The 72,089-nt window shown below is 38.3% G+C and overlaps 1 protein-coding gene across 1 annotated transcript; it reads left to right on the top strand.

Annotated features, from left to right (window-relative positions):
• The first annotated feature begins 10,123 nt into the window (after nt 1-10,123).
• On the top strand, nt 10,124-47,269 carry LOC148689536 (uncharacterized). Its single transcript, XM_088688855.1, has 3 exons — nt 10,124-10,697; nt 15,602-18,832; nt 47,165-47,269. Exons 1-2 carry the CDS (start codon nt 10,124-10,126, stop codon nt 17,812-17,814), a joined length of 2,787 nt encoding a protein of 928 aa, XP_088544981.1. The 3' UTR covers nt 17,815-18,832; nt 47,165-47,269.
• The last annotated feature ends 24,820 nt before the right edge of the window (nt 47,270-72,089 follow it).

Below are 72,089 nucleotides of genomic sequence, written 5' to 3' on the forward strand. Positions count from 1 at the left end.
TCCCATTTCCAGATTTCCCCTTTGCATTTCCCCTTCATAAATCAGCCACATACACTTTAATCATTCAATCACACCAACACACATTCAATCTCCAACCTTTCACATGCATTCCATCTTTTAATTTAATCACATGCACATTCACCTTGCCTTTGCAGAAAATCCACTTCATAACACATGCATCTTGGCAGATTTCACATGCACTCATGCACATTCACCTTAATCATTCACATAGCTTTAATCCACATGCATTTCCACCTAGATTTCCACCTCACAACCACCAGAAATCAACCAAAACCGTGCATTCCCTTTCATTTCTGTCAAAGCACATGCATTTCCACCCTTTAATCACATGCACAAACAGCCACATGCATCTCCCATCACCATTTCAGCTTTCCACCTAATTCCTAGTCATCATGTTCCCCCCATTTCACCTATAAATAAGCATGCATTGCAGCCACAAACAACACACTCTTCCATTTCAGAAAACCATCTCTCATACACATTCATTCACGCCAGAAATTTCTCCCCTCTCTCTAGCACTACCATACTTCACCATTCTTCATATTTTCTGCCCAAAAACACTCCTTACCTTCCCCTACATCCATCCCTACCCTAAACACATCCTTCTACATCATCCATAACCCCCAAAACTCACCAAAACCCCTTGTGCCGCAGCAACTAGAGGAGAAGAGGCCTAAACGTTCATACAATTCAAGATTGAGTTGTTGGAATTTTTAGGTGTACTTCGATTCTTGTTTTCAATGTTTACTTTGTTATTACTCTCTAAGTTTGTTGTAATCATGAGTGGCTAAACCCCTAATTAGTTAGGGGAAAGTTTGAAGCCATGAACATGTTTGAAATATGAATTGATTTCTTCCAATTGTGATTTGTTAATTTGTGATTGCAATTCAATTATCATGTTTATTAAAGACTTGTTTTTGTATGTTGATTAGGGATGCATACTTAGTCTTCATGCATAAACTCGATGCTAGTTTATAAACGAGTTTCACCTAATCGTCACAAGTTTATAAACATGAGTAGTGAAGGTTGCTAGTCACAACCGCGTTAATTGAATTCTTGGCAAAAGTATCATGCATTCATAGTTACAATTGCCTCGTCAACACTTATAATTTTCATAGAGCATAATGATCTCTCATTGTATCTCTTCTATGCATTCATGTTGAGAACCATTGGAGAATGATTTGAATTGTCGCATGCATCATCCAATTCAATAACTTAAGGAAAATTTGAGAGTTAATTAGTGCATCACGGTTAACTTGGGGTGTTGAGCATCATAGTTAATGAAAAACAATTGGAGAATCGATTCATATATATAAATGTGTCATGTGTGGAGAATGGACCTCTAACTAATCCATCCATCATCTTGTTTCTCAAATCCGTTTATACAATCTGCCTAGTTTATTAACTTGTTTTATTTAATTTAATTTCGTCAAAACCTTAATCCCCCTTTACTTTAGTGTCCAACTTAGTTAGAAAGTGTCTTAGTTTGTGTTTTTAAGTGTTTTGATTCAATTTGTTACACAAATTCGTCCAAATTCACCAAAGTGCTCAAAACTGCCCAGAAAGTGTTTTTAAGGCAGTTTTGAGTGTTTTGGGTGATGTTTGAGTCTTTTGGTTTGTTTTAGTGTTTTAAAGTTTAGTTTTGCATTCTTTGAGTCTAGTAAGTGTTTTATATTGTGTTCTTACGTTTTTGAGTCAATTTCACATTGATTAGCATCCCTAGTTAATCCCCGGTCTAGAACGATCCCTATTTGCTCATTTACTACAATTGTCATCCATAGGGTTTAATTTGTGTGTTTAACTATTTTCGCATCACAACCTTCACTACTTGTGAATATAAGTGTGTGACAATTATGTGAAACAAACTTATATTCTAGCATCATATTCATGCAAGCCAATTAAGTGTCGACCCCTAATTAACAAACACAAATACGTTATTACTCGCACAGTTAAGCCAATTGCATTCACGATTCAAGAACTCAAAACTGGAATTTATCAAATCAACTTGCACACATAGTTATGGCTTCGAAATCACCCCTAACCAATAGGGGTTTAGCCACTCATGTTCATAGCAAAATGAAAGGAAAATAAATTAAACATTGAAATCATAAAACGAATTACACCTAGAATGCACCAACGACGAAGCTTGAGCATACAAGAGTCTTTCCTTCTTTCTCCTTGCTACGGCACAAAGGTGGATGGGATGGTTGGGATGTATTTTAGGATTAGGGATTATGGAATTGGATGGAGGATAGGCACGGCAAGGTGTAGTGTTCGGCTGGAATTGTGTTTTTAGGATTTTAGGATGTGTAGAGTGGTGTGGCTAGATGAATGGACGAAAATTGGGTGAATGAGTGATCCCCCAAGTGCCTTGCTGCAAAGCCTTATTTATAGGGCTAGGAAAGGTTTTGAACTTAGTTGAAACCAAAAGGTTTTTTGTACCAGAAATTCTATACATGAAACACTTAAAGGATATATGTGTGTAGCTTGGACAAGGTAGGAGACAAGATAGGACGGCTAGCGACGGCTAGGAGACAAGGTAGGACGGCTAGGAGACAAGCTAGGACGGCTAGTGACAAGCTAGGACGGCTAGTGACAAGCTAGGTGATAGGAGCATATTCATGCGACTTAAATGGCTTGTTGATGTGATATATAATAGCACACAAATTAAACCCTCTTTTTGACAATTGTAGTATAGATATAAGTAGGGATCGTTCTAGGCCGGGGATTAGGAGGGATTGCTAATCTACTCTAAACTGACTCAAAAACATAAAACTAAACTTAAAAACACTTAAATAAACTCAAAAGACTCTTAACTAAACTTATATGACTCAAAACAAACTTAAAAGACTCAAAACAACACAAAACAATCAAAAAGACTCAAACTAGACTCTAGGACTCAATTTGGACGAAAATAGAATTGGTTTTGACTCAAAATACTCAAAAACACACAATAGCTCAGATTCTAACCTAATTGACACTTAAAACAAAGGGGGGTTTTGGTTTTGACGAATTTGAATTAAAACAAAATAGAAACTAAAGTAGACAAAGTTTTGAACGAATTTGGGGAATATGGATGGGTGATTAGCTAGCTAGAGGGTCCTTCTCCACACATGACACACTTGCATACAAATTGATTTCCAGTTGCTTTTCGATAAACCATGAACCTCAACACCCCAAATTAACCGTGACATCACTAATTAACCCTCAGATTTTCCTTAAGTTATTGGATTGGATGACATCATACGACAACCCAAAGCATTCTTCAAAAGTCCCCTACATGACATCATAATAGAGATACAATCAAAGATCATTACGTTCTATGAAAATCATAAGTATTGACAAAGCACTTGTAACTATGACATCATGATACTCATGCTAGGAATTTACTTAACATGATTGTGAAAACAACCTTAACTACTTGTGAATATAAGTTTGTAACAATTATGTGAAACTCCATTATATTCTAGCCCCAAATTCATGCATGCAAACTAAGTGTGCACCCTTAATCAACAAACAAGAATAAGTTATCCATCAAACGGTTAAGTAAATTGCATTCACAATTTATGAAATAACAACTGGAATTAATCAATTCATATTGCAAATATAATCATGGTTTCAAAGTCTCCCCTAGCTAAAACAAGTTTAGCTCCTCATGTTTACAAAACAAGGATAATTAATCTTAAACATTAAAAACAAAGATAGAATACACCTAGAAACACTCCAGGTGGCTCCTCCTTCCTTCCTTGCTACCAACAATGGGATTTGTGTGAATTTAGGCTCTTGAGGTGTGGTGGATGGTGTGGTGTGAATTTGTGGTAGAGGGTGGTGGTTTTTGAGTGTTGTGGCATCAAGTATTTATAGGGTGAAGGGGAGGCACGAATTTGGGCTGAAAAGGAGAGGAATTAGGACTTCAAATCACCAAAGAACAAGGATACTTTCAATTAGATTCCAAGGAGGACAAGGAATGGTCCTTGTGGCAGATTCTAGAACTTCTAGAAGGGTTACATGTGGCATAAACTTAATGCACGAAAATAGGGCTTCTAGAACTTGAAATAGGTGTTTAAATGTGTAACTAATCCCCTCTAATTAGCTAGATTTAAGTCCTAACCTGATTTGGATAGGGTAAGATAGGATAATGTTAGAGTTAGGAAAGGATAAGGTTGGTTAGGATAGGATAAGATAAGGTTGGATAAGGTTCCTTATTTCTTGCTATTTCCTTATCTTCTTTGCATTTGGACTTCTTTCTCCAGATTTGTAGCCTTTCCTAGCCCTTCTTGACTTCAATTTCGTCCATCCTCTTTGCTTCATGGTTAAGCTATCCAATCCATGCCCAAAACTGCTCCTTTTAGCTTCAAAATGCCCTTTCTTGCTCCTTTTGCCATTAGGACCTAAAAACATACGAAAATAGCTTAAAAGACTAAAATAGATAGTAATTAAGTAACTAAATGCAAGGAAACAACATAACTAGGTAGCATAAATATGCTCCTATCACTTGTTCTCGTGCATTTACGTTATGTTTCTTTAGTTATTTTAGTACTTTAAGCTATTTTCGTGTGTTTGTAGGTTCTAAGGGCAAGGTATGCAAAAGGATGCCTTTTGGTGCCTTTTGGAGCAAATTAGAGATTGGAATGGATATCATATGCTTGGAGCCAAGAGGATGGACGAAATTGAAGACTTGAAGTAGGAAAGTTAAATCCTAAAAGACCTCATGTTTGAGCATCATTGAAGACTGATAGGAGCATATTCATGCGACTTAAATGGCTTGTTCTCGTGCATTTACGTTATGTTTCTTTAGTTATTTTAGTCCTTTATGCTTCTTTTGTGTGTTTTCAGGTTCTAAGGCCAAAGTATGCAAAAGGATGCATTTTGGAGCCTTTTGGAGCAAATTAGAGATTGGAATGGATATCATATGCTTGGAGCCAAGAGGATGGACGAAATTGAAGGATTCCTCCTCCATTGCAGCCACATGCACATTCAATCATTCACACCAAAACCTTGCACATGCTTTCCCATTTCATTATTCATTCACCTTGCAGCCACTCCACATGCATTTCTAGCTTTTCCTTTGCATTCCCCCTTTAATCAACACATGCATCCACTCACCAAGAAATCATTCATTCCACATGCACCCAAAACACCACCAGAAATCATCATTGCCGTGGGTACCTATCCCATTTCAGATTGTCATTCCACTTCATTGCACATGCATCTTCATAATTCAACACATGCATTCATTATTTATTTACTTTGCATCCTTTAATTTAATCACATGCACATTCAAACAAACACAATCATTCCAGCCATACCTTGCATTTTCAGATTGTTCCTCCATCATTGCACCACAATGCAGCCACATGCACTTGTTCCTCTAACATTTCAGCCACTTGCACTCCCATTCTCTCCCAAAACCGTGCACATGCCTTCTCCTTGCATTTCCAGCCATTCCACATGCTATTTCAGCCACATGCACTCATAATCATTCAACCAACATGTGCACATGCAACCTAGCTGTCATGTTCCCCCCATTTCACCTATAAATACTCATTCATTCACACTCATTCATACACAATTCATTTCACAACAGAAATTGGTCCCTTGGGGCCGTGCCCTTCACAAAGTCCATCCATTCCATTCATACACTTCATCCATTGCAGAAATGTAGACCATAAACCCCCCTTTGTGCCGTGACTCTCCCCTACAAATCCAAACACCATCCTTCCATTCCTCCACCACTACCCAAACCATTCACACCACCAAACTATCCTTAGACCTTGTGCTACAACGAAGAGGAAGATAAGAGTGCCTAAACGTTCATACAATTCAAGTTTGAGTTGTTGGAATGTTTAGGTGTTTCTTTGATTTCAATGTTTAATTTCAATGCTCTTTGTTTTGTACGAATGAGGAATGGAAGATAAGAGGGCCTAAACGTTCATACAATTCAAGTTTGAGTTGTTGGAATGTTTAGGTGTTTCTTTGATTCTCTTTGTTTTGTACCATGAGGAACTAAACCCCCCTTGGTTAGGGGGTGATTCGAATATATGTTTATGCTTGCATTTTGATTTGAATACTTCTAATTGCGTTTCATAAGTTGTGGATTCAATTCGTTTAACTGTTTGATTGATAACTTATTTATGTATGTTCATTGAGAGTGCACACTTAATTTTCATGCATGAATATGACGCTAGAATATAAGTGAGTTTCACCTAATCGTTATGAACTTATATTCACAAGTAGTGGAGGTTGCTTATAAACAATCGCGTTAAATGAATTCTTGGCATAAGTTTCATGCAATCCATAGTAACGAATGCCTCGTCAACACTTATAATTTTCATAGAGCGTAATGATTCTTGCTTGTATCTCTTCTATGCATTCATGTTGAGGACTTGTGGGGAATGTTTTGAATTGTTGTATGCGCTAACCCATCCAATTCAATAACGTTAGGAAGATTTGAAGGTTAATTAGTGCATCACGGTTAACCCGGGGTGTTGAGTTTCATGGTTTATTGAAATGCAATTGGAAATCATTTTATTATGCAAGTATAACATGTATGGAGATGAACCCCTTAGCCATTCTATCATCCATTCATTCCATTCCATCAAATTCGTTTTACAATCTGTTTCGTTTATTAACTTGTTTTGTTATTTCAATTTTCGTATAAATCTAAATCCCCCTTTACTTTAATGTCCAATTTAGTTAGAAATCAATTTAGTTTGTGCTTTTAAGTGTTTTGATTCATTTTATTTCCCAATTTCGTCCAAATTCACCAAAGTGCTCAAAACTGCCCAGAAAGTGATTTTAAGGCAGTTTTGAGTGTTTTGGGTGATGTTTGAGTCTTTTGGTTTGTTTTAATGTTCTAAGTGTTTAGTTTTACATTCTTTGAGTTAGTTTAGTGTTTTATATTGTGTTTTTACGTTCTTGAGTCAAGTTATTACTTAATTTCGTCCAAATTTGTGTTTGTGCTCAAATCTGCCCAGAAAGTGGTTTTTAGGCAGATTTGAGTGTGTTTGTGTTGTTTTGAGTCTTTTGGTTTGTCTTAGTGTTTTAAAGTTTAGTTTTGCATTCTTTGAGTCTAGTATAGTGTTTCATATTGTTATTTTACGTTTTTGAGTCAAATCCAAGTGGTTAACAATCCCTCCTAATCCCCGGTCCAGAACGATCCCTACTTATACATATACTACAATTTGACGAAAAGAGGGTAAAATTTGTGTGCGTATAAATCTCGCATCAAAGACTCCTACGCATTTTAGAACACAAAAACAACATTCCTTGCAACCTTAGGACATTATCGTATTTTTCCTTGTGTCTCCCTTCCTTGCCATGCAAGGAAGGGCTTTGTTCCCTATTTTAAACACTTAAACCATTCACTTAACATATCATTCACCACATATCATACACTTATCATATCATTCACTTATCATATCATACACTTATCATCACCACTTATCACTTATAATAACCACATATCATATCACTTATAACCATACACTTATCACTTATCATACCCATAATCATTCACACCTTGCAGCCACATTCATCACCAAAGAAACCATCATTTCAGCACATTCCCTTGCATTCCAACCAAAACCATGCACATGCTATCACCATGCATTCACATGCACTTGTTCCTCCATCATTCCATCATTTAAAACATTGCACATGCACTTTAATCATTCAATTCAGCCATTCCACATGCCATTGTCATTCCACTTTAGCTTTAATTCACATGCACATTCATTCATCCAGAAAATACATCCTTTGCCATGCACATGCACTTCCCACTCTTTAATTCATTTCAGCCACATGCATTCCCCCTTTAAGCCACATGCACTCCCATCCATTCCACATGCTATTGCAGTGATAGGAGCATATTTATGCGCCTTAGTTAGCTAGTTCTTATGCATTTATGTTGTGTTTTCTTACTTAATTTAGTGTTTAAAGTCATTTTCGTGTGTTTATAGGTTCATATGGCTAAGGATGCAAAAGGATGCCTTTCGGAGCCTTTTGGAGCAAATTAGAGATTGGAATGGATTGCATATGCTTAAAGCCAAGTAGATGGACGAAATTGAAGACCAAAGGAATGAAAATGAAGAACAAAGAGTTCACATTCATCACCAACACAACCATGCATCCACACATTCTTTCCCCATCATTGCCGTGCAAAACACCATCATTGCACCACAATCCCCTTTTGCCGTGCATTACTCCATCAATTACAGTCACATTCCACATGCAACCTAGCTGTCAAAGCACATGCACTCCCATCCTTTACCATTGCAGCCACATGCACATTCCACTTCATCATTTCAGATTTCCACCATCAACAAAGAACCATTCATTAATCATTTACACTTTAAATAATCAACCCACATGCACCAATCAAACATAAACCCATTCACCACCAGAAAACAACCATGCCGTGGGTTCCCATTCCAGATTTCCAGCATTCCCTTTTATTTTCTGTCAAAACACATGCATTCCCACCCTTTAATCACATGCATTTCAGCCACATGCATCTCCCATCACCATTTCAGCTTTCCACCTAATTCCTAGTCATCATGTTCCCCCCATTTCACCTATAAATAAGCATGCATTGCAGCCACAAAACACACACTCTTCCATTTCAGAAAACCATCTCTCATACACATTCATTCACGCCAGAAATTCCTCCTCTCTCTCTAGCACTACCATACTTCACCATTCTTCATATTTTCTGCCCAAAAACACTCCTTGCCTTCCCCTACATCCATCCCTACCCTAAACACATCATTCTACATCATCCATAACCCCCAAAACTCACCAAAACCCCTTGTGCCGCAGCAACTAGAGGAGAAGAAGCCTAAACGTTCATACAATTCAAGATTGAGTTGTTGGAATTTTTAGGTGTACTTCAATTCTTGTTTTCAATGTTTACTTTGTTATTACTCTCTAAGTTTGTTGTAATCATGAGTGGCTAAACCCCTAATTAGTTAGGGGAAAGTTTGAAGCCATGAACATGTTTGAAATATGAATTGATTTCTTCCAATTGTGATTTGTTAAGTTGTGATTGTAATTCAATTATCATGTTTATTAAAAACTTGTTTTTGTATGTTGATTAGGGATGCATACTTAGTCTTCATGCATAAACTCGATGCTAGTTTATAAACGAGTTTCACCTAATCGTCACAAGTTTATAAACATGAGTAGTGAAGGTTGCTAGTCACAACCGCGTTAATTGAATTCTTGGCAAAAGTATCATGCATTCATAGTTACAATTGCCTCGTCAACACTTATAATTCTCATAGAGCATAATGATCTCTCATTGTATCTCTTCTATGCATTCATGTTGAGAACCATTGGAGAATGATTTGAATTGTCGCATGCATCATCCAATTCAATAACATAAGGAAAATTTGAGAGTTAATTAGTGCATCACGGTTAACTTGGGGTGTTGAGCATCATAGATAATGAAAAGCAATTGGAGAATCGATTCATATATAAATGTGTCATGTGTGGAGAATGGACCTCTAACTAATCCATCCATCATCTTGTTTCTCAAATCCGTTTATACAATCTGCCTAGTTTATTAACTTGTTTTATTTAATTTAATTTCGTCAAAACCTTAATCCCCCTTTACTTTAGTGTCCAACTTAGTTAGAAAGTGTCTTAGTTTGTGTTTTTAAGTGTTTTGATTCAATTTGTTACACAAATTCGTCCAAATTCACCAAAGTGTCCAAAACTGCCCAGAAAGTGTTTTTAAGGCAGTTTTGAGTGTTTTGGGTGATGTTTGAGTCTTTTGGTTTGTTTTAGTGTTTTAAAGTTTAGTTTTGCATTCTTTGAGTCTAGTAAGTGTTTTATATTGTGTTCTTACGTTTTTGAGTCAATTTCACATTGATTAGCATCCCTAGTTAATCCCCGGTCTAGAACGATCCCTATTTGCTCATTTACTACAATTGTCATCCATAGGGTTAATTTGTGTGTTTAACTATTTTCGCATCAAATTTTGGCGCCGTTGCCGGGGATTAGCAAAATTGCTAATCCCTTGTGTTTTTGCCGTATGTTTTTAGTGTAATTTACCTAGTTTTCTCATTTTGTTTTGTTTTCTTGGTTTAGGTACTAGTGCATGACGCGGAGTTCTCAAACTGTGCATGCACATATCTTGGACTTTAACGACGATTTTGAACGTGATTTGAGAAGAAAGAGGAGGCATCCCGAACCTAGTGAACCTAGTTCAAGTTCAGAGGCCGAATCTGAGTTTGAAAGTGTGGAAGAAGAAGTTATGGCAGCAGACAATCGGACCATTAAAGAGCTTTCGGCCTCGGGGTTGGCCAATGCCGCACCATTATGCATTCAATACCCCGCGGCTGCCCAAGGCAAGACCGATGAATTCGAGTTGAAGTCAAGCTTGTTGCACCACATTCCGAAATACCATGGGCTTTCCATGGAAGATCCCAACAAGCATCTCAAGGAGTTCGAGGTTGTTTGTTCGAGCATGACACCCATAAATGTCGATGGGAACATTCTAATGATGAAAGCTTTTCCATTCTCTCTTGTGGAAAAGGCTAAGGATTGGCTTTATGAATTGGCACCCGGGACCGTTACTTCTTGGGAGAGCATGAAGAGAGCGTTCTTGGAGAAGTTCTTCCCTACTTCAAGAGTCATTCTCTTGAGGAAGAAAATTAGCGGAATCCAACAAAGTCAAGGAGAATCTTTTCCGGCATACTACGAGCGTTTTAAAGCCCTTGTTGCATCATGTCCTCAACATCAAATGAAGGAGGAGCTTCTCCTTCAATATTTCTATGAGGGCCTTCTTCCCATTGAAAGGCAAATGCTCGATGCTTCGGCGGGAGGTGCATTGGTGGACAAAACTCCTATGTCGGCCAAGACCCTAATTGCAAACCGTGCTCTAAATGCACAACAATATGAAGGACTTGGGCAAAGGGACCCCCCACGGCAACACTTGAATGAGGTAAGTTCTCAATCCGATATTCAATCTCAGATAGCTAATCTTACTTCTATTATGTCTCAGATGGCCGAAGGAATGAAGATACAAGGACCGATTGTATGTGGTGTATGTTCTATCCAAGGACACCCTTCGGAAAAATGCCCTCAATTGATTGAAAATGGGGGATGGGAGAGTGCAAATGCCATTGGATTTCCAAGCCACAATCAACCAAGGAATGATCCATATTCCAACACATACAATCCGGGTTGGAGAGACCATCCAAACTTCAAGTGGAGGGAACCCCAACAACCTCAACAACAAGGAGGCTTTAGACAACAACCCCCGGGGTTCTACACCAAGCCATTCGGCCCCAATCCAAACCAAGCACAACCTGCCCAAAACAATCAAGGTACGTCGTTGGGAAATGAAACACTTCTTAAATTACTTACCAATTTGTCTCAGGGGCAAGAGGATCAAACCAAAGCCATGCAAAACCAAGACAAAAGGGTGGATCACTTGGAGAAACAAATTGGGCAGATTGCGGAATTTGTAGGACAATTCCGAGACAAAGGCAAGCTCCCTAGCTCAACCATTGTCAATCCAAGGGGAGGATTCGAATCTGCCAAGGCAATCATGTTGAGAAGTGGTAAGGAGGTCGAAACCACCCCAAGCACGTCCAAAACAAGTCAAGAAGAGGACGTGTTGCTGCAAGAAGAGGAGGAACAAGGAATAAAGGCCACGGCAAGGGTGAAAGAATCTTTGCCGCAGCCCCCTATTGTGCCAAAACCGTCCAACATGCCTAAGGTAAGTCCAAATTCGACTTTGTCAAGTTCTATTCCACTAAACGTGCCCTTTCCTAGCAGGTTTAGGCAATCAAAGAAGGAGGAGAGTGAAAATGACATTTTGGAAACCTTTAGGAAAGTTCAAGTCAACATTCCGCTCCTTGATGCAATCAAGCAAGTCCCTAAGTATGCCAAGTTCTTAAAAGAGCTTTGCATCACTAGGAAGAGGATTTCGACCAAGGAAGTGGTGAAGGTAGGTGAGAATGTGTCCGCCATCTTGCAACGCAAACTACCTCCCAAATGCAAAGATCCGGGTAGTTTTACCATTCCTTGTGTCATTGGTAACACTAGATTTGAATCTGCCATGCTTGATTTAGGTGCTTCTATAAATGTTATGCCATATTCCATTTATGCATCTATGAACCTAGGAGTGTTGAAAAATGATGGTGTTATCATACAATTGGCCGATAGATCTAATGCTTATCCAAAAGGAGTTTTGGAAGATGTTTTAGTGCAGGTTAATCATTTGATCTTTCCGGCGGATTTCTATGTTCTTGAGATGGATGAATCGGATCATGCACCCTCGTTGCCCATTCTACTTGGAAGGCCATTCATGAAGACGGCCCGGACTAAGATTGACGTGTTTAATGGAACTTTGTCCATGGAATTTGATGGGGAAGTGGTTAATTTCAATCTTTCTGATTCCATTAAGTATCCTAGTGAAGATCATTCATGTTTCTCTATTGATATTGTTGACTCTTTGGCGCAGGGATATCTTGAAGATTTGAATGACGATGCACTTGAAAAGGTCATTACAAGAGGTGTAGAAGTCAAAACCAAGGAGGCAAGCTATATGCAAACCCACGGCACACTTGAACTACCCTATGCCGTGCCTCCTAGTGAGGAATTCCTTGAAGTAGTTGCTGCCCTTGAGTCATTACCTAAACATGAGGGAAAGTTTCCTAACCGTGAGTCCATTCCCATTTCGACTAACAAATTGCTTCCATCCATAATTCAGGGACCTATTCTTGAACTCAAACCTTTACCAAGTGATAGGAGCATATTTAGGCGACATACTTAGCTTGTTTTCATGCATTTATGTTATTAATTCATAGTTGTTTTAGTCTTTTAAAGTATTTTCGTGTGTTTTTAGGTTCTAATGGCAAAGGGAGCAATAAAGTGCATTTTGAGGCTATTTGGAGCATTTTTGGGCATGGATTGGATAGCTTAATCATGGAGCAAAGAGGATGGACGAAATTGAAGACTAGAAGAGCTAGGAAAGGCTACAAATCTGGTGGAAGAAGTTCTATTCCAATGAAGATAAGGAAGAAGCAAGAAACAAGGAACCTTATCCAAACCTTATCTTATCCTATCCTAGAAACCTTATCCTATCCTATCTCTAACATTATCCTTTTCTCTCCTATCCAAATCAGATTGGGACCTAAACCTAGCTACTTAGGGAGAATCAATTACACATTTAAGCACATAATTCAGTTTCTAGAAGCCTTATCCACTAAATTGCCGCAAGAACTCCATTCCTTGTAGGTTTAGGAATTACAATCCTTTTCCTACACAAATATCATGTATCCTTGGCCCTTTAGGTTTAGGAATCTGCCCTAAACCTTCCCTTCTAGAAACCTTATCTCAGCCCTATACATGTGCCGCACCAAAAACCTTCTAGAATCCCTAAATCCTAGCCGAATTCCCTATTTCCAATCCCCTTTGGTTTCTGCCTTAAGATACCCCTTTTTCAATAGGATTAGGCAATCCTTTTCCTACACTAAGTGTGCCAAACTATAGCCTATATAAACAGCCTTGCCGTGCCATTTAATGACCACCATCCCTTCACACAACATTCATACATCCCTTCAGAAATCAACCCTTGCCGTGACCTTGCAACCACCCATCCATCATTCCCCTACTTCCATACATCCATCCCAACCTCCATACACCACCATAACCCCTTGCCGCACCACCATATATACCTAAAACCATCCAAAATCCAGAAAATCGTCCACAAACTCACCATAGACCTTTGTGCCGTGACCTAGCAAGGAGGAGGAGAAGGAAGACCAAGCCTTGGGCGTTTGTACATTCAAGTTGGAGTGTTGGACGTTTCTAGGTGTAATCTATCCTTTATTGTTAATGTTTAAATCTATATTGCTTTGTTTTGTCATGAACATGAGAGGATAAACTCGTTTTAGCCTAGGGATGCTTTGAAACCATGATTACATTTATAATATGAGTTGATTAATTCCATTTGTGATTTCATAAATTGTGAATGCAATTTACTTAACCGTTTGATGGATAACTTATTCTTGTATGTTTATTAGGGAGGCCTACTTAATTTGCATGCTTGAATTTGGGGCTAGAATATAAGGGTGTTTCACATAATCGTCACAAACTTATATTCATAAGTAGTTAAGGTTGTTTTCACAATCATGTTAAGTAAATTCCTAGCATGCGTATCATGATGTCATAGTTACAAGTGCTTTGTCAATACTTATGGTTTCCATTGAACGTAATGATCTTTAACCGTATCTCTATTATGATGTCATGTAGGGGACTTTTTGAAGAATGCTTTGGGTTGTCGTATGATGTCATCCAATCCACTAACTTAAGGGAAATCTGAGGGTTAATTAGTGATGTCACGGTTAATCTGGGGTGTTGAGGTTCATGGTTTATTGGAAAAGCAACTGGAAATCAATTTATGTTAGAAAGTATCATGTGTGGAGAAGTATCCCTTGGCTATCCCATCATCCATTAGTTTTTCTTATTTTCGTCCAAAATCTGTTTTCAAGTTTTAAGTCACTTGTTTTCTTTTAAATTCGTCCAAAATCAAAACCCCCTTTCTTATTTGTTCCAAATCTGTCCAAAAGAGTCTTTTTGAGTCTTTAGAGTCAAAACCAAGGTATTTTCGTCCAAATTAAGTCATAGAGTCTAAATTGAGTCTTTTTGGTTGTTTTTGGTTGTTTTGAGTCTTTAAAGTTTGTTTTGAGTCATATAAGTTAGTAAGAGTCTTGTGAGTCTATTTAAAGTGTTTTAAAACATATTTTCACATCTTTGAGTCAATTTTCATTAGATTAGCAATCCCTCCTAATCCCCGGCCTAGAACGATCCCTACTTATATCTATACTACAATTGTCGAAAAGAGGGTTTAATTTGTGTGCTTATATATTTCGCATCAAATTTTTGGCGCCGTTGCCGGGGATTAGCAACTTTGCTAATCCCCTGGATTGTTATTTTCGTTTTTCTTAATAGATCAGATTCTTATGTTATTTTGTTTCTTGTTTTAGGTACTTGTTTATGACTCGGAGTTCTAATCCGGTTCACGAACATATTTTAGACTTTGACGACGATTTTGAGCGTGAGTTGAGACGTAAGAGGAAGAACTCGGAACCTAGTGAATCAAGTGCAAGTTCTGAGTCCGTTTCTGAATTTGAAGAAGTGGAAGACATGGCAGCGGACAACCGAACAATCAAGGAACTTTCCGCTTCGGGATTGGCCAATGCCGCACCCTTGTGCATCCAATACCCAAGGGCGGCTCAAGACAAGACTGCCGAGTTCGAATTGAAGTCAAGCCTGTTACATCACATTCCGAAGTACCATGGGCTATCCATGGAAGATCCGAACAAGCATTTGAAGGAGTTTGAAGTCGTTTGCTCAAGCATGACTCCGGTGAACGTAGATGAGAGCATCTTGAAGATGAAGGCCTTTCCCTTTTCTCTCCAAGAGAAAGCGAAAGATTGGTTGTACAAGTTGGCTCCCGGAACTGTCACATCATGGGAGAGCATGAAACGAGCTTACTTGGAGAAGTTTTTCCCAACTTCTCGAGTCATCCTCCTACGGAAAAGGATAAGTGGAATTCAACAAGATGAAGGTGAATCATTTCCTACTTATTATGAACGTTTTAAATCTCTTGTTGCTTCATGTCCACAGCATCAAATGAAGGAGGAACTACTTCTACAATACTTTTACGAGGGATTTCTACCTATTGAACGTCAAATGCTAGATGCCTCAGCAGGAGGAGCATTGGTGGACAAGACCCCTACGGCTGCAAAGATGTTGATTGCTAATCGAGCATTGAACGCTCAGCAATACGAAGGCGTTGGACAAAGGAGTACCCCACGGCAACACCAAGTCAATGAGGTAAGTACCATAACCGAACTTCAAAATCAAATGGCTAACCTCACTACTTTGCTTTCTCAGGTGATGGACGGTCCAAAAGTCCAAACCGTAGCTTCTTGTGGTGTGTGCTCCATGCAAGGACATCCCACGGATAAGTGCCCACAATTGATCGAGAATGGAGGGTGGGAGACACTCAATGCCGTGGGATATGGGAATCAATACCAAAATCGTGGTGACCCCTTCTCCACTACCTACAATCCCGGTTGGCGTGATCATCCAAATTTCAAATGGCGGGAGCCTCAACAACCTTACCAACAAGGAGGCTTTAGGCAGCAACCCCCGGGATTTTACACGAAAACCCAAGGCCAAGAAGCATCACAATCCCAATCTGCCCAAAACCATCAAGGTATGTCTTTGGACAATGATACAATTCTTAAGTTACTTACCAATTTGTCTCAGGGGCTAGAGAATCAAAACAAAGCATTGCAAAACCAAGACAAAAGGGTGGACCACTTAGAGAAACAAATAGGGCAGATTGCGGAGTTTGTGGGACAATTCCGAGAGCAAGGTAGGTTGCCAAGTTCAACCGTGGTCAATCCGAAAGGTGGATTCGAATCTGCCAAAGCAATCACTTTGAGGAGTGGAAAAGAAGTTGGCACCACATCCACACCACCCAAAACAAGTCCTAATGAAGACGAGACGTTGCAACATGAAGAGGAGGCTGCAAGCAAGCCCACGGCAAGGACACAATCCCCTTTGCCGCAAGCACCTAGAAACACTACTTCATCCAATGCATCCCAAACCACCAAGGTGAGTCCAAATTCGAATTTGTCTAGTTCTATTCCACTAAATGTGCCCTTTCCTAGCAGGTTTATGCAATCTAAGACAGAGGAGGATGAAAAAGACATCCTAGAGACGTTTAGGAAGGTGCATGTCAATATCCCGCTCCTTGATGCAATAAAGCAAATTCCAAAGTACGCTAAGTTTTTGAGGAAGATTTGTACAACAAGGAAACGGATTCGGGAGAAGGAGGTGGTACATGTAAGTGAGAATGTCTCTGCAATGTTACAAAGAAAGCTGCCACCTAAATGCAAAGATCCAGGTAGTTTCACTATCCCTTGTGTAATTGGTAATACAAGGTTCGAACATGCTATGCTAGATTTAGGTGCATCAATTAATGTCATGCCATACTCTGTTTATGCATCTATGAATCTAGGAGAGCTTAAAAATGATGGTGTTATTATTCAATTAGCCGATCGATCTAATGCATACCCGAGAGGAGTTTTGGAAGATGTTTTGGTGCAGGTAGACCACTTGATTTTTCCTGCAGATTTCTATGTGCTTGACATGGAGGATTCAACCCACTCTCCACCATCGCCACTCTTACTTGGACGACCTTTCATGAAAACAGCCCACACCAAGATTGACGTGGCCAGGGGAGCCTTAACTATGGAGTTTGGCGGTGATACGATTAACTTTAAAGTTTCTGAATCCATTGAGAATACAAATGATGTTCGTTCTTGTTTTGCCATTGGTACAACTAAAAATATAGGGCAGGAATGTTCAACACCAATCAAGAAGGATGCGTCTAGAACCACCATCGAGGGAGGAATTGGAGGGAAGCATAAGAAGCACGCAATTGCCCTACAAACACCCAATCTGGCCGTACCTAAGGATACAATTGGCAAGATGGTGGCCACCCTAGGGGCATTGCCACAACATCCTAGTAAGTCTCCAATCCCAATTCCAATTCCCATTTCAACTAATCGGTTGTTACCTTCTTTGGTGCAGGTTCCAAATCGATTTCAAGGTGGTGGGAGCATTTACATGGATTTCCGGAACCAAAATACCACCATTAGGGAGGATCACTATCCCCTCCCATTCATAGAGCCATATTACGAAAGTGTTGAAGGGCAAGTTGTGGAGGACATTCCACTCCATGCCGTGGGCTCCAAGTGAGGATAAGAAGAACGTTCGTCCGGCTGCACGACGTTAAAGCAAGCGCTTCTTGGGAGGCAACCCATGCATTCAACGAGAGAGGATGTGGGCAATTCACCAATTCAAGCTACAAAATCAGATTTGCGTTCCTCAATCTCTATCTCTTTATTATTTTTATTTTGTCATGTTAGTTCGTTTATATTGTTTGTTTGGATGTGAGTCTTTGTGTGAAACATTGAGGACAATGTTTGATTTAAGTGTGGGGGGGTAAACAAAGTGTTTTTCATGCAAATTCGTGGGATTTTATCACCCATCATTTCTAAAGATGTTTCACACTGTTTTTAAGTGTTTTTAGAGTGTTTTGAAGTGTTTTTATGTCTTTTGGTCAGAAAATCCGAAAATTTACAAAAAAAATTACAAAATAGTTTTGAAAAACCCAAAAAGAGTTGTTTTTAAGTTGTTTTTGTGTGTTTGTTTGTGTCTTAGGTCACCTTCCAACACAATGATGAGGATTTGGTTTTTAATTGCATGACTATTAAAGAATGTTGTAAACATGGCTGGAAGTTGATTTATGCTTTGGTTTATGCTTGGTTATGGTTATAATTTATGAATTCACATGTAATTACAAAGATAAAATCAGTTTTTGTAACATGCTTGAAGGAAGAAACTCAAACTAACGCTACATCCTTGAGAGACTTGAGCCTATAACGTTCTTTGGAGAGTATAATCTATGATTTCTTGTTTTCTAAAGTCGTTGCATGATCTCATCATTCTTTGCTTGGTTGCTATTTAGAATGCATTTCATTATAGTTCCAAATACTAGAACTCATGCCCATTTCATTCCAAGCATGGTATTGATTGCATAACATACAATAAGATGAAGTTGTTAGTCAAGCCAGAGCCAAAAAGCCTATCCCTTTTCATATGTATTGTAGGATTAACCCTCTTGAGCCTTTTTAAAAGCCTATTTTCGTTGTTAGCCACATTATCCTCACCTAGCCTAGATTAGGACTTTCCATACCTTTGTTCTTAAAGGATAGTGATAGGAGCATATTTATGCTACTTAGTTGTGTTGTTTCCTTACACTTAGTGAGTTAATTACTATGTATTTCAGTCTTTTAAAGTATTTTCGTGTGTTTTTAGGTCATAATGGCAAAAGGAGCAAGAAAGTGCATTTTGAGGCTATTTGGAGCATTTTTGGGCATGGATTGGATAGCTTAACAATGGAGCAAAGAGGATGGACGAAATTGAAGACTAGAAGAGCTAGGAAAGGCTACAAATCTGGTGGAAGAAGTTCTACTCCAATGAAGATAAGGAAGAAGCAAGAAACAAGGAACCTTATCCAACCTTATCCCACCTTATCCAAACCTTATCTTATCCTATCCTAGAAACCTTATCCTATCCTATCTCTAACATTATCCTTTTCTCTCCTATCCAAATCAGATTGGGACCTAAACCTAGCTACTTAGGGAGAATCAATTACACATTTAAGCACATAATTCAGTTTCTAGAAGCCTTATCCACTAAATTGCCGCAAGAACTCCATTCCTTGTAGGTTTAGGAATTACAATCCTTTTCCTACACAAATATCATGTATCCTTGGCCCTTTAGGTTTAGGAATCTGCCCTAAACCTTCCCTTCTAGAAGCCTTATCTCAGCCCTATACATGTGCCGCACCAAAAACCTTCTAGAATCCCTAAATCCTAGCCGAATTCCCTATTTCCAATCCCCTTTGGTTTCTGCCTTAAGATACCCCTTTTTCAATAGGATTAGGCAATCCTTTTCCTACACTAAGTGTGCCAAACTATAGCCTATATAAACAGCCTTGCCGTGCCATTTAATGATGACCACCCCTTCACACAACATTCATACATTCATTCAGAAATCCACCCTTTGCCGTGACCTTACAACCACTTTACACCATTCCCCTACTTCCACACCTCCATCCCAACATCCACACACCACCATCAACCCTTGCCGCACCACCCCACCTACCTAAAACCATCCAAAATCCATAAAATCGTCCACAAACTCACCATAGACCCTTGTGCCGTGACCTAGCAAGGAGGAGGAGAAGGAAGACCAAGCCTTGGGCGTTTGTACATTCAAGTTGGAGTGTTGGACGTGTCTAGGTGTAATCTATCTTTTATTTTCAATGTTTAAATCTATATTGCTTTGTTTTGTCATGAACATGAGAGGCTAAACTCGTTTTGGCCTAGGGATGCTTTGAAACCATGATTACAATTATAATATGATTTGATTAATTCCAGTTGTGATTTCATAAATTGTGAATGCAATTTACTTAACCGTTTGATGGATAACTTATTCTTGTATGTTTATTAGGGAGGCCTACTTAATTTGCATGCTTGAATTTGGGGCTAGAATATAAGGGTGTTTCACATAATCGTCACAAACTTATATTCACAAGTAGTTAAGGTTGTTTTCACAATCATGTTAAGTAAATTCCTAGCATGCGTATCATGATGTCATAGTTACAAGTGCTTTGTCAATACTTATGGTTTCCATTGAACGTAATGATCTTTAACCGTATCTCTATTATGATGTCATGTAGGGGACTTTTTGAAGAATGCTTTGGGTTGTCGTATGATGTCATCCAATCCACTAACTTAAGGGAAATCTGAGGGTTAATTAGTGATGTCACGGTTAATCTGGGGTGTTGAGGTTCATGGTTTATTGGAAAAGCAACTGGAAATCAATTTATGTTAGAAAGTATCATGTGTGGAGAAGTATCCCTTGGCTATCCCATCATCCATTAGTTTTTCTTATTTTCGTCCAAAATCTGTTTTAAAGTTTTAAGTCACTTGTTTTCTTTTAAATTCGTCCAAAATCAAAACCCCCTTTCTTATTTGTTCCAAATCTGTCCAAAAGAGTCTTTTTGAGTCTTTAGAGTCAAAACCAAGTGTATTTTCGTCCAAATTAAGTCATAGAGTCTAAATTGAGTCTTTTTGGTTGTTTTTGGTTGTTTTGAGTCTTTAAAGTTTGTTTTGAGTCATATAAGTTAGTAAGAGTCTTGTGAGTCTATTTAAAGTGTTTTAAAACATATTTTCACATCTTTGAGTCAATTTTCATTAGATTAGCAATCCCTCCTAATCCCCGGCCTAGAACGATCCCTACTTATATCTATACTACAATTGTCGAAAAGAGGGTTTAATTTGTGTGCTTATATATTTCGCATCAAATTTTTGGCGCCGTTGCCGGGGATTAGCAATTTTGCTAATCCCCCGTTGTTTCTTTTTGTTTCTTTGTATTTTCTTTTTGTTTTAGCTACTGACCTAATTTCTTTTCTTGTTTATAGGTACTAGTTTATGACTCGTAGTTCTCAACCCGTTAGTGCAAACATCTTGGATTTCGACGACGATTTTGAGCGCACTTTGAGGAAGAAGAAGAAGAACGCAGAATCTAGTACGGCTCCCAACCTTGAGGAGGAGGAAGAGCCAACGCCAAGGGAGGAAGAAGAACCCACGGCACAAGAGGAAGAAACCATGGCAGTGGACAACCGTACAATCAAGGAGCTTTCGGCTTCGGGAATGGCCAATGCCGCACCCTTGTGCATCCAATACCCAAGGGCGGCTCAAGACAAGACCGACGAGTTTGAATTGAAGTCAAGCTTGTTGCACCACATTCCAAAATTCCATGGGTTATCCATGGAAGATCCCAACAAGCATTTGAAGGAGTTCGAGGTAGTGTGTTCAAGCATGACTCCAGTTAACGTTGATGGTAGCATTTTGAAGATGAAGGCTTTCCCGTTCTCACTTTTGGAGAAGGCCAAAGATTGGTTATACGAGCTAGCACCCGGAACGGTCACCTCTTGGGAGAGCATGAAGAGGGCGTTTCTTGAAAAGTTCTTTCCTACTTCAAGAGTCATTCTCTTGAGAAAGAAGATTAGTGGAATTCAACAAAGTCAAGGGGAGTCTTTTCCAACATACTATGAGCGTTTTAAAACCCTTGTTGCATCATGTCCTCAACATCAAATGAAAGAGGAGCTTCTACTTCAATACTTCTATGAAGGTCTTCTTCCCATTGAAAGACAAATGCTTGATGCTTCGGCGGGAGGAGCGTTGGTGGATAAAACCCCTATGGCAGCCAAGAACCTTATTGCAAACCGGGCTCTCAATGCACAACAATACGAAGGAATTGGGCAAAGAGACCCCCCACGGCAACAAGTGAATGAGGTAAGTTCTCAATCCGACATTCAAACTCAATTAGCTAATCTTACTTCTCTTGTGTCTCAGATGGCCGAAGGAATGAAGATCCAAAGTCCAATTGTATGTGGCGTATGTTCTATTCAAGGTCATCCTTCGGAAAAGTGCCCTCAATTGATTGAGAATGGGGGATGGGAGAGTGCAAACGCCATTGGATTTCCAAGCCAAAATCAGCCAAGGAATGATCCATATTCCAATACATACAATCCGGGTTGGAGAGACCATCCAAATTTCAAGTGGAGGGAGCCTCAACAACCTTACCAACAAGGAGGCTTTAGGCAGCAACCCCCGGGGTTTTACACCAAACCCCACGGCCAAGACCAAAACCAACCCCAATCCGCCCAAAACCATCAAGGTACGTCTTTAGATAATGCTACAATTCTTAAGTTACTTACTAGTTTGTCTCAGGGGCAAGAAAATCAAAACAAGGCAATGCAAAACCAAGACAAAAGGGTGGACCACTTAGAAAAACAAATAGGGCAGATTGCGGAGTTTGTGGGACAATTCCGAGACCAAGGCAAGCTTCCAAGTTCAACCATTGTCAATCCAAAGGGAGGGTTCGAATCTGCCAAAGCAATTACTTTGAGGAGTGGAAAAGAAGTTGGCACTACATCCACACCACCCAAAACAAGTCCTAATGAAGATGAGACGTTGCAACATGAAGAGAAGGCTCCAAACATGCCCACGGCAAGGACACAACATCTATTGCCGCAAGCATCTAAGGACACTACTTCATCCAATACATCCCATTCGGCCACCAAAGGTAAGTTAAGTTCAAATTTGATTGATTCTAACCCCGTTCCACCCAATGTTCCTTTTCCTCACAGATATTTGCAAACAAAGAAGGAGGAGCATGAGAAGGACATTCTTGAGACATTTAGGAAAGTTCAAGTCAATATCCCGCTCCTAGATGCCATAAAGCAAGTGCCCAAATACGCTAAGTTCTTGAAAGAATTGTGCACTACAAGGAAGAGGCCATCACATAAAGAGGTAGTAAGGGTAAGTGAGAATGTTTCCGCTGTTTTACAAAGAAAATTACCACCAAAGTGCAAAGATCCAGGTAGCTTTACAATCCCTTGTATTATTGGTCAAACTAAGTTCGAACATGCTATGTTAGACTTAGGAGCTTCAATTAACGTCATGCCATACTCTATTTATGCTTCAATGAACCTTGGTGAATTGAAAAATGATGGTGTGATTATTCAATTAGCCGATAGATCTAATGTCTATCCAAAGGGAGTATTGGAAGATGTTTTAGTGCAGGTGAATAATTTGATCTTCCCGGCGGATTTCTATGTCCTTGAAATGGAGGAAACTACCCATGCTCCATCCTTGCCGATTCTTCTTGGGAGGCCATTCATGAAGACAGCACGAACTAAGATAGACGTGTTTAAAGGCACTTTAACAATGGAATTCGATGGGGAAGTGATTGATTTTAATATTTCTGAAACTATGAGATTTCCTAATGATGATCACTCATGTTTCTCTATTGATATTCTTGATTCTTTGGCGCAGGCACACCTTGATCAATTACATGGCGATGCACTTGAAACGGTCATTACAAATGGCATAGAATTGAAGGATCACATGGCTGCCACCATAGCAACCCACGGCACACAATTGAACACCCATGCCGTGGCCTTTGATGAAGATGTAATTGAGACCGTGGCAGCCCTAGAGTCATTGCCACGGCTCCAAGGTAAGCACCCTAGTCCAATTTCAATTCCAATTACGACTAATAAGTTGCTTCCTTCTATAGAACAACCACCTACACTTGAGCTCAAACCGTTGCCAAATCACTTGAAGTATGTGTTTTTGGGCGAGCAAGACACATTGCCCGTCATTATAGCTTCATCACTCACGGCACAAGAGGAGGAGAAATTGGTGAGGGTTCTCAAAGAGCACAAGACGGCCATTGGGTGGACTTTGGCCGATATCAAGGGTATAAGTCCTACCACATGCATGCATCGAATTCTCATGGAAGAAGGCGCCAAACCATCAAGGGAAGCCCAACGTCGACTCAACCCACCAATGATGGAAGTAGTGAAAAAGGAAATCATCAAATTGCTTGATTGTGGCGTCATCTATCCCATCTCGGATAGTTGTTGGGTTTCACCGGTCCAAGTGGTTCCCAAGAAGTCCGGAGTCACGGTGGTGAAGAATGAAGAAGATGAACTTGTGCCTACACGTATTCAAACCGGTTGGAGGGTGTGCATTGACTATAGGAAGCTAAATGCCGCAACAAGGAAAGATCACTTCCCTTTACCATTCATTGATCAAATGCTTGAAAGGTTAGCGGGTCATTCTTTTTATTGCTTTCTTGATGGTTACTCGGGATATAATCAAATTGTCATAGCACCGGATGATCAAGAAAAGACCACCTTTACTTGTCCATTTGGTACTTTTGCATATCGTCGTATGCCATTTGGTTTATGCAATGCACCCGCCACTTTCCAACGATGCATGGTAAGTATCTTCTCCGATTATGTTGAAAAGATAATTGAAGTATTTATGGACGATTTTAGTGTCTTTGGGGACTCATTTGATGATTGCTTGCATAATCTTACTTTAATCTTGCAAAGATGTATGGAAACTAACCTTGTTTTGAATTGGGAAAAATGTCATTTTATGGTTAAACAAGGCATAGTTTTGGGCCATATCATCTCTGAAAAAGGAATTGAAGTTGATAAGTCTAAAATAGATCTTGTACGCTACTTACCCTCTCCTACTACGGTTAGAGAGGTTCGTTCTTTTCTTGGCCATGCAGGATTCTATAGGCGATTTATCAAGGATTTCTCCAAGATTGCACAACCCCTATGCCGTCTCCTACAAAAAGAAGTGGCGTTCGAGTTCAACGAGGAGTGTGAGAAGGCATTCAAGCTTCTCAAGGACAAGCTTACCACGGCACCTATCATCCTTCCACCTGATTGGACGTTGCCTTTTGAGCTCATGTGTGATGCATCCGATTATGCAATAGGGGCTGTTTTGGGTCAAAGGAAAAACAAGCATTCCCACGCCATCTACTATGCTTCGAGGACCTTGAACGATGCTCAATTAAACTATTCTACCACTGAAAAAGAACTTCTTGCCGTTGTATTTGCTTTAGATAAGTTTCGTTCATATTTACTTGGCACTAAAGTGATTGTATTTTCTGACCATGCAGCTCTTAGGTACTTATTCACTAAAAAGGAGGCTAAACCACGGCTCATTAGATGGATGCTTCTTCTCCAAGAGTTTGATATTGAAATTCGAGACAAGAAAGGGAGTGAGAACGTAGTTGCTGACCATTTAAGTCGTTTGGTGTGCAATGAGGACTCCTTACCCATCCAAGAGACTTTCCCCGATGAACAATTGCTGTCCATTAAGGTATGTGAACCTTGGTATACCGATTTGGTCAATTTTTTGGTGTCAAAACGTGTTCCAAGTACCCTAGCAAGGCACCAACGTGATAAGTTAAAGAAAGATGCACGGTTTTATGTATGGGATGACCCATATTTGTGGAAGTTTTGTGCAGATCAGATTGTGCGTCGTTGTGTGCATGATTGTGAGTTTAATTCGATTCTAACATTTTGTCATACTTATGCTTGTGGTGGACACTTTGGCACACAACGCACTGCCCTTAAAGTATTAGAATGTGGTTTTTATTGGCCAACAATCTTTAAAGATGCTAGAACATTTTGTTTAACTTGTGATCGTTGCCAACGAATGGGAAATATTGGTGCAAGGGACCAAATGCCGCAAACACCTATCTTTAACGTTGAAATTTTTGATGTTTGGGGCATTGATTTCATGGGTCCTTTCCCATCTTCGTTTGGCTTTACTTATATTTTGCTTGCGGTGGATTATGTCTCAAAATGGGTGGAAGCCAAAGCCACCCGTACTAATGATTCTAGAGTTGTTGCAGATTTTATAAAGACTAACATTTTTGCTAGATTTGGGATGCCCAACAAGAAAAGATTGGAGTGTGCGTTTGGAGGATGCATTATGGGCCTATAGGACGGCATACAAGACACCAATAGGCATGTCCCCTTTTCGGCTAGTGTATGGCAAGCCATGTCATCTCCCCGTGGAATTAGAGCACAAGGCTCATTGGGCGATCAAGACATTCAATATGGACATAGATGCGGCTGGAATGCATAGGAAGTTGCTGATGCGAGATTTACTTGACACTCAAATTAAACCCTCGTTTGACAATTGTAGTAGAATGGATAAGTGAGGGATCGTTCTAGACCGGGGATTAGGAGGGCTTGCAAATCTCTTGGAAACTGACTCAAAAACGTAAAATAAAGTTTAAAACACTAAACTAGACTCAAAGAATGCAAAATTAAAGTTTAAAACATTAAGACAAACCAAAAACTCAAAATGCTTTAAAAACACAAACTAAATTGAATTCTAACTAAAATGAACATTAAAGCAAAAGGGGGATTGAGGTTTTTACGAAAATTGAAATAACGAAACAAGTTAATAAACTAGACAGAATGTAAATATGAAATTTATGGATGAATGCTAGCTAAGGGGTTCATCTCCATACATGTTACACTTGCATACAAGATTGATTCTCAGTTGGTCTTTCGATAAATTATGAAACTCAACGCCCCGGGTTAATTAGGTCCGCTTAAATTAACCGTCAAGTTCTCCTTAAGTTAATGAATTGGATGGGTTAGCGCAACGCAATTCACCACATTCTCCAAAAGTCCTTTACGTGAAAAGCACAATAAAGATACAATCAAAGATCATTAAGCATTATGAAAACTATAAGTGTTGACGAGGCATTCGTTACTATGGAATACGCATGAAACTTATGCCAAGAATTCGTTTAACGCGATTGTTTAAAAGCAACCTCCACTACTTGTGAATATAAGTTCATAACGATTAGGTGAAATTCACTTATATTCTAGCGTCATATTTATGCATGAAAATTAAGCGCGCATTCTTAATAAACATTCATAAATAAGTTATCAATCAAACGGTTAAACAAATTGAATTCAAAACTTATGAAATTCCAACGAAAGGTAATCAAATCAAAATGCAAGTATAAACATTTATTTCGAATCACCCCCTAGCTAAAGGGGGGGTTTATTTCCTCATAACTTTGAAATTAAAGAAACACCTAAACATTCCAACAACTCAAACTTGAATTGTATGAACGTTTAGGCACTCTTCTCTTCCATTCCTCATACGTACAAAACAAAGAGAATTGAATTTAAACTTTGAAATCAAAGAAACACCTAAACATTCCAACAACTCAAACTTGAATTGTATGAACGTTTAGGCCCTCTTATCTTCCTCGTTGTTGTAGCACAAGGTCTAAGGTGAGGTTTGGGGGATTATGGAAATGGTAGAGGAGTGGTTTGGAGGGTTGGGAAGTGGTGGAAATGGAAAGATGGTTTTGGATTCTAAGGGGACTCACGGCAAAGAGAAGGAATGGAAGTGTTTGTGGTGTGTTGTGTTGTGAATGAGATGATCTTGAATGAATGAATGCAAGGGTATTTATAGGAGTAGTGGAGGGAACATATGGTTGTTTGTTTAAGATGCAAGTGGCTAATTAATGATGGAAAAGTATGTGATTGAATTAAAGGATGCAAAGTGAATGAATCATGAATCATTGTGGATGAAAGGTGGAAGTGCATGTGTTGATGACTAGGTTAGTGGGTGGAAATCTGAAAATGGCATATAGGAATGGGAGCTCACGGTTTGAATGTGTAAAGTGTGTGTGAATGCATGTGAAGATGCAATAAATAATGCATGTAGGGTTAGGAAATAATGAAGAAATGCATGTGAGATGTTTGGAAAGGAAATGGGAACCCACGGCAATGAAGTTGTTTTGTGTTGTGAATTATGATGAATGCATGTGAGTTAAAGAGGGAGAATGTGGTGAAATGATGAAGTAGGAAGGTGGAAATGCATGTGAGATGTTTGGAAAGGAATAAAGAATGAATGGTGGAAATGTGAGTGAATGATGTGCATGTGTGAGAATGCATGTGGAATTAAGAGGAGTATGGAAGTGAAATAAATGAATGATATGTTAAGTGATAAGTGAATGATATGTGGTGAGTGATAAGTGAATGGTTTGATAAGTGATAAATGAATTAGTTTAAAGGGCTAGGGTTTAAGTACATAGAATGGGCCTAAAATAGGTTGGTTTGTATGGCATAATGTGTTTGATTGGGCTAGAGCCATTGTTTTGTGTCTTCAAGTGCATACAAGGCCTTCAAATTCGTCCATCCTCTTGGCTCCATGGATAAGCTATCCAATCCATGCCCAAAAATGCTCCAAATGGCCTCAAAATGCACTTTCTTGCTCCCTAAGCCCTTAGAACCTGAAAACACACAAAAGAAGCATAAAGAACTAAAATAACTAAAGAAACATAACGTAAATGTACGAGAACAAGCCATTTAAGTCGCATGAATATGCTCCTATCAAATACCCCCACACTTAGCTTTTGCTAGTCCTCGAGCAAAACAGAATAAAAACAAATAAACAAAACGACACTAAACACGTAAAACACAACCTAAACCTTCCAACAACCGTCTTAGGGATTTCCAATGCACATGACACGTTAAAAATCATCATTCCCACAGATTTTAGTCATCTTCACACTTAAGTACATTCTTAATCATAGTCACCATATACTAGTTCACAATTAAGCATTTAAAACCATGTTTTGAATGTAGTAACATGCCTTAGAGAATTTGCTCAATTCCTTACAAGATATGCACTCGATTTTCACTCAGATTTTCTAACTACACACCCTAATCTAGTCATATGTGAGAAGATTGATGTAAACATGAAAACGAACACTCACATATATGTATCATAAAGAGAGCAATTTCTGGAGTTAATAAGCATGTTTAGGTATGATCTCATGAATGGAATGCTACTACTTAGAAGCGAGAACCAGTGACACCATAAGCTTATACCAAGTTCAAACTCCACAAATTGAAACACATAACAATCAAGATAGAAGTCAAAGGGTTGTAACGGGGCTAGGGTATTGGCTAACAATGAAAGGTGAAGGATAAACAAACATTCTTAAAGCAATAGTGAGCAAAGTATTGAATTAGGTACTTAGAATTCCCTTTAGAACGCAGAAGTCAACTTTGAACACCCAAGGGGAAGTCACAAAACTTAGGGCCATATTCAACTTTTTTGGGCCCTTTCTTCAACAATCACACTTGTGAGTCCATTCTCACTTATTTTCACTCTTTTTCTTTCTTTTCTTCTTCTTTTTCTCACATTTTTTTTTTCTTTTTCCCGTGCCTCCTTTAAGACTTAGGCACATACATACACACAAAAAAAAAAATCCCTTCCCCCACACTTATTTCCTGCAACATATTAATCAAAAGGAATTCATTATCCGTCATGCTTACTATGCTTCAAGAACAAGGGTACGGATGGTCCTAATCTAGGCTAGGTGAGGATGATATGGGTTACCAAAGAACATGGGCTAAACAAGGCTCAACGGGGTTAAAACTTACAACATATACGAAATATGGGAAGTAAGGCTATTTGGCTATGGTGGCAACTACACAACTTCATCTTGATATATGTTATGCAATTCAATGTCATGCTTTGAATGAAACGGATATAAGTTCTAGCATTTAGTTCTATCATGATACAATTGCATTCTAAGTAGCAACCAAGCAAGGAATAATGAGATCATGCAACAACTTTAGAAAACAAAGAATCACAGAATATAACTCTCCAAAGAAGGTAATGGCTCGAGTCTCACAGGGATGTAGCGTTATTATGAGTTCCTTCCTTCAAGCATGTTACAAAAACGAATTTTTCTTTTATGATTGCATGTGAAGTCATACATTATAACCATAACTAAACATATACCAAGAGTAAATCAAACTTTTCTCTATGCTTATAACTCTTTTTAACAGTCATGCAATTACAAACCAAATCCTTATCATTGTGTTGGAAGGTACCCTAAGACACAAACTCACAAAAACGACTCAAAACACTCTTTTTAGGCTTTTCAAAACAATTTTTCAAATTTTTATGTGCTTTTCGGAGTTATAAAAACAAAACATACTAAAACACTCTAAAACAACTTAAAAACACCTTAAAACAGCAAGGAACAACATTTGAAGTTATGGGTGATAAAATCCCACGAATTTGCATTAACAACATTAGTTACCCCCCCACACTTAAATCAAACATTGTCCTCAATGTTTTAAGCATAGATTCACACAAAGCATAAGTAAATACACAAAAAACACTTAAACATACTAAACATGGCAGAATATAATTAACAAAGAGAAGAGTTTAGAGACGCAAATCTGGTTATAGAGTGTAAATTCCATCTTCTCCTTGGTAATTGCATTGAGGCTTGATCTTGATGATTCCACAGGCTTACTCTCGAACTGGTTTCTGCCCATCGTTGATTTTCCTTTGTGCTACTTCTTGAACTGGGCAGCAGGAATCTTTTGATCTCCTCCACTTGTTGATTTTCCTTTGTGCTACTGGGCTGGAGGATTCTTTTGGTCTTCCCCGAAGGTCTGAGCTTACCCCTTTGGTCTGTTTCTTTGTTCAATCTTTCCAATTCGTATTGAAAAGGGTTAGAGGATAACTCAGCCTATGTTTGTCTCCACATGCTTCAATGTATCATTTTCACTTGCCTTACTCGCTCCCCTTTGCAGAAGTGGTCCCTTCTCCGGAAGTGTATCAACCGTTGAAGATGACTACTCGAGAGCAACGCTAGGTAAGCAATCAGGAATAGATTCCAGGCAGTTGGCTCCAGATCGGAAGATTGACTCCAAGTGCCGGCTGATTGCTTCTTTTACTTTGCCATGCGAGTAAGAACAAGGACAAAGAAAAAGACAGGGAAAGAGCATGATATGAGATACTTTTGCTTTTGACCTTGATGATATGAGATACCTTTGCTTTGAAGAAGCGGTGGATGAATCAGCACATGCTTCAATCCGCCGTTTCCTCCTGGGTCATATGTACTCCAGGCATCTGGTATCATCTTTGGGGAAGAAGAAAGAATTGAGTATTTTGAAAGGCCTTGCTGGGAGTGCGCCCTCAGAGGTGAGGGAGAGTTGGGCATTTTCTTCAGGTTTGCCCTGCCATAAAAGACGAAGGTCGACATATATAGAGATAATATCAAGTGGTGGTACTTTTTACCCTTGTCGACAAACGTTTTGATCCCGGAATTCCGGCTTTTTGAAATAGTGGCGCCTCTTCGATCTTTGAATACGCCTCTTCGATTTCTGAGCAGGCGCCCCTTCGATTTCTGAACGACGCCCCTTCGCTTTCTGAACGGCACGTGGTAGTGCAGATGCGGCTCCTTTTGACAAAGCTGCACGCGTTTTCTGAAAAGCAGAGAAAGCGTCGCCGAACTTTGCGCTTGTCGGCTAAAGATATGTAGTTGCGGTGATGGCCTCCACGTGTTGTCTGAAAAGAAGAAATCTTTTGACAAAGTTGAACGCGTCTTCTGAAAAGCAGAGAAAGCGTCGCCAAAATTACGCCGGAAATTCCGGCTTTTTGAATCGGTGGACGCGTCGCCTTGGCTTTTTTATTGAGCTATCGATCACCACAACAAACACACTCTGAAGATTTCCCATTCCTGAAACTCGACTCCGGCCCTTTGTGAAATTTTTAACTCCATCCACCCCTTCTCTTTGAACACTTTTGAAAAAAATGGCAAACTCATCGAACCTTAGCTTAGATTTGAGTCTCAGCAGCGATCCGGTTGCGCCCCGTCAAGGTAATGTATGGCGCCCTTCTTTTTTATCTTCTAACGGTCCTCTTTCAGGTGAAGACTCTGTGATGCAGGACGCCACAACAGCTACAATAGTAGCTAAAAACCTCCTCACTCCAAAAGATAGTAGGCTGCTGTCAGGACGGTCCGATGAGTTGGCCGTTCAAGAGTCCCTCGCACTTAGTGTTCAGTGTGCGAGCTCTGTGTCCAACATGGGCCTACGCCTGCTTGCCCGCTCCCGTCAGGTGGAATCGTTGATGGCAGAGGTGGAAAGACTTAAGCAAGAGATCCAGCAGCTTAAGTACGAGAATAGAAGTTTGCATGTGCTTGCAAATAACTATTCGTCGGGGATGAAGAGGAAGCTTGATGAGCTGCAAGAATCTGAGGGTCGAATTCACAGTGACCGTCAAAGGCTTGCGTCTTATCTCCAGAGGCACCTTTTTCCTGGGTCATCCAGCGCTTGGCCAAGTATTGAGGCCTGGAATGCTCTAGCTCCGATGCCTCCCGCTCCGATGACTTCCGCTCCGATGCCTCCCGCTTCTATGCCTCCCGCTTCTGCGCCTTCCGCTTCTGCACCTCGTAGTGGGGCTTCACGCAAACAACCTTTGTGAAGCTCCACCTTTCTCCATGTTTAGTATCTTTCTTCTTTTTTTTTATTTTTTTTTATTTTTTTTTTTATTTTTTTATTTTTTTTTATTTTTATTAACATAAATAAAATCAAACGGCATAGAATTGGTCCTTGAATGGAAGGTGATACTTGAAGTGAACCGGCATTGGTTTGAATTCTAGTGTAGGTGCCTGATTCATAAAAAACAGCAAGTTAGTATAAAATCTAATGGAATTTGGAAAAAAATACTTACTTGTTTTGTCCGACAAGAACTCAATGACAAACACCACTCCTTTGAAAGTTTCAGGGATATTGGACTTGGCCAGATTGCAAGTGATGGTTATGACTTGTCCAATGTCATCAAATTTAACTTCTTTGGATTTTGTGGTTTCAAGAACGTCCTCTATGATGAATTCATGACATTCCCTACTTGTCACCTTTGGAAGGGCTTCCAAGATGTCTTTTTCACCTTCTTCTTCCTTGGAAGTCATGAATCTGCAAGGAATAGGGATACTTGTTGGAACGGGGTTAAAAATAATGAAATTTGGAACAACCATACCTGTATTAGATGGCAAAGGAGCAATAGGTGCCTCCGGTAAAGGTGTTTCCACCCTTTCCGTGGGTTGGGTGTATTCCTCTTCCTTGTGATTTGATTTTGATGGTTGAGGGTTCGTTCCAACCTCCTTGTCACTTCTCAACATGAAAGCATTGGTGGTTTCAAATTCTCCCTTCTGATTTGCAATGGTTGAACTAGGGACTTCGCCTTGGTCGCAAAATTGTCCTTCGAACTCCGCTGTCTGCCCAAATTGCTTTTCCAGAGTAGTAAGTAATTGAAAAATCGTATCATTATCATTTGAATTACCTACATTACTTTGGGCAGGTTGTGGTGGCTGCATAGGCGTTGAATAGAACTCCTCATACGGCTGCCAATATCCTTCTTGTTGAGCCTCATTGTCTTGATTTTGTAAGCCCTGCACCAAACAAATTAATTCATCAAGCTTTTGGTTATAATTTATTGACGAACATAAATTTGGTTGGGCATATTGAATATGAGGTTGTGGTGGCTGCCAATATCCTCCTTGTTGAGCATTTTGAGGTTCCCACCACATAGAGTTTGAATGATCACTCCAATCCGAATTGTAAGTATTGGAAAACACGTTATTCCTTGATTGAAGATTAAATATATCAACTCTTTGCATTTGGGACCTTTCCATGAGTTGTGACAAAAGAGAAGCATTATCAAGTGCCATCTTGTTCTTAACAAACAAAACACAAATAAAAAAAAAAACTAAATCTAAAAGACAATACAGAAACAAACAATCCAAGGGATTAGCAAATTTTCTAATCCCCGGCAACGGCGCCAAAATTTGATGCGAGATTTACTTGACACTCAAATTAAACCCTCGTTTGACAATTGTAGTAGAATGGATAAGTGAGGGATCGTTCTAGACCGGGGATTAGGAGGGCTTGCAAATCTCTTGGAAACTGACTCAAAAACGTAAAATAAAGTTTAAAACACTAAACTAGACTCAAAGAATGCAAAATTAAAGTTTAAAACATTAAGACAAACCAAAAACTCAAAATGCTTTAAAAACACAAACTAAATTGAATTCTAACTAAAATGAACATTAAAGCAAAAGGGGGATTGAGGTTTTTACGAAAATTGAAATAACGAAACAAGTTAATAAACTAGACAGAATGTAAATATGAAATTTATGGATGAATGCTAGCTAAGGGGTTCATCTCCATACATGTTACACTTGCATACAAGATTGATTCTCAGTTGGTCTTTCGATAAATTATGAAACTCAACGCCCCGGGTTAATTAGGTCCGCTTAAATTAACCGTCAAGTTCTCCTTAAGTTAATGAATTGGATGGGTTAGCGCAACGCAATTCACCACATTCTCCAAAAGTCCTTTACGTGAAAAGCACAATAAAGATACAATCAAAGATCATTAAGCATTATGAAAACTATAAGTGTTGACGAGGCATTCGTTACTATGGAATACGCATGAAACTTATGCCAAGAATTCGTTTAACGCGATTGTTTAAAAGCAACCTCCACTACTTGTGAATATAAGTTCATAACGATTAGGTGAAATTCACTTATATTCTAGCGTCATATTTATGCATGAAAATTAAGCGCGCATTCTTAATAAACATTCATAAATAAGTTATCAATCAAACGGTTAAACAAATTGAATTCAAAACTTATGAAATTCCAACGAAAGGTAATCAAATCAAAATGCAAGTATAAACATTTATTTCGAATCACCCCCTAGCTAAAGGGGGGGTTTATTTCCTCATAACTTTGAAATTAAAGAAACACCTAAACATTCCAACAACTCAAACTTGAATTGTATGAACGTTTAGGCACTCTTCTCTTCCATTCCTCATACGTACAAAACAAAGAGAATTGAATTTAAACTTTGAAATCAAAGAAACACCTAAACATTCCAACAACTCAAACTTGAATTGTATGAACGTTTAGGCCCTCTTATCTTCCTCGTTGTTGTAGCACAAGGTCTAAGGTGAGGTTTGATAGGAGCATATTCATGCGACTTAAATGGCTTGTTCTCGTGCATTTACGTTATGTTTCTCTCGTTATTTTAGTCCTTTATGCTTCTTTTGTGTGTTTTCAGGTTCTAAGGGCCTAGGGAGCAAGAAAGTGCATTTTGAGGCCATTTGGAGCATTTTTGGGCATGGATTGGATAGCTTATCCATGGAGCCAAGAGGATGGACGAATTTGAAGGCCTTGTATGCACTTGAAGACACAAAACAATGGCTCTAGCCCAATCAAACACATTATGCCATACAAACCAACCTATTTTAGGCCCATTCTATGTACTTAAACCCTAGCCCTTTAAACTAATTCATTTATCACTTATCAAATCATTCACTTATCACTCACCACATATCATTCACTTATCACTTAACATATCATTCATTTATTTCACTTCCATACTCCTCTTAATTCCACATGCATTCTCACACATGCACATCATTCACTCACATTTCCACCATTCATTCTTTATTCCTTTCCAAACATCTCACATGCATTTCCACCTTCCTACTTCATCATTTCACCACATTCTCCCTCTTTAACTCACATGCATTCATCATAATTCACAACACAAAACAACTTCATTGTTGTGGGTTCCCATTTCCTTTCCAAACATCTCACATGCATTTCTTCATTATTTCCTAACCCTACATGCATTATTTATTGCATCTTCACATGCATTCACACACACTTTACATGCATTATTTATTGCATCTTCATTATTTCCTATATGCCATTTTCAGATTTCCACCCACTAACCTAGTCATCAACACATGCACTTCCACCTTTCATCCACAATGATTCATGATTCATTCACTTTGCATCCTTTAAATCACATACTTTTCCATCATTAATTAGCCACTTGCATCTTAAACAAACAACCATATGTTCCCTCCACTACTCCTATAAATACCCTTGCATTCATTCATTCAAGAACATCTCATTCACAACACAACACCCCTCAAACACTTCCATTCTTTCCTTAGCCGTGAGTCCCCCCTCCCTACTAATCCAAACACCAACCATCTTTCCATTTCCATCACTCCTCACTCCATTCCACACTTCCATTCCCCCAAACCAACTATCCTTAGACCTTATGCTACAACAACGAGGAAGAGAAGAGGACCTAAACGTTCATACAATTCAAGTTTGAGTTGTTGGAATGTTTAGGTGATTCTTTGATTTCAATGTTTCATTTTAATTCTCTTTGTTTTGTACGTATAAGGAATGGAAGAGAAGAGTGCCTAAACGTTCATACAATTCAAGTTTGAGTTGTTGGAATGTTTAGGTGTTTCTTTGATTTCAATGTTATGAAGAACTAATCCCCCTTTAGCTAGGGGGTAATTCGAAATAAATGTTTATGCTTGCATTTTGATTTGATTACTTCTAATTGCGTTTCATAAGTTGTGAATTCAATTTGTTTAACTATTTGATTGATAACCTATTTATGTATGTTTATTGAGAGTGCACGCTTAATTTTCATTCATGAATATGACGCTAGAATATAAGTGAGTTTCACCTAATCGTTATGAACTTATATTCACAAGTAGTGGAGGTTGCTTATAAACAATCGCGTTAAACGAATTCTTGGCATAAGTTTCATGCGTATTCCATAGTAACGAATGCCTCGTCAACACTTATAGTTTTCAAAGAACTTAATGATTCTTGCTTGTATCTCTATTATGCAATTCATGTAGGGAACTTGTGGGGAATGCTTTGGGTTGTCGTATGCAATCATCCAATTCATTAACTTAAGGAAAACTTGACGGTTAATTTAAGCGGACCTAATTAACCCGGGGTGATGAGTTTCATAATTTATTGAAATGCAATTGGAAATCTTTTTATTATGCAAGTGTAACATGTGTGGAGAAGAACCCCTTAGCTAGCCATACCATCCATTCATTTCCGTCAATTTCATATTTACAATTTGTTTTCTTTACAATCTATCCATTTTAGTTTAAATTCGTCCAAAATCAATCCCCCCATATTTCGTTTAAGTCTTAGTCTTAATCTTTCTTATTTTTAGTTTTGAATTCTTCGAGTTTAGTATAGCATTTTAGTTTGTGTTTTTAAAAGCATTTTGAGTCTTTTGATTTGTTTTAGTGTTTTAAAGTTTAGTTTTACATTCTTTGAGTCTAGTTTAGTGTTTTATATTATGTTTTTACGTTTTTAAGTCAAATCCAAGTGATTAACAATCCCTCCTAATCCCCGGTCCAGAACGATCCCTACTTATACTTATACTACAATTGTCAAAAAGAGGGTTTAATTTGTGTGCGTATAAATCTCGCATCAAATTTTGGCGCCGTTGCCGGGGATTAGAAAATTTGCTAATCCCTTGGATTGTTTGTTTCTGTATTGTCTTTTAGATTTAGTTTTTTTTTTATTTGTGTTTTGTTTGTTAAGAACAAGATGGCACTTGATAATGCTTCTCTTTTGTCACAACTCATGGAAAGGTCCCAAATGCAAAGAGTTGATATATTTAATCTTCAATCAAGGAATAACGTGTTTTCCAATACTTACAATTCGGATTGGAGTGATCATTCAAACTCTATGTGGTGGGAACCTCAAAATGCTCAACAAGGAGGATATTGGCAGCCACCACAACCTCATATTCAATATGCCCAACCAAATTTAAGTTCGTCAATAAATTATAACCAAAAGCTTGATGAATTAATTTGTTTGGTGCAGGGCTTACAAAATCAAGACAATGAGGCTCAACAAGAAGGATATTGGCAGCCGTATGAGGAGTTCTATTCAACGCCTATGCAGCCACCACAACCTGCCCAAAGGAATGTAGGTAATTCAAATGATAATGATACGATTTTTCAATTACTTACTACTCTGGAAAAGCAAATTGGGCAGATAGCGGAGTTCGAAGGACAATTTTGCGACCAAGGCGAACTCCCTAGTTCAACCATTGCAAATCAGAAGGGAGAATTTGAAACTGCCAAGGAAATCATGTTGAGAAGTGACAAGGAGGTTGGAACGGACCCTCAACCATCAAAATCAAATCACAAGGAAGAGGAATACACCCAACCCACGGAAAGGGTGGAAACACCTTTACCGGAGGCTCCTATGCCATCTAATACAGGTATGGTTGTTCCAAATTTCATTATTTTTAACCCTATTCCTTGCAGATTCATGACTTCCAAGGAAGAAGAAGGTGAAAAAGACATCTTGGAAGCCCTTCCAAAGGTGACAAGTAGGGAATGTCATGAATCCATCAAAGAGGACGTTCTTGAAACCACAAAATCCAAAGAAGTTAAATTTGATGACATTGGACAAGTAATAACCATCACTTGCAATCTGGCCAAGTCCAATATCCCTGAAACTTTCAAAGGAGTGGTATTTGTCATTGAGTTCTTGTCGGACAAAACAAGTAAGTATTTTTTTCCAAATTCCATTAGATTTTATACTAACTTGCTATTTTTTTTGAATCAGGCACCTACACTAGAATTCAAACCAATGCCGGTTCACTTCAATTATCACCTTCCATTCAAGGACCAATTCTATGCCGTTTGATTTTATTTATGTTAATAAAAAAAAAATAAAAATAAAAAAAAAAGAAAAGAAAAAAAGAAAGATACTAAACATGGAGAAAGGTGGAGCTTCACAAAGGTTGTTTGCGTGAAGTCCCACTACGAGGCGCAAAAGCGGAAGGCGCAGAAGCGGGAGGCATAGAAGCGGGAGGCATCGAAGCGGAAGGCATCGGAGCGGGAGGCATCGGAGCTAGAGCATTCCAAGCCTCAATACTTGGCCAAGCGCTGGATGACCCAGGAAAAAGGTGCCTCTGGAGATAAGACGCAAGCCTTTGACGGTCACTGTGAATTCGACCCTCAGATTCTTGCAGCTCATCAAGCTTCCTCTTCATCCCCGACGAATAGTTATTTGCAAGCACATGCAAACTTCTATTCTCGTACTTAAGCTGCTGGATCTCTTGCTTAAGTCTTTCGACCTCTGCCATCAACGATTCCACCTGACGGGAGCGGGCAAGCAGGCGTAGGCCCATGTTGGACACAGAGCTCGCACACTGAACACTAAGTGCGAGAGACTCTTGAACGGCCAACTCATCGGACCGTCCTGACAGCAGCCTACTATCTTTTGGAGTGATGAGGTTTTTAGCTACTATTGTAGCTGTTGTGGCGTCCTGCATCACAGAGTCTTCACCTGAAAGAGGACCGTTAGAAGATAAAAAAGAAGGGCGCCATACATTACCTTGACGGGGCGCAACCGGATCGCTGCTAAGACTCAAATCTAAGCTAAGGTTTGATGAGTTTGCCATTTTTTTCAAAAGTGTTCAAAGAGAAGGGGTGGATGGAGTTAAAAATTTCACAAAGGGCCGGAGTCGAGTTTCAGGAATGGGAAATCTTCAGAGTGTGTATGTTGGCGGTGATCGATAGCTCTATAAAATGCCAAGGCGACGCGTCCACTGATTCAAAGAACCGGATTTTCTGGCGTAAGTTAGGCGACGCTCCCTCGGCTTTTCAGAAAACGCGTTCAACTTTGTCAAAAGATTTCTGACAAAGCTGAAAACACGTGGAGGCCATCATCGCAACTACACGTCTTTAGCCGACAAGCGCAAAGTTCGGCGACGCTTTCTCTGCTTTTCAGAAAACGCGTGCAGCTTTGTCAAAAGGAGCCGCATCTGCACTACCACGTGTCGTTCAGAAAGCGAAGGGGCGTCGTTCAGAAATCGAAGGGGCGCCTGCTCAGAAATCGAAGAGCCGAATTCAAAGATCGAAGAGGCACCACTATTTCAAAAAGCCGGAGTTGCGGGATCAAAACGTTTGTCGACAAGGGTAAAAAGTACCACCACTTGATATTATCTCTATATATGTCGACCTTCGTCTCTTATGGCAAGGCAGACTTGAAGAAAATGCCCACCAACTCTCCCTCACCTCTGAGGGCGCACTCCCAGCAAAGCCTTTTGAAATACTCAAAATTTTCTTCTTCCCCAAAGATGATACCAGATACCTGGAGTACAGATGACCCAGGAGGAAGCAGCACAACAAATACATGTGCTGATTCATTCACCGCTTCTTCAAAAGCAAAGGTATCTCATATCATCAAGGTCAAAAGCAAAAGTATCTCATATCATGCTCTTTCCCTGTCTTTTTCTTTGTCCTTGTTCTTACTCGCATGGCAAAGTAAAAGAAGCAATCAGCCGGCACTTGGAGTCAATCTTCCGATCTGGAGCCAACTGCCTGGGATCTATTCCTGATTGCTTACCTAGCGTTGCTCTCGAGTAGTCATCTTCAACGGTTGATACACTTCCGGAGAAGGGACCACTTCTGCAAAGGGGAGCGAGTAAGGCAAGTGAAAATGATACATTGAAGCATGTGGAGACAAACATAGGCTGAGTTTTCCTCCAACCCTTTTCAATACGAATTGGAAAGATTGAACAAAGAAACAGACCAAAGGGGTAAGCTCAGACCTTCGGGGAAGACCAAAAGAACCATCATGCTGCCCAGTTCAAGAAGTAGCACAAAGGAAAATCAACGATGGGCAGAAACCAGTTCAAGAGTAAGCCTGTGGAATCACAAAGATCAAAAGCCTCAATGCAATTACCAAGGAGAAGATGGAATTTACACTCTATAACCAGATTTGCGTCCCTAAACTCTTCTCTTTGTTAATTACATTCTGCCATGTTTAGTATGTTTAGTTGTTGTTTGTGTGTTTACTTATGTTTTGTGTGAATCTATGCTTAAAACATTGAGGACAATGTTTGATTTAAGTGTGGGGGGGTAACTAATGTTGTTAATGCAAATTCGTGGGATTTTATCACCCATAACATCAAATGTTGTTCCTTGCTGTTTTAAGGTGTTTTTAAGTTGTTTTAGAGTGTTTTAGTATGTTTTGTTTTTATAACTCCGAAAAGCACATAAAAATTTGAAAAATTATTTTGAAAAGCCTAAAAAGAGTGTTTTGAGTCGTTTTTGTGAGTTTGTGTCTTAGGGTACCTTCCAACACAATGATAAGGATTTGGTTTGTAATTGCATGACTGTTAAAAAGAGTTATAAACATAGAGAAAAGTTTGATTTACTCTTGGTTTATGCTTAGTTATGATTATAATGTATGACTTCACATGCAATCATAAAAGAAAAATTCGTTTTTGTAACATGCTTGAAGGAAGGAACTCAAACAAACGCTACAACCCTGTGAGACTCGAGCCATTACCTTCTTTGGAGAGTTATTTTCTGTGATTCTTTGTTTTCTAAAAGTTGTTGCATGATCTCATTATTCCTTGCTTGGCTGCTACTTAGAATGCAATTGTATCATGATAGAACTAAATGCTAGAACTTATATCCGTTTCATTCAAAGCATGACATTGAATTGCATAACATATATCAAGATGAAGTTGTGTAGTTGTCACCATAGCCAAATAGCCTTACTTCCCATATTTCGTATATGTTGTAAGTTTTACCCCCGTTGAGCCTTGTTTAGCCTTTATTCTTTGTTTACCCACATTATCCTCACCTAGCCTAGTGTAGGACAGTCCACACCCTTGTTCTTAATTGATAGTGAGCATGACTAAAATGAATTCCTTTTGAGTACATTATGCAAGAAAATGAGTGTGGGGGAGTAAAAGTTTGTTCTTACGTTTATATGTATGTTTTGAGATAAAAAAGAAAAAAAAAAAAAAAAAATAAAAAAAAAAGAAAAAGAAAAAAAAAAAAAAAAAAAGGGAGTGAAAATAAGTAAGAATGAACTCACGAGCGTTGATGGTTGAAGAAAGGGTCCAAAAAAGTTGAATATGGCCCTAAGTTTTGTGTGACTTTCCCTTGGGTGTTCAAAGTTGACTTCTGCGTTCTTAAGGGAATTCTAAGTGCCTAAATCAATACTTTGCTCACTATTGCTTTAAGAATGTTTGTTTATCCTTCACCTTTCATTGTTAGCCAACACCTTTAGCCCCGTTACACCCCTTTGACTTCTATCTTGATCGTTATGTGTTCAATAATGTGGAGTTTGAAATTGATATGAGCTTATGGAATCACTGGTTCTCATTCTAAGTAGTAGCATTCCATTCATGAGATCATATTCATGTCATTATCGTAAATCCAGAAAATGCTTTCCTTGTTATAACATATGTGAGTGTTCGTCTACATGTTTACATCAATCTTCTCACATATAACTAGTGTAGGGTGTGTAGTCAGAAAATCTGTGTGAAAAACGAGTGCATATCTTGTAAGGATTTGAGCAATTTCTCTAAGGCATGTTACTGCATTCGAAATGTGTTTTAAATGTTTAATTGTGAACTAGTATATGGTGACTATGATTAAGAATGTACTTAAGTGTGAAGATGACTAAAATCTGTGAGAATGATGATTTTTAACTTGTCATGTGCATTGGAAATCCCTAAGACGGTTGTTGGAAGGTTTAGGTTGTGTTTTACGTGTTTAGTGTCGTTTTGTTTATTTGTTTTTATTCTGTTTTGCTCGAGGACTAGCAAAAGCTAAGTGTGGGGGTATTTGATAGGAGCATATTCATGCGACTTAAATGGCTTGTTCTCGTGCATTTACGTTATGTTTCTCTCGTTATTTTAGTCCTTTATGCTTCTTTTGTGTGTTTTCAGGTTCTAAGGGCCTAGGGAGCAAGAAAGTGCATTTTGAGGCCATTTGGAGCATTTTTGGGCATGGATTGGATAGCTTATCCATGGAGCCAAGAGGATGGACGAATTTGAAGGCCTTGTATGCACTTGAAGACACAAAACAATGGCTCTAGCCCAATCAAACACATTATGCCATACAAACCAACCTATTTTAGGCCCATTCTATGTACTTAAACCCTAGCCCTTTAAACTAATTCATTTATCACTTATCAAACCATTCACTTATCACTCACCACATATCATTCACTTATCACTTAACATATCATTCATTTATTTCACTTCCATACTCCTCTTAATTCCACATGCATTCTCACACATGCACATCATTCACTCACATTTCCACCATTCATTCTTTATTCCTTTCCAAACATCTCACATGCATTTCCACCTTCCTACTTCATCATTTCACCACATTCTCCCTCTTTAACTCACATGCATTCATCATAATTCACAACACAAAACAACTTCATTGTTGTGGGTTCCCATTTCCTTTCCAAACATCTCACATGCATTTCTTCATTATTTCCTAACCCTACATGCATTATTTATTGCATCTTCACATGCATTCACACACACTTTACATGCATTATTTATTGCATCTTCATTATTTCCTATATGCCATTTTCAGATTTCCACCCACTAACCTAGTCATCAACACATGCACTTCCACCTTTCATCCACAATGATTCATGATTCATTCACTTTGCATCCTTTAAATCACATACTTTTCCATCATTAATTAGCCACTTGCATCTTAAACAAACAACCATATGTTCCCTCCACTACTCCTATAAATACCCTTGCATTCATTCATTCAAGAACATCTCATTCACAACACAACACCCCTCAAACACTTCCATTCTTTCCTTAGCCGTGAGTCCCCCCTCCCTACTAATCCAAACACCAACCATCTTTCCATTTCCATCACTCCTCACTCCATTCCACACTTCCATTCCCCCAAACCAACTATCCTTAGACCTTATGCTACAACAACGAGGAAGAGAAGAGGACCTAAACGTTCATACAATTCAAGTTTGAGTTGTTGGAATGTTTAGGTGATTCTTTGATTTCAATGTTTCATTTTAATTCTCTTTGTTTTGTACGTATAAGGAATGGAAGAGAAGAGTGCCTAAACGTTCATACAATTCAAGTTTGAGTTGTTGGAATGTTTAGGTGTTTCTTTGATTTCAATGTTATGAAGAACTAATCCCCCTTTAGCTAGGGGGTAATTCGAAATAAATGTTTATGCTTGCATTTTGATTTGATTACTTCTAATTGCGTTTCATAAGTTGTGAATTCAATTTGTTTAACTATTTGATTGATAACCTATTTATGTATGTTTATTGAGAGTGCACGCTTAATTTTCATTCATGAATATGACGCTAGAATATAAGTGAGTTTCACCTAATCGTTATGAACTTATATTCACAAGTAGTGGAGGTTGCTTATAAACAATCGCGTTAAACGAATTCTTGGCATAAGTTTCATGCGTATTCCATAGTAACGAATGCCTCGTCAACACTTATAGTTTTCAAAGAACTTAATGATTCTTGCTTGTATCTCTATTATGCAATTCATGTAGGGAACTTGTGGGGAATGCTTTGGGTTGTCGTATGCAATCATCCAATTCATTAACTTAAGGAAAACTTGACGGTTAATTTAAGCGGACCTAATTAACCCGGGGTGATGAGTTTCATAATTTATTGAAATGCAATTGGAAATCTTTTTATTATGCAAGTGTAACATGTGTGGAGAAGAACCCCTTAGCTAGCCATACCATCCATTCATTTCCGTCAATTTCATATTTACAATTTGTTTTCTTTAGAATCTATCCATTTTAGTTTAAATTCGTCCAAAATCAATCCCCCCATATTTCGTTTAAGTCTTAGTCTTAATCTTTCTTATTTTTAGTTTTGAATTCTTCGAGTTTAGTATAGCATTTTAGTTTGTGTTTTTAAAAGCATTTTGAGTCTTTTGATTTGTTTTAGTGTTTTAAAGTTTAGTTTTACATTCTTTGAGTCTAGTTTAGTGTTTTATATTATGTTTTTACGTTTTTAAGTCAAATCCAAGTGATTAACAATCCCTCCTAATCCCCGGTCCAGAACGATCCCTACTTATACTTATACTACAATTGTCAAAAAGAGGGTTTAATTTGTGTGCGTATAAATCTCGCATCAAGGTTTGGGGGATTATGGAAATGGTAGAGGAGTGGTTTGGAGGGTTGGGAAGTGGTGGAAATGGAAAGATGGTTTTGGATTCTAAGGGGACTCACGGCAAAGAGAAGGAATGGAAGTGTTTGTGGTGTGTTGTGTTGTGAATGAGATGATCTTGAATGAATGAATGCAAGGGTATTTATAGGAGTAGTGGAGGGAACATATGGTTGTTTGTTTAAGATGCAAGTGGCTAATTAATGATGGAAAAGTATGTGATTGAATTAAAGGATGCAAAGTGAATGAATCATGAATCATTGTGGATGAAAGGTGGAAGTGCATGTGTTGATGACTAGGTTAGTGGGTGGAAATCTGAAAATGGCATATAGGAATGGGAGCTCACGGTTTGAATGTGTAAAGTGTGTGTGAATGCATGTGAAGATGCAATAAATAATGCATGTAGGGTTAGGAAATAATGAAGAAATGCATGTGAGATGTTTGGAAAGGAAATGGGAACCCACGGCAATGAAGTTGTTTTGTGTTGTGAATTATGATGAATGCATGTGAGTTAAAGAGGGAGAATGTGGTGAAATGATGAAGTAGGAAGGTGGAAATGCATGTGAGATGTTTGGAAAGGAATAAAGAATGAATGGTGGAAATGTGAGTGAATGATGTGCATGTGTGAGAATGCATGTGGAATTAAGAGGAGTATGGAAGTGAAATAAATGAATGATATGTTAAGTGATAAGTGAATGATATGTGGTGAGTGATAAGTGAATGGTTTGATAAGTGATAAATGAATTAGTTTAAAGGGCTAGGGTTTAAGTACATAGAATGGGCCTAAAATAGGTTGGTTTGTATGGCATAATGTGTTTGATTGGGCTAGAGCCATTGTTTTGTGTCTTCAAGTGCATACAAGGCCTTCAAATTCGTCCATCCTCTTGGCTCCATGGATAAGCTATCCAATCCATGCCCAAAAATGCTCCAAATGGCCTCAAAATGCACTTTCTTGCTCCCTAAGCCCTTAGAACCTGAAAACACACAAAAGAAGCATAAAGAACTAAAATAACTAAAGAAACATAACGTAAATGTACGAGAACAAGCCATTTAAGTCGCATGAATATGCTCCTATCAGTTGCAATTGAATGAACTTGAGGAACTTAGGCGTGAAGCATATGAGAATGCGTGCATTTACAAGGAAAAGACCAAAGCTTTTCATGACAAGATGATCCGAAGCAAAACATTCTCCATAGGGCAAAAAGTTTTACTTTTTAATTCCCGCCTTCGTTTATTCCCTGGTAAGTTACGTTCTAAATGGATTGGACCTTTTGTTGTTACTAATGTTTTTTCACATGGCGCAGTTCAAATCCAAAGCTTGAGGAATGGCCAAGAATTCAAGGTGAACGGGCATCGTTTGAAGCCCTATTATGCAAATGTTGAAGGGCAAGTTGTGGAGGATATCCCACTCCATGCCGTGGGCTCCAAATGAGGATAAGAAGACGGTTCGTCCGGCTGCACGACGTTAAAGCAAGCGCTTCTTGGGAGGCAACCCATGCATTCAACGAGAGAGGATGTGGGCAATTCACCAATTCAAGCTACAAAATCAGATTTGCGTTCCTCAATCTCTATCTCTTTATTATTTTTATTTTGTCATGTTAGTTCGTTTATATTGTTTGTTTGGATGTGAGTCTTTGTGTGAAACATTGAGGACAATGTTTGATTTAAGTGTGGGGGGGTAAACAAAGTGTTTTTCATGCAAATTCGTGGGATTTTATCACCCATCATTTCTAAAGTTGTTTCACACTGTTTTTAAGTGTTTTTAGAGTGTTTTGAAGTGTTTTTATGTCTTTTGGTCAGAAAATCCGAAAATTTACAAAAAAATTACAAAATAGTTTTGAAAAACCCAAAAAGAGTTGTTTTTAAGTTGTTTTTGTGTGTTTGTTTGTGTCTTAGGTCACCTTCCAACACAATGATGAGGATTTGGTTTTTAATTGCATGACTATTAAAGAATGTTGTAAACATGGCTGGAAGATGATTTATGCTTTGGTTTATGCTTGGTTATGGTTATAATTTATGAATTCACATGTAATTACAAAGATAAAATCAGTTTTTGTAACATGCTTGAAGGAAGAAACTCAAACTAACGCTACATCCTTGAGAGACTTGAGCCTATAACGTTCTTTGGAGAGTATAATCTATGATTTCTTGTTTTCTAAAGTCGTTGCATGATCTCATCATTCTTTGCTTGGTTGCTATTTAGAATGCATTTCATTATAGTTCCAAATACTAGAACTCATGCCCATTTCATTCAAAGCATGATAATGATTGCATAACATACAATAAGATGAAGTTGTTAGTCAAGCCAGAGCCAAAAAGCCTATCCCTTTTCATATGTATTGTAGGATTAACCCTCTTGAGCCTTTTCAAAACCTATTTTCGTTGTTAGCCACATTATCCTCACCTAGCCTAGAATAGGACTTTCCATACCTTGGTTTTTAAAGGATAGTGAAGCACGACTTAGAGTGAACTCCTTTAGTCAATTCATGGCAGAAAACAAGTGTGGGGGAAGATGATAGGGCACGGAAAAAAAAAAAGAAAAAAAAAAAAGAAAAAAAGAGAAGGAAAGAAGAGAAATTCGTAGAAAAATCAAAAGAAAATAGAAAAGTGTTCAAAAGAAAGAAAAGGAGTTGAAAAATAAGTGAGAATGAACTCACAAGTGTTGGTTGTTGAAGGAAGGGTCCAAAAGAGTGAATTTGACCCTAAATGTTGCATGAATCTTCCCTTGTGTTTAAAAGTTAGTTTTTTTGCCATTAGAAGTGAGTTTAAGTGTCAATTTCATTACTTTGCTTACTATTGCTTTAAGAACGTTTGTTTATCCTTACCTTTCTTTGTTAGCCAATACCTTAGCCTCGTTACAACCCTCAACTTCTATCTTGATGTTATGTGTTCAATATGTGGAGTTTGAATTTGGTATGAGCATATGGAATCACTGGTTCTCGTTCTAAGTAGTAGCATTCCATTCATGAGATCATATTCATGTCATTGTCGTAAATCCAGAAAATGCTTTCTTTGATATAACATATGTGAGTATTAGTCTTCATATTTACATCAATCTTCTCACATATAACTAGTGTAGGGTGTGAAGTTAGAAAATCTGTGTGAAAATAGAGTGCATTCTAGTGAGGAATTGAGGGAATTCTCTAAGGCATGTTACTACATTCGAAACATTGTTTTAATTGATTATATGTGAACTAATAGGTAGTAACTATGATTAAGTGTTTGTTGAAGTATAAAGAAAGCTAAAAACCGTGGGGATGATGTTCTCTAATGTGTCATGTTCGTTGGGAATCCCTGAGATACATGTTGGAAGGTTTAGAATGTGTTTTGTTTTGTTTTTGATTTATTTCGTTTTGCTTGAGGACTAGCAAAAGCTAAGTGTGGGGGAATTTGATAGGAGCATATTTATGCTACTTAGTTGTGTTGTTTCCTTACACTTAGTGAGTTAATTACTATGTATTTCAGTCTTTTAAAGTATTTTCGTGTGTTTTTAGGTCATAATGGCAAAAGGAGCAAGAAAGTGCATTTTGAGGCTATTTGGAGCATTTTTGGGCATGGATTGGATAGCTTAACAATGGAGCAAAGAGGATGGACGAAATTGAAGACTAGAAGAGCTAGGAAAGGCTACAAATCTGGTGGAAGAAGTTCTACTCCAATGAAGATAAGGAAGAAGCAAGAAACAAGGAACCTTATCCAACCTTATCCCACCTTATCCAAACCTTATCTTATCCTATCCTAGAAACCTTATCCTATCCTATCTCTAACATTATCCTTTTCTCTCCTATCCAAATCAGATTGGGACCTAAACCTAGCTACTTAGGGAGAATCAATTACACATTTAAGCACATAATTCAGTTTCTAGAAGCCTTATCCACTAAATTGCCGCAAGAACTCCATTCCTTGTAGGTTTAGGAATTACAATCCTTTTCCTACACAAATATCATGTATCCTTGGCCCTTTAGGTTTAGGAATCTGCCCTAAACCTTCCCTTCTAGAAGCCTTATCTCAGCCCTATACATGTGCCGCACCAAAAACCTTCTAGAATCCCTAAATCCTAGCCGAATTCCCTATTTCCAATCCCCTTTGGTTTCTGCCTTAAGATACCCCTTTTTCAATAGGATTAGGCAATCCTTTTCCTACACTAAGTGTGCCAAACTATAGCCTATATAAACAGCCTTGCCGTGCCATTTAATGATGACCACCCCTTCACACAACATTCATACATTCATTCAGAAATCCACCCTTTGCCGTGACCTTACAACCACTTTACACCATTCCCCTACTTCCACACCTCCATCCCAACATCCACACACCACCATCAACCCTTGCCGCACCACCCCACCTACCTAAAACCATCCAAAATCCATAAAATCGTCCACAAACTCACCATAGACCCTTGTGCCGTGACCTAGCAAGGAGGAGGAGAAGGAAGACCAAGCCTTGGGCGTTTGTACATTCAAGTTGGAGTGTTGGACGTGTCTAGGTGTAATCTATCTTTTATTTTCAATGTTTAAATCTATATTGCTTTGTTTTGTCATGAACATGAGAGGCTAAACTCGTTTTGGCCTAGGGATGCTTTGAAACCATGATTAGAATTATAATATGATTTGATTAATTCCAGTTGTGATTTCATAAATTGTGAATGCAATTTACTTAACCGTTTGATGGATAACTTATTCTTGTATGTTTATTAGGGAGGCCTACTTAATTTGCATGCTTGAATTTGGGGCTAGAATATAAGGGTGTTTCACATAATCGTCACAAACTTATATTCACAAGTAGTTAAGGTTGTTTTCACAATCATGTTAAGTAAATTCCTAGCATGCGTATCATGATGTCATAGTTACAAGTGCTTTGTCAATACTTATGGTTTCCATTGAACGTAATGATCTTTAACCGTATCTCTATTATGATGTCATGTAGGGGACTTTTTGAAGAATGCTTTGGGTTGTCGTATGATGTCATCCAATCCACTAACTTAAGGGAAATCTGAGGGTTAATTAGTGATGTCACGGTTAATCTGGGGTGTTGAGGTTCATGGTTTATTGGAAAAGCAACTGGAAATCAATTTATGTTAGAAAGTATCATGTGTGGAGAAGTATCCCTTGGCTATCCCATCATCCATTAGTTTTTCTTATTTTCGTCCAAAATCTGTTTTAAAGTTTTAAGTCACTTGTTTTCTTTTAAATTCGTCCAAAATCAAAACCCCCTTTCTTATTTGTTCCAAATCTGTCCAAAAGAGTCTTTTTGAGTCTTTAGAGTCAAAACCAAGTGTATTTTCGTCCAAATTAAGTCATAGAGTCTAAATTGAGTCTTTTTGGTTGTTTTTGGTTGTTTTGAGTCTTTAAAGTTTGTTTTGAGTCATATAAGTTAGTAAGAGTCTTGTGAGTCTATTTAAAGTGTTTTAAAACATATTTTCACATCTTTGAGTCAATTTTCATTAGATTAGCAATCCCTCCTAATCCCCGGCCTAGAACGATCCCTACTTATATCTATACTACAATTGTCGAAAAGAGGGTTTAATTTGTGTGCTTATATATTTCGCATCAGATAGTAAAGCACGACTTAGAGTGAACTCCTTTAGTCAATTCATGGCAGAAAACAAGTGTGGGGGAAGATGAGCACGAAAAAGAAAAAAGAAAAAAAAAAAAAAAAAAAAAAAGAGAAAAAGAGAAGGAAAGAAGAGAAATTCGTAGAAAAATCAAAAGAAAATAGAAAAGTGTTCAAAAGAAAGAAAAGGAGTTGAAAAATAAGTGAGAATGAACTCACAAGTGTTGGTTGTTGAAGGAAGGGTCCAAAAAAGTGAATTTGACCCTAAATGTTGCATGAATCTTCCCTTGTGTTTAAAAGTTAGTTTTTTGCCATTAGAAGTGAGTTTAAGTGTCAATTTCATTACTTTGCTTACTATTGCTTTAAAAACGTTTGTTTATCCTTACCTTTCTTTGTTAGCCAATACCTTAGCCTCGTTACAACCCTCAACTTCTATCTTGATGTTATGTGTTCAATATGTGGAGTTTGAATTTGGTATGAGCATATGGAATCACTGGTTCTCGTTCTAAGTAGTAGCATTCCATTCATGAGATCATATTCATGTCATTGTCATAAATCTAGAAAATGCTTTCTTTGATATAACATATGTGAGTGTTAGTCTTCATATTTACATCAATCTTCTCACATATAACTAGTGTAGGGTGTGAAGTTAGAAAATCTGTGTGAAAACAGAGTGCATTCTAGTGAGGAATTGAGGGAATTCTCTAAGGCATGTTACTACATTCAAAACATTGTTTTAATTCATTATATGTGCACTAGTAAGTAGTAACTATGATTAAGTGTTGGTTGAAGTATAAAGAAAGCTAAAAACCGTGGGAATGATGTTCTCTAATGTGTCATGTTCGTTGGAAATCCCTGAGGTACATGTTGGAAGGCTTAGATTGTGTTTAGTTTGTTTTATTTATTTCGTTTTGCTCGAGGACTAGCAAAAGCTAAGTGTGGGGGAATTTGATAGGAGCATATTTAGGCGACATACTTAGCTTGTTTTCATGCATTTATGTTATTAATTCATAGTTGTTTTAGTCTTTTAAAGTATTTTCGTGTGTTTTTAGGTTCTAATGGCAAAGGGAGCAATAAAGTGCATTTTGAGGCTATTTGGAGCATTTTTGGGCATGGATTGGATAGCTTAATCATGGAGCAAAGAGGATGGACGAAATTGAAGACTAGAAGAGCTAGGAAAGGCTACAAATCTGGTGGAAGAAGTTCTATTCCAATGAAGATAAGGAAGAAGCAAGAAACAAGGAACCTTATCCAAACCTTATCTTATCCTATCCTAGAAACCTTATCCTATCCTATCTCTAACATTATCCTTTTCTCTCCTATCCAAATCAGATTGGGACCTAAACCTAGCTACTTAGGGAGAATCAATTACACATTTAAGCACATAATTCAGTTTCTAGAAGCCTTATCCACTAAATTGCCGCAAGAACTCCATTCCTTGTAGGTTTAGGAATTACAATCCTTTTCCTACACAAATATCATGTATCCTTGGCCCTTTAGGTTTAGGAATCTGCCCTAAACCTTCCCTTCTAGAAACCTTATCTCAGCCCTATACATGTGCCGCACCAAAAACCTTCTAGAATCCCTAAATCCTAGCCGAATTCCCTATTTCCAATCCCCTTTGGTTTCTGCCTTAAGATACCCCTTTTTCAATAGGATTAGGCAATCCTTTTCCTACACTAAGTGTGCCAAACTATAGCCTATATAAACAGCCTTGCCGTGCCATTTAATGACCACCATCCCTTCACACAACATTCATACATCCCTTCAGAAATCAACCCTTGCCGTGACCTTGCAACCACCCATCCATGATTCCCCTACTTCCATACATCCATCCCAACCTCCATACACCACCATAACCCCTTGCCGCACCACCATATATACCTAAAACCATCCAAAATCCAGAAAATCGTCCACAAACTCACCATAGACCTTTGTGCCGTGACCTAGCAAGGAGGAGGAGAAGGAAGACCAAGCCTTGGGCGTTTGTACATTCAAGTTGGAGTGTTGGACGTTTCTAGGTGTAATCTATCCTTTATTGTTAATGTTTAAATCTATATTGCTTTGTTTTGTCATGAACATGAGAGGATAAACTCGTTTTAGCCTAGGGATGCTTTGAAACCATGATTACATTTATAATATGAGTTGATTAATTCCATTTGTGATTTCATAAATTGTGAATGCAATTTACTTAACCGTTTGATGGATAACTTATTCTTGTATGTTTATTAGGGAGGCCTACTTAATTTGCATGCTTGAATTTGGGGCTAGAATATAAGGGTGTTTCACATAATCGTCACAAACTTATATTCATAAGTAGTTAAGGTTGTTTTCACAATCATGTTAAGTAAATTCCTAGCATGCGTATCATGATGTCATAGTTACAAGTGCTTTGTCAATACTTATGGTTTCCATTGAACGTAATGATCTTTAACCGTATCTCTATTATGATGTCATGTAGGGGACTTTTTGAAGAATGCTTTGGGTTGTCGTATGATGTCATCCAATCCACTAACTTAAGGGAAATCTGAGGGTTAATTAGTGATGTCACGGTTAATCTGGGGTGTTGAGGTTCATGGTTTATTGGAAAAGCAACTGGAAATCAATTTATGTTAGAAAGTATCATGTGTGGAGAAGTATCCCTTGGCTATCCCATCATCCATTAGTTTTTCTTATTTTCGTCCAAAATCTGTTTTCAAGTTTTAAGTCACTTGTTTTCTTTTAAATTCGTCCAAAATCAAAACCCCCTTTCTTATTTGTTCCAAATCTGTCCAAAAGAGTCTTTTTGAGTCTTTAGAGTCAAAACCAAGGTATTTTCGTCCAAATTAAGTCATAGAGTCTAAATTGAGTCTTTTTGGTTGTTTTTGGTTGTTTTGAGTCTTTAAAGTTTGTTTTGAGTCATATAAGTTAGTAAGAGTCTTGTGAGTCTATTTAAAGTGTTTTAAAACATATTTTCACATCTTTGAGTCAATTTTCATTAGATTAGCAATCCCTCCTAATCCCCGGCCTAGAACGATCCCTACTTATATCTATACTACAATTGTCGAAAAGAGGGTTTAATTTGTGTGCTTATATATTTCGCATCACCAAGTCATTTGAAGTACATTTTCTTGGGGGAAAACGAGACACTACCTGCCATCATCTCTTCCTCCCTCACGGCACAAGAGGAGGAGAAATTAGTTCGTGTATTGAAGGAGTACAAATCTGCCCTAGGTTGGACATTGGCCGATATTAAAGGTATAAGCCCTACAACTTGTATGCATCACATATTTCTTGAGGAGGGGGCCAAACCAACTAGAGAGGCTCAACGCCGTCTTAACCCTCCGATGATGGAAGTTGTGAAAAAGGAGATAATTAAACTTCTAGATTGTGGAGTTATTTATCCTATCTCCGATAGTCGTTGGGTTTCACCTATCCAATGTGTGCCTAAGAAATCTGGGGTAACGGTTGTGGAGAATTCCGAGAATGAGCTTGTGCCTATGAGAATTCAAACCGGTTGGCGGGTATGCATTGATTATAGGAAGATAAATTCCACCACAAGGAAGGACCACTTCCCATTGCCGTTCCTAGATCAAATGTTGGAAAGGTTAGCAGGTCATTCCTTTTATTGTTTTCTTGATGGTTATTCCGGTTATAACCAAATTGTCATTGCTCCAGATGATCAAGAAAAGACCACTTTTACTTGTCCCTTTGGAACGTTTGCATATCGACGCATACCATTTGGCTTGTGTAATGCTCCTGCCACGTTTCAAAGGTGTATGGTAAGCATATTTTCTGATTATGTTGAGAAGATTATTGAGATATTCATGGATGACTTTAGTGTTTTTGGTGATTCATTTGATCATTGTTTGGATAATCTCACTTTAATCTTGAAACGTTGTGTTGAAACAAATCTTGTTTTAAATTGGGAAAAATGTCACTTTATGGTTAAACAAGGTATTGTTTTGGGTCATATAATCTCTGAAAAAGGAATTGAAGTTGATAAGTCTAAAGTAGATCTTGTACGCTACTTACCCTCTCCTACTTCGGTTAGAGAGGTTCGTTCTTTTCTTGGTCATGCAGGATTCTATAGACGATTTATCAAGGACTTTTCCAAGATTGCACAACCCCTATGCCGCCTCCTCCAAAAAGATGTGTCTTTTGAGTTCAACGAGGCATGCGAGAAGTCATTCAAGCATCTCAAAGAGCTCCTAACCACGGTGATAGGAGCATATTCATGCGACTTAAATGGCTTGTTCTCGTGCATTTACGTTATGTTTCTTTAGTTATTTTAGTACTTTAAGCTATTTTCGTGTGTTTGTAGGTCCAAAGGGCTAAAGGAGCAAAAAGATGCATTTTGGAGACTTTTGGAGCACTTTTGGACTAAGGATGGATAGCTTATGCTTGGAGCCAAAGTGTTGGACGAAATTGAAGACCTAATTGAAGACCAAAGTGTTGGAACCTTGTTCCCTTTAGTTTTAGGACATTTAAACCTTTCCTAATCCCATTCATCAACACATGCATCCACATGCATTCACCCTTTAAACCATTAAATCCACATGCTTTCCTATTCAATTAAATCAGCCACATGCATTCATCATCATAACCTAGCTGTCATTCCACTTCATTGCACATGCATCTTCAAATAAATCAGCCATTCCACATGCATATTCAACCTAGCTGTCATTGCACATGCATTCACTCTTTAATTCACATGCATTTACTCTTTAATTCACATGCAAAACATCCCATTCCATCTCCCATCAGATTTCCATCATATTCACATGCATTCCATCCTTTAAAACATTGCACATGCACTCCCTTTAATTAATTAAGCCACATGCACTCCCATCCATTTCATCATTGCAGCCAACACATGCTTTCACATGCATTTTCAGATTGTCCCCTTGCACATGCAGCCACATATTCATTGCACATGCAATTCCAACCCACATGCATCCTTTAATCATTCAAACATGCAGCCACATTCCCTCCTAGCTGTCATGTTCCCCCCATTTCACCTATAAATAGGCATCCATTGCATACACATTTCATTCATACACTCTTCCATATTCCAGAAATTCGTCAAAATCTCTCCACACCCTTGCAGCAGCCACCAAAACACTTTTCTCCTCCATTGCAGCCACTCCAACCACTCCCCAAACCATTCACACCATCAAACTATCCTTAGACCTTGTGCTACAACGAAGAGGAAGAGAAGAGTGCCTAAACGTTCATACAATTCAAGTTTGAGTTGGTGGAATGTTTAGGTGTTTCTTTGATTTCAATGTTTAATTTCAATGCTCTTTGTTTTGTACGAATGAGGAATGGATGATAAGAGGGCCTAAACGTTCATACAATTCAAGTTTGAGTTGTTGGAATGTTTAGGCGTTTCTTTGATTCTCTTTGTTTTGTACCATGAGGAACTAAACCCCCCTTGGTTAGGGGGTGATTCGAATATATGTTTATGCTTGCATTTTGATTTGAATACTTCTAATTGCGTTTCATAAGTTGTGGATTCAATTTGTTTAACTGTTTGATTGATAACTTATTTATGTATGTTCATTGAGAGTGCACACTTAATTTTCATGCATGAATATGACGCTAGAATATAAGTGAGTTTCACCTAATCGTTATGAACTTATATTCACAAGTAGTGGAGGTTGCTTATAAACAATCGCGTTAAATGAATTCTTGGCATAAGTTTCATGCAATCCATAGTAACGAATGCCTCGTCAACACTTATAATTTTCATAGAGCGTAATGATTCTTGCTTGTACCTCTTCTATGCATTCATGTTGAGGACTTGTGGGGAATGTTTTGAATTGTCGCATGCATCATCCAATTCAATAACGTTAGGAAGATTTGAAGGTTAATTAGTGCATCACGGTTAACTTGGGGTGTTGAGTATCATAGTTTATTGAAATGCAATTGGAAATCATTTTATTATGCAAGTATAACATGTATGGAGATGAACCCCTTAGCTAGCCTTCATTCCATTCAATTCTATCACACATTCACATTTACATTTTGCTTTTACTTACAATCTGTTCTTTTAGTTTAAATTCGTCAAAACCTAACCCCCCCCCCTTTACTTTCTTGTTCTTTAATGTTTAGACTTTGTTTAGTTTATGTTTTAAAGTGTTTTGATTCAATTTATTTTCCAAAATTCGTCCAAATTCACCAAAGTGCTCAAAACTGCCCAGAAAGTGATTTTAAGGCTGTTTTGAGTGTTTTGGGTGATGTTTGAGTCTTTTGGTTTGTTTTAGTGTTTTAAAGTTTAGTTTTGCATTCTTTGAGTCTAGTATAGTGTTTTATATTGTTATTTTACGTTTGAATCAAGCCATAATCCTAAATTCGTCCAACATTGGGGTTAAGGTCAGAAACTGCCTAGTTAGTGTTTTTAGGCAGTTTTGAGTCTTTTGAACTTGTTTTGAGTCCTTTGAGTCTTTGTGAACGTTTTTAACTTTGTTTTTATGTTTTTGAGTCAAATCCAAGTGATTAACAATCCCTCCTAATCCCCGGTCCAGAACGATCCCTACTTATACTTATACTACAATTGACAAAAAGAGGGTTTAATTTGTGTGCGTATAAATCACGCATCAAATTTTGGCGCCGTTGCCGGGGATTAGAAAATTTGCTAATCCCTTGGATTGTTTGTTTCTGTATTGTCTTTTAGATTTAGTTTTTATTTGTGTTTTGTTTGTTAAGAACAACATGGCACTTGATAACGCTTCTCTTTTGTCACAGCTCATGGAAAGGTCCCAAATGCAAAGAGTTGATATATCTAATCTTCAATCAAGGAATAACGTGTTTTCCAATACTTACAATTCGGATTGGAGTGATCATTCAAACTCTATGTGGTGGGAACCTCAAAATGCTCAACAAGGAGGATATTGGCAGCCACCACAACCTCATATTCAATATGCCCAACCAAACTCAAGTTCGTCAATAGATTATAATCAAAAGCTTAATGAATTAATTTGTTTCGTGCAGGGCTCACAAAATCAAGACAATGAGGCTCAACAAGAAGGATATTGGCAGCCATATGAGGAGTTCTATTCAACGCCTATGCAGCCACCACAAAGGTTGGACCACTTGGATAAGCAAATTGGGCAGATCGCGGAGTTCGTAGGACAGTTTCGAGACCAAGGCGAACTCCCTAGTTCAACCATTGCAAATCAGAAGGGAGAATTTGAAAACACCAATGCTATCATGTTGAGAAGTGACAAGGAGGTTGGAACGGACCCTCAACCATCAAAATCAAATCACAAGGAAGAGGAATACACCCAACCCACGGAAAGGGTGGAAGCACCTTTACCGGACGCACCTATTGCTCCTATGCCATCTAATACAGGTATGGTTGTTCCAAATTTCATTATTTTTAACCCCGTTCCAACAAGTATCCCTATTCCTTGCAGATTCATGACTTCCAAGGAAGAAGAAGGTGAAAAAGACATCTTGGAAGCCCTTTCAAAGGTGACAAGTAGGGAATGTCATGAATTCATCAAAGAGGACGTTCTTGAAACCACAAAATCCAAAGAAGTTAAATTTGATGACATTGGACAAGTCATAACCATCACTTGCAATCTGGCCAAGTCCAATATCCCTGAAACTTTCAAAGGAGTGGTGTTTGTCATTGAGTTCTTGTCGGACAAAACAAGTAAGTTTTTCTCAAATTCCTTTACATTTTATACTAACTTGCTGTTTTTTATGAATCAGGCACCTACACTAGAATTCAAACCATTGCCGGTTCACTTCAAGTATCACCTTCCATTCAAGGACCAATTCCATGCCGTTTGATTTTATTTATGTTAATAAAAAAATAAAAAATAAAAAAAAAAATAAAAAATAAAAAATAAAAAAAGAGAGATAGAAAGATACTAAACATGGAGAAAGGTGGAGCTTCACAAAGGTTGTTTGCGTGAAGCCCCACTACGAGGCGTAGAAGCGGAAGGTATAGAAGCGGGAGGCATAGAAGCGGGAGGCATCGGAGCGGAAGCCATCGGAGCGGGAGGCATCGGAGCTAGAGCATTCCAGGCCTCAATACTTGGCCAAGCGCTGGATGACCCAGGAAAAAGGTGCCTCTGGAGATAAGACGCAAGCCTTTGACGGTCACTGTGAATTCGACCCTCAGATTCTTGCAGCTCATCAAGCTTCCTCTTCATCCCCGATGAATAGTTATTTGCAAGCACATGCAAACTTCTATTCTCGTACTTAAGCTGCTGGATCTCTTGCTTAAGTCTTTCCACCTCTGCCATCAACGATTCCACTTGGCGGGACCGAGCAAGCAGGCGTTGACCCATGTTGGACACAGAACTCGCACACTGAACACTAAGTGCGAGGGACTCTTGAACGGCCAACTCATCGGACCGTCCTGACAGCAGCCTACTATCTTTCGGAGTGAGGAGGTTTTTAGCTACTATTGTAGCTGTTGTGGCGTCCTGCATCACAGAGTCTTCACCTGAAAGAGGACCGTTAGAAGATAAAAAAGAAGGGCGCCATACATTACCTTGACGGGACGCAACCGGATCGCTGCTGAGACTCAAATCTAAGCTAAGGTTCGATGAGTTTGCCATTTTTTTCAAAAGTGTTCAAAGAGAAGGGGTGGATGGAGTTAAAATTTCAAAGGGCCGGAGACGATGTTCAAGAATGGGAAATCTTCAGAGTGTGTGTGTTGGGGTGATTGATAGCTCTATAAAAAGCCAAGACGACGCGTCCACCGATTCAAAGAGCCGGATTTTTCGGCGTAATTTAGGCAACGCTCCCTCGGCTTTTCAGAAAACGCGTTCAACTTTGTCAAAAGATTTCTGACAAAGCTGAAAACACGTGGAGGCCATCATCGCATCTACACATCTTTAGCCGACAAGCGCAAAGTTCGGCGACGCTTTCTCTGCTTTTCAGAAGACGCGTACAGCTTTGTCAAAAGGAGCCGCATCTGCACTACCACGTGTCGTTCAGAAAGCGAAGGGGCGTCGTTCAGAAATCGAAGGGGCGCCTGCTCAGAAATCGAAGAGGCGTCTTTCAGAAATCGAAGAGGCGTCGTTCAGAAATCGAAGAGACATTTGTCGACAAGGGTAAAAGAACAGTACCACCACTTGATATTATCTCTATATATGTCGACCTTCGTCTTTTATGGCAAGGCAAACCTGAAGAAAATGCCCAACTCTCCCTCACCTCTGAGGGCGCACTCCCAGCAAAGCCTTTCAAAATACTCAATTCTTTCTTCTTCCCCAAAGATGATACCAGATGCCTGGAGTACATATGACCCAGGAGGAAACGGCGGATTGAAGCATGTGCTGATTCATTCACCGCTTCTTCAAAGCAAAGGTATCTCATATCATCAAGGTCAAAAGCAAAAGTATCTCATATCATGCTCTTTCCCTGTCTTTTTCTTTGTCCTTGTTCTTACTTGCATGGCAAAGTAAAAGAAGCAATCAGCCGGCACTTGGAGTCAGTCTTCCGATCTGGAGCCAACGGCCTGGAATCTATTCCTGATTGCTTACCTAGCGTTGCTCTCGAGTAGTCATCTTCAACGGTTGTTACACTTCCAGAGAAGGGACCACTCCTGCAAAGATTGAACAAAGAAACAGATAACAGGAGGAAGCTCAGACCTTCGGGGGAAACCAAAAGAACCATCCTGCTGCCCAGTTCAAGAAGTAGCACAAAGGAAAATCAACGATGGGCAGAAACCAGTTCAAGAGTAAGCCTGTGGAATCACAAAGATCAAAGCCTCAATGCAATCACCAAGGAGAAGAGGAAATTTACACTCCATAACCAGATTTGCGTCCCTAAACTCTTCTCTTTGTTAATTACATTATGCCATGTTTAATATGTTTAGTTGCTTTTTGTGTGTTTACTTATGTTTTGTGTGAATCTATGCTTAAAACATTGAGGACAATGTTTGATTTAAGTGTGGGGGGGTAACTAAAGTGTTTTGATGCAAATTCGTGGGATTTTATCACCCATAACTTCAAATGTTGTTCCTTGCTGTTTTAAGGTGTTTTTAAGTTGTTTTAGAGTGTTTTAGTATGTTTTGTTTTATAACTCCGAAAATCACATAAAAATTTGAAAAACATGTTTCGAAAAGCCTAAAAAGAGTGTTTTGAGTCGTTTTTGTGTGTTTGTGTCTTAGGGTACCTTCCAACACAATGATAAGGATTTGGTTTGTAATTGCATGACTGTTAAAGAGAGTTATAAACATGGATGAAAGTTTGATTTACTCTTGGTATATGCTTGGTTATGGTTATAATGTATGACTTCACATGCAATCATAAAAGAAAAATTCGTTTTTGTAACATGCTTGAAGGAAGAAACTCATAATAACGCTACATCCCTGTGAGACTCGAGCCATTACTTTCTTTGGAGAGTTATTTTCTGTGATTCTTTGTTTTCTAAAGTTGTTGGATGATCTCATTATCCTTGCTTGGTTGCTACTTAGAATGCAATTGTATCATGATAGAACTAAATGCTAGAACTTATATCCGTTTCATTCAAAGCATGACATTGAATTGCATAACATATATCAAGATAAGTTGTGTAGTTGCCACCATAGCCAAATAGCCTTACTTCCCATATTTCGTATATGTTGTAAGTTTTAACCCCGTTGAGCCTTGTTTAGCCCATGTTCTTTGTTAACCCATATCATCCTCACCTAGCCTAGATTAGGACCATCCGTACCCTTGTTCTTGAAGCATAGTAAGCATGACGGATAATGAATTCCTTTTGATTAATATGTTGTAGAAAATAAGTGTGGGGGAAGGGATTTTTGTGTGTATGTATGTGCCTAAGTCTTAAAGGAGGCACGGGAAAAAGAAAAAAAAAATGTGAGAAAAAGAAGAAGAAAAGAAAGAAAAAGAGTGAAAATAAGTGAGAATGGACTCACAAGTGTGATTGTTGAAGAAAGGGCCCAAAAAGTTGAATATGGCCCTAAGTTTTGTGACTTCCCCTTGGGTGTTCAAAGTTGACTTCTGCGTTCTAAAGGGAATTCTAAGTACCTAATTCAATACTTTGCTCACTATTGCTTTAAGAATGTTTGCTTATCCTTCACCTTTCATTGTTAGCCAATAGCCTAGCCTCGTTACAACCCTTTGACCTCTATCTTGATTGTTATGTGTTTCAATTTGTGGAGTTTGAACTTGGTATAAGCTTATGGTGTCACTGGTTCTCGCTTCTAAGTAGTAGCATTCCATTCATGAGATCATACCTAAACATGCTTATTAACTCCAGAAATTGCTCTCTTTATGATACATATATGTGAGTGTTCGTTTTCATGTTTACATCAATCTTCTCACATATAACTAGTGTAGGGTGTGAAGTTAGAAAATCTGTGTGAAAAACGAGAGTACATCTAGTAAGGAATTGAGGGAATTCTCTAAGGCATGTTACTACATTCAAAACATGGTTTTAAATGCTTAATTGTGAACTAGTATGTGGTGACTATGATTAAAAATGTACTTAAGTGTAAAGATGGCTAAAATCTGTGGGAATAATGATTTTTAACTTGTCATGTGCATTGGAAATCCCTGAGACGATTGTTGGAAGGTATAGGTTGTGTTTTGTTCGTTTTGTTTTGTTTTTGGTTTCTTTTGTTTTGTTTTGCTCGAGGACTAGCAAAAGATAAGTGTGGGGGTATTTGATAGGAGCATATTCATGCGACTTAAATGGCTTGTTCTCGTGCATTTACGTTATGTTTCTTTAGTTATTTTAGTACTTTAAGCTATTTTCGTGTGTTTGTAGGTCCAAAGGGCTAAAGGAGCAAAAAGATGCATTTTGGAGACTTTTGGAGCACTTTTGGACTAAGGATGGATAGCTTATGCTTGGAGCCAAAGTGTTGGACGAAATTGAAGACCTAATTGAAGACCAAAGTGTTGGAACCTTGTTCCCTTTAGTTTTAGGACATTTAAACCTTTCCTAATCCCATTCATCAACACATGCATCCACATGCATTCACCCTTTAAACCATTAAATCCACATGCTTTCCTATTCAATTAAATCAGCCACATGCATTCATCATCATAACCTAGCTGTCATTCCACTTCATTGCACATGCATCTTCAAATAAATCAGCCATTCCACATGCATATTCAACCTAGCTGTCATTGCACATGCATTCACTCTTTAATTCACATGCATTTACTCTTTAATTCACATGCATTTACTCTTTAATTCACATGCAAAACATCCCATTCCATCTCCCATCAGATTTCCATCATATTCACATGCATTCCATCCTTTAAAACATTGCACATGCACTCCCTTTAATTAATTAAGCCACATGCACTCCCATCCATTTCATCATTGCAGCCAACACATGCTTTCACATGCATTTTCAGATTGTCCCCTTGCACATGCAGCCACATATTCATTGCACATGCAATTCCAACCCACATGCATCCTTTAATCATTCAAACATGCAGCCACATTCCCTCCTAGCTGTCATGTTCCCCCCATTTCACCTATAAATAGGCATCCATTGCATACACATTTCATTCATACACTCTTCCATATTCCAGAAATTCGTCAAAATCTCTCCACACCCTTGCAGCAGCCACCAAAACACTTTTCTCCTCCATTGCAGCCACTCCAACCACTCCCCAAACCATTCACACCATCAAACTATCCTTAGACCTTGTGCTACAACGAAGAGGAAGAGAAGAGTGCCTAAACGTTCATACAATTCAAGTTTGAGTTGGTGGAATGTTTAGGTGTTTCTTTGATTTCAATGTTTAATTTCAATGCTCTTTGTTTTGTACGAATGAGGAATGGATGATAAGAGGGCCTAAACGTTCATACAATTCAAGTTTGAGTTGTTGGAATGTTTAGGCGTTTCTTTGATTCTCTTTGTTTTGTACCATGAGGAACTAAACCCCCCTTGGTTAGGGGGTGATTCGAATATATGTTTATGCTTGCATTTTGATTTGAATACTTCTAATTGCGTTTCATAAGTTGTGGATTCAATTTGTTTAACTGTTTGATTGATAACTTATTTATGTATGTTCATTGAGAGTGCACACTTAATTTTCATGCATGAATATGACGCTAGAATATAAGTGAGTTTCACCTAATCGTTATGAACTTATATTCACAAGTAGTGGAGGTTGCTTATAAACAATCGCGTTAAATGAATTCTTGGCATAAGTTTCATGCAATCCATAGTAACGAATGCCTCGTCAACACTTATAATTTTCATAGAGCGTAATGATTCTTGCTTGTACCTCTTCTATGCATTCATGTTGAGGACTTGTGGGGAATGTTTTGAATTGTCGCATGCATCATCCAATTCAATAACGTTAGGAAGATTTGAAGGTTAATTAGTGCATCACGGTTAACTTGGGGTGTTGAGTATCATAGTTTATTGAAATGCAATTGGAAATCATTTTATTATGCAAGTATAACATGTATGGAGATGAACCCCTTAGCTAGCCTTCATTCCATTCAATTCTATCACACATTCACATTTACATTTTGCTTTTACTTACAATCTGTTCTTTTAGTTTAAATTCGTCAAAACCTAACCCCCCCTTTACTTTCTTGTTCTTTAATGTTTAGACTTTGTTTAGTTTATGTTTTAAAGTGTTTTGATTCAATTTATTTTCCAAAATTCGTCCAAATTCACCAAAGTGCTCAAAACTGCCCAGAAAGTGATTTTAAGGCTGTTTTGAGTGTTTTGGGTGATGTTTGAGTCTTTTGGTTTGTTTTAGTGTTTTAAAGTTTAGTTTTGCATTCTTTGAGTCTAGTATAGTGTTTTATATTGTTATTTTACGTTTGAATCAAGCCATAATCCTAAATTCGTCCAACATTGGGGTTAAGGTCAGAAACTGCCTAGTTAGTGTTTTTAGGCAGTTTTGAGTCTTTTGAACTTGTTTTGAGTCCTTTGAGTCTTTGTGAACGTTTTTAACTTTGTTTTTATGTTTTTGAGTCAAATCCAAGTGATTAACAATCCCTCCTAATCCCCGGTCCAGAACGATCCCTACTTATACTTATACTACAATTGACAAAAAGAGGGTTTAATTTGTGTGCGTATAAATCACGCATCACACGGCACCCATCATAACTCCCCCGGATTGGTCCATTCCATTTGAATTGATGTGTGATGCCTCGGATTATGCACTTGGGGCTGTTTTGGGTCAAAGGAAAAATAAACAGTCACATGTTATTTATTATGCTTCACGCACTTTAAATGATGCTCAATTGAATTATTCTACAACCGAAAAAGAACTTTTGGCGGTTGTATTTGCTTTAGATAAGTTTAGATCATATCTTCTTGGTACTAAAGTAATTGTTTTCACTGACCATGCAGCCTTGAAGTATCTTCTCACCAAAAAGGAGGCTAAGCCAAGACTCATTCGTTGGATGCTCCTACTTCAAGAGTTCGATCTTGAAATCCGAGACAAGAAAGGGTGTGAAAACGTGGTGGCTGACCACCTAAGTAGAATGGTGCGTGAGGAAGAGTCCACCCCCATTTTAGAAACGTTTCCGGATGAGCAACTTCTGTCCATTGAGGTAAGAACCCCTTGGTATGCCGATTTGGTCAATTTCTTGGTGTCTAAGCAAGTTCCTAGTACCCTAAACAAGTTCCAACGTGATAAACTTGTTCATGATGCACGTTTTTATGTTTGGGATGATCCATATTTATGGAAATTCTGCCCAGATCAGATTGTTCGTAGATGTGTGCCCGAATCTGAATTTAATTCCATTCTTACATTCTGCCATACTTATGCATGTGGGGGACATTTTGGCACCCAAAGGACAGCCCTAAAGGTGTTACAATCTGGATTTTATTGGCCTAATCTCTTTAAAGATGCTAAAATGTTTTGTGTAACATGCGATAAGTGTCAAAGAACAGGTAACATAGGGCCTAAGGACCAAATGCCGCAACAATCTCTCTCCTTTGTGGAAATTTTTGATGTTTGGGGTATTGATTTCATGGGCCCCTTCCCTCCATCTTTTGGTTTCACTTATATCTTGCTAGCTGTCGATTAAGTTTCCAAATGGGTGGAAGCCAAAGCCACCCGTACTAACGATTCTAAGGTTGTTGCAGATTTTGTGAAATCTAATATTTTTGCTAGGGATGCATACTTAGGCTTGGACGTTAACCCTTAGCATTCTTAGCTTTTGCTAGTCCTCGAGCAAAACAAAGAAACAAAACATAACCTAAACCTTCCAACGTTCACCTCAGGGATTTCCAATGGTACATGACATGTTAAAAATCATCATCCCCACAGATTTGAGTCATCTTTACAATTGAGAACATACTTAATCATAGTCACCACTTACTAGTTCACAATTAATCGATTAAAAGAATGTTTTGAATGTAGTAACATGCCTTAGAGAATTTGCTCAATCCTTACAAGATATGCACTCAATCTTCACTCAGATTTTCTAACTACACACCCTATACTAGTTATATGTGAGAAGATTGATGTAAATATGAAAACGAATGCTCACATATACGTATAACAAAGAACGCAATTTATGGAGTTAATAAGCATGTTTAGAAATGATCTCATGAATGGAATACTACTACTTAGATGCGAGAACCAATGACCATATGCTCATACCAAATTCAAACTCCACAAATTGAAACACATAACACTCAAGAATGAAGTCAAGGGTTGTAACGGGGCTTGGGGTAGTGGTTAACAAAGAAAAGATAAGGAGAACAAGCGTTCTTCAAGTAATAGTAAGCAAAGTAGTGTACTTAAGACTTAGAATTCATTTAGATTGCAGAAATTAACTTTAAAACACAAGGGGAAGACTTAGACAACTCCTTAGGGCCGAATTCATTGTTTTGGACCCTTACTTCAACAAACAATACTTTGGAACTTTTTTTTTTTTTCACAACTTTTCACGCTTTTTTTTTTTTTTTTTTTTTTTTTTTTTTTTTCTTTTTCTTTTCTTTCATGCCGTGCCTATGGCACACAAATTCTCACACAAGAACACTTCCCCCACACTTGTTTTCTGCCAACATAAATCAAAAGAAATTCAATTTGAATCATGCTTTACTAAGCTTTAAGAACAAGGGTGTGGATGGTCCTAATCTAGGCTAGGTGAGGATAATGTGGGTTAACTTAAACATAAAATGACATGGGATACACGGCAATATGGCTAAGGTGGTGGTCACTACACAACTTCATCTTGAATCTGTGTTATGCAAATCAATAACATGCTTTGAATGAAATGGGCATGAGTTCTAGCATTTGGAACTAAATGATGAAACGCCTCTAAGTAGTAACCAAGCAAAGAATAATGAGATCATGCAACGACTTAGAAAACAAAAATGCACAGATTCTAACTCTCCAAATAAACGTTTAGGCTCAAGTCTCACAAGGTTGTAGCGTTAATTTGAGTTCCTTCCTTCAAGCATGTTACAAAAACTGATTTTTTTCTTTATGATTGCATGTGAAGTCATAAGTTATAATCACAACCAAGCATACACAAAGAGTAAATCAAACTTTCATCCATGTTAATCACTCTCTTTAACAGCCATGTAATTACAAACCGAATCCTCATCATTGTGTTGGAAGGTACCCTAAAACAAAAACAAACACACAAAAACACTTTGAAAACAACTCTTTTTGGGTTTTTTTTTTTAAAACAAATTTTTCAAATTTTTATGTGATTTTCGGATTTTTACTTCAAAACACACTAAAACACACCAAAACTGCTTAAAAATACTTAAAAACAGCAAGGAACAAGTCTATAAGTAAAGGGTGATAAAATCCCATGAATTTGCATCAAAAACACTTAGTTACCCCCCCACACTTAAATCAAACATTGTCCTCAATGTTTCAAGCATAAAATCACACAAAACACAAAGAAACACACAAACACCAAGTAAAACAACTAAATAGGCAGATTCGAAATAAACAACAAAGTGAAGGGTTTAGGAACGCAAATCTGGAATTGGAGTGATTCCTTGAGCTTCCTTTGTTGAATTGCATGGGTTGCCTCCCAAGTAGCGCTTTCTTTAACGTCTTGCCAAATTTTGTGAAATCTAATATTTTTGCTAGGGATGCATACTTAGATTTTGTGAAATCTAAGGTTGTTTTCACTTATATCTTGCTAGCTGTCGATTATGTTTCCAAATGGGTGGAAGCCAAAGCCACCCGTACTAACGATTCTAAGGTTGTTGCAGATTTTGTGAAATCTAATATTTTTGTAATTCAATTATCATGTTTATTAAAAACTTGTTTTTGTATGTTGATTAGGGATGCATACTTAGTCTTCATGCATAAACTCGATGCTAGTTTATAAACGAGTTTCACCTAATCGTCACAAGTTTATAAACATGAGTAGTGAAGGTTGCTAGTCACAACCGCGTTAATTGAATTCTTGGCAAAAGTATCATGCATTCATAGTTACAATTGCCTCGTCAACACTTATAATTCTCATAGAGCATAATGATCTCTCATTGTATCTCTTCTATGCATTCATGTTGAGAACCATTGGAGAATGATTTGAATTGTCGCATACATCATCCAATTCAATAACATAAGGAAAATTTGAGAGTTAATTAGTGCATCACGGTTAACTTGGGGTGTTGAGCATCATAGATAATGAAAAGCAATTGGAGAATCGATTCATATATAAATGTGTCATGTGTGGAGAATGGACCTCTAACTAATCCATCCATCATCTTGTTTCTCAAATCCGTTTATACAATCTGCCTAGTTTATTAACTTGTTTTATTTAATTTAATTTCGTCAAAACCTTAATCCCCCTTTACTTTAGTGTCCAACTTAGTTAGAAAGTGTCTTAGTTTGTGTTTTTAAGTGTTTTGATTCAATTTGTTACACAAATTCGTCCAAATTCACCAAAGTGTCCAAAACTGCCCAGAAAGTGTTTTTAAGGCAGTTTTGAGTGTTTTGGGTGATGTTTGAGTCTTTTGGTTTGTTTTAGTGTTTTAAAGTTTAGTTTTGCATTCTTTGAGTCTAGTAAGTGTTTTATATTGTGTTCTTACGTTTTTGAGTCAATTTCACATTGATTAGCATCCCTAGTTAATCCCCGGTCTAGAACGATCCCTATTTGCTCATTTACTACAATTGTCATCCATAGGGTTAATTTGTGTGTTTAACTATTTTCGCATCATGCAGCCACATGCATTTCTCTTTTCATTTCCAGATTGTCCCCTTACACATGCAGCCACATATTCATTGCACATGCATTTCCAACCCACATGCATCCTGTAATCATTCAAACATGCAGCCACATTCCCTCCTAGCTGTCATGTTCCCCCCATTTCACCTATAAATAAGCATCCATTCCATTCATTCTCATTCAATTCGTCCATATTCAGAAAATCATCCAAAACACCACCAGAAATCATCCCCTTGTGCCATGAGTATCCCTACTAATCCAAACACCACTCCAACCACCCCCCATCCCTCCAAAACACTCCACACTATCCCAAAACACACCTTAGACCTTGTGATACAACAACGAGGAAGAGAAGAGCTAAACGTTCATACAATTCAAGTTTGAGTTGTTGGAATGTTTAGGTGTTTCTTTGATCTCAATGTTTAAATTCAATTATCTTTGTTTTGTACGTATGAGGAATGGAAGAGAAGAGTGCCTAAACGTTCATACAATTCAAGTTTGAGTTGTTGGAATGTTTAGGTGTTTCTTTGATTTCAAAGTTATGAGGAACTAAACCCCCCCTTGGCTAGGGGGGGATTCGAAATATATGTTTATGCTTGCATTTTGATTTGATTACTTCTAATTGCGTTTCATAAGTTGTGGATTCAATTCGTTTAACTGTTTGATTGATAACTTATTTATGTATGTTTATTGAGAGTGCCCACTTAATTTTCATGCATGAATTTGACGCTAGAATATAAGTGAGTTTCACCTAATAGTTACGAACTTATATTCACAAGTAGTGGAGGTTGCTTATAAACAATCGCGTTAAACGAATTCTTGGCATAAGTTTCATGCAATCATAGTAACGAATGCCCCGTCAACACTTATAATTTTCATAGAGCGTAATGATTCTTGCTTGTATCTCTATTATGCAATCATGTAGGGGACTTGTGGGGAATGTTTTGGGTTGTCGTATGCAATCATCCAATTCAATAACGTTAGGAAGATTTGAAGGTTAATTAGTGCATCACGGTTAACTTGGAGTGTTGAGAATTAATGATTTATTGAAATGCAATTGGAAATCGTTTTATTGTGCAAGTATAACATGTATGGAGATGAACCCCTTAGCTAGCCTTCATTCCATTCATTCTATCACATTCACATTTACATTTTGCTTTAATTTACAATCTGTACATTTTAGTTTAATTTCGTATAAAACTCAATCCCCCTTTACTTTAATGTCAAATTAGTTAGAAAGTATCTTAGTTTGTGTTTTTAAGAGTTTTGATTAAATTTATTTCCCAATTTCGTCCAAATTTGTGTTTGTACTCAAATCTGCCCAGAAAGTGGTTTTTAGGCAGATTTGAGTGTGTTTGTGTTGTTTTGAGTCTTTTGGTTTGTTTTAGTGTTTTAAAGTTTAGTTTTACATTCTTTGAGTCTAGTTTAGTGTTTTATATTACGTTTTTACGTTTTTGAGTCAAATCCAAGTGATTAACAATCCCTCCTAATCCCCGGTCCAGAACGATCCCTACTTATACATATACTACAATTTGACGAAAAGAGGGTTTAATTTGTGTGTGTATAAATCTCGCATCAAATTTTGGCGCCGTTGCCGGGGATTAGAAAATTTGCTAATCCCTTGGATTGTTTGTTTCTGTTATGTATTTTAGATTTAGTTTTTTTTATTTTGTTTGTTGAATTCAAGTACTAAATGGCACTTGATAATGCTTCTTTTTTGTCACAACTCATGGAAAGGTCCCAAATGCAAAGAGTTGATATATTTAATCTTCAATCAAGGAATAACGTGTTCTCCAATACTTACAATTCGGATTGGAGTGATCATTCAAACTCTATGTGGTGGGAACCTCAAAATGCTCAACAAGGAGGATATTGGCAGCCACCACAACCTCATATTCAATATGCCCAACCAAACTCAAGTTCGTCAATAAATTATAATCAAAAGCTTAATGAATTAATTTGTTTGGTGCAGGGCTCACAAAATCAAGACAATGAGGCTCAACAAGAAGGATATTGGCAGCCATATGAGGAGTTCTATTCAACGCCTATGCAGCCACCACAAGGGTTGGACCATTTGGAAAAGCAAATTGGGCAGATCGCGGAGTTCGTAGGACAGTTTTGAGACCAAGGCGAACTCCCTAGTTCAACCATTGCAAATCTGAAGGGAGAATTTGAAACTGCCAAGGAAATCATGTTGAGAAGTGACAAGGAGGTTGGAACGGACCCTCAACCATCAAAATCAAATCACAAGGAAGAGGAATACACCCAACCCACGGCAAGGGTGGAAACACCTTTACCGGAGGCACCTATTGCTCCTATGCCATCTAATACAGGTATGGTTGTTCCAAATTTCATTATTTTTAACCCCGTTCCAACAAATATCCCTATTCCTTGCAGATTCATGACTTCCAAGGAAGAAGAAGGTGAAAAAGACATCTTGGAAGCCCTTCCAAAGGTGACAAGTAGGGAATGTCATGAATTCATCAAAGAGGACGTTCTTGAAACCACAAAATCCAAAGAAGTTAAATTTGATGACATTGGACAAGTCATAACCATCACTTGCAATCTGGCCAAGTCCAAAATCCCTGAAACTTTCAAAGGAGTGGTGTTTGTCATTGAGTTCTTGTCGGACAAAACAAGTAAGTCCTCTTTTCCAAATTCCATTAGATTTTATACTAACTTGCTATTTTTTATGAATCAGGCACCTACACTAGAATTCAAACCAATGCCGGTTCACTTCAAGTATCACCTTCCATTCAAGGACCAATTCCATGCCGTTTGATTTTATTTATGTTAAAAAAAAAAAAAAAAAATTCATCATATATTAAATAAAATAAAAAAAGAAGATACTAAACATGGAGAATGATGGAGCTTCACAAAGGTTGTTTACGTGAAGCCTCACTACGAGGCGTCGAAGCGGAAGGCATAGAAGCGGGAGGCATAGAAGCGGAAGGCATCGGAGCGGAAGGCATCGGAGCGGGAGGCATCGGAGCTAGAGCATTCCAGGCCTCAATACTTGGCCAAGCGCTGGATGACCCAGGAAAAAGGTGCTTCTGGAGATAAGTCGCAAGCCTTTGACGGTCACTTTGAATTCGACCTTCAGATTCTTGCAGCTCATCAAGCTTCCTCTTCATGCCCGCCGAATAGTTATTTGCAAGCACATGCAAACTTCTATTCTCGTACTTAAGCTGTTTGATCTCCTGCTTAAGACTTTCCACCTCTCCCATCAACGATTCCACTTGGCGTGACCGAGCAAGCAGGCGTTGGCCCATGTTGGACACAGAGCTCGCACACTGAACACTAAGTGCGAGGGACTCTTGAACGGCCAACTCATCGGACCGTCCTGACAGCAGCCTACTATCTTTTGGTGTGAGGAAGTTCCTAGCTACTATTGTAGCTGTTGTGGCGTCCTGCATCACAGAGTCTTCACCTGAAAGAGGACTGTTAGAAGATAAGAAAGAAGGGCGCCATACGTTACCTTGACGCGGCGCGCCCGTTTCACTGCTGAGACTCAATTCTAAGCTAAGGTTCGATGGGTTTGCCATTTTTTTCAAAAGTGTTCAAAGAGAAGGGGCGGATGGAGTTAAAATTTCAAAGGGCCGGAGACGATGTTCAAGAATGGGAATTCTTCAGAGTGTGTATGTTGGCGGTGATCGATACCTCTATAAGAAGCCAAGGCGACGCGTCCACCGATTCAAAAAGCCGGAATTTCCGGCGTAATTTTGGCGACGCTTTCTCGGCTT

Source organism: Pyrus communis, chromosome 17, assembly GCF_041283825.1.
Source record: "Pyrus communis isolate YQ-2024b chromosome 17, ASM4128382v1, whole genome shotgun sequence".
In the NCBI taxonomy this organism is placed as follows: Eukaryota; Viridiplantae; Streptophyta; class Magnoliopsida; order Rosales; family Rosaceae; genus Pyrus; species Pyrus communis.

What these genes read in the sequence shown, in the direction of transcription:
- LOC148689536 (XM_088688855.1), top strand. Translation starts at nt 10,124, where the DNA reads ATGACGCGGAGTTCTCAAACTGTGCATGCACATATCTTGGACTTTAAC. An exon ending in AATTAGCGGAATCCAACAAA is followed by an intron (nt 10,698 to 15,601) that starts GTCAAGGAGAAT and finishes GAATTCAACAAG; the next exon opens with ATGAAGGTGAATCATTTCCT.